Raw genomic sequence first — 72,089 nt, forward strand, 5'->3', positions numbered from 1 at the left:
CCATACAAAAAAAAAATACTCCTAGAAGCAAAAGGGACCAAAATAGAGCAAAGAACCTCCACACCAAGGAGTACCAGATCCATGAAAATCGAGGAATAAACACTCGAGTGCAAGAACAACACAGAAAGAAGAACATCTATCCATCTAAACTACAGCAGCAAAGAACACACTGAATAAACATCGCAGAGAGCTAAACAACCAAACTAAGTACGCAGTTCCTCCCAACTGTCAATAGCATTGTAAGACCATCATGGATCCTAGCCATCCCCCGCGTGTAACATCCCAAGCCATCGACTAGATCATCGGTACTGTCGTAATAGGGATGTCACTACAAAAAACATGCAACAATATAAGCATAAGGAAATCTAACATGCTAGTGATAATGCATAAGATAATCCTACAGTAGATAACATCACCTATCACATGCTAAACAACAGTAAGCAATAGATATACTACTAAATCAAATAACATCATCTAATCATATGCTAAACATCATGATAAGGGAATGCGTCAAGTAAACTAACATCATCTAAACATGATATCCAAGCATTCCAATGAAAGCATAAATCACAAGAAAGCATACTCCGAAACCTGAAGTACCAAGTGAAAACATCTAGCAACGGTCGCACTAGGATAAGAGACTGTCTCTGTACACTAGTCCCTAGCAGTGGTGAAAGTAGCTACACCTCCCAACCACATGGCACCCATAGGTCCACACCCGTCGTGCTGATGGAGATAATGATCCAACCACAAACACACATAAAACACAACATCCATGGCTAACACTCACACCAGATAGTATGATGGCTACAACCAAGAACCTAAGACAATGCAAGGAGTATAGGTCCTAGTCAGACATGCAATAGGCTACTATGTAGGGACTAGCATCATGGAGAGTTGCTTGGCATCAAAAAGCCCAAGCTTGGATCATGCATTTCAACTCCTCAACGGAGGGCCCTGCACACACATTTTATTATCTTAAGTTTTATTACCAGTCACACATTTTCTTTAATTATCACTTATTTAAAACTTCCTATCCTCCACCAACCCTATGGGACTAAGGTCACCAGGTTGCAAGATAGAAGCCCCCTTCATATGTTACCCTACGCTACCCATGCTCATCCTATGACAAGTGCCCGTTGGCATGCATACTCCCATCCCAACCCCAATGATCAAAACTTTTGGCAAATCCATGGAAGATCGAGCCTCGCAAGTCACCTAAAAAATGTACACGCACGTACTCATGTGTGGTGCACCACCATCACGAAGATCATAACACAAGGACAGGAATGAGAACATAAAGCAAAACAAACACCCAACCAAAAGCAACTCAAGAGGATGGATTCTACACAAATCCCAAAGCCAATAAAATCATACATCATGAAATCACTCAACTGGCCTTAATCCGAGAGTATGGATTCTACATGAATCCCAATGATGTAACAAGACCAAACATCATGAACTCACTCAACTGGCCTCAATCCGAGAGTATGGATTCTACACGAATCCTAGCATTCACGAAACAAAAGCAAAGGTCCAAAAGAAACCATAATAGGTAACAAATCACTCAACTGAACATAAAGTCGGGAGTACGGATGCAACATGCATCCCAATGCAACAAAAAGTGCAATAGTGGTCTGATTAATATCCAAACGGATCATCCAGGTCCACGAACCACAATGTGCCAAGAAAACTCGAGAAAACAGGGCAGCACACAAAACGAGGTAAAAACCCCAAAATTTGAAAAACTTCAAAATTAAAACCCATTTGGCCTTTGGGTTCAAAAACCCCAAAAATCCAAAAATAAATAGAATCGAACACCGTATGCAAAAATGGCCAGCATAACAGTGTAAAACTCCAAACCCTCACTCCAAAAATAGGGAAAACGTTAATACCCAACCAACTGGGTAGAACTAGCAAACAGAAATGGAGGGGAAAACTAGTTCTCAGCCTCCTAACATAATGCTACAAGAAACAAAAGCAGAAACGGAGCAAAAACAATAAAATGGGAAAGCCCTACTTCACAGCCAAAAGGGCAAAATGGAAAATTGAACTAGAAAATAAAACGCACGCAAAAGTGGCTGAAAATTGCGACAATCCAAGGTTTCCCTGAGCTGGATCCAATGAGCCCAACCTTGCGATGATCCCACGCCTGTAGCTCCCAAAATGAACAAAACAGTAAATCCTCATGAAGAGGATTTTGGGTTTTACTCTCCAACTTTCCAATTTGAAAGTGAGAAGTGAGGAATTAAATTCCTCTTTGGATACTTATTCACTTTTTGGGTGAATAATTGATTAGGGCATTTAACCAACCAATCTAGTTAAACCCCAAATCGACCCAAATGAAAATAGGCTATTCCTATAAATAGGAATTCATCTATGGCAAAACTGCCAGAAATTAAAATAAAACAATTAAAAAGCCTGAAAATCCAAAAACACAGAAATCTCCTTAACGAATTTCGTGACAAAGTGAACCTCTAAATGCACAAACACGCTCACAGGTCCAATCACATAATGCAAATGAGTTCGGATTTAATCAACACCAAAAGGTTTAAATTAAACATTTAATTAAGGATACGTCGACCATACAAGGACGACATTGGTAAAATATGAATGGCTGAATCACTAACTCCATGTGCCACTACGAGGGATATAAATCTTGTACACTAAACAACATGATCAAGTGCAATTGCATATAATAACATAGCCAAAGCAATTAATGCATTAAATCACCTAATTTAACCATTTAATTAATTATATTAAAATAATCTATTTACATCACTCACGTTCGCATAAAGCATAACAATGCAAGAATGAAGTAAATAACCATAGCATTAAATCCATCATATAACGAAATTAGAGGTATGTACAAATACTAGATAACCAGATATCATCATAATACACACTGTCATCTCAAAATGGCATCATCATGCAATATGATTAATTGAAAAACTTAGTAGTCTAAAGTCCATGATACTGGAATCAAAGTGTAACATCTGACCCTTGGGTCCTCTCAAATGTAAACATAACATGAGAAACAAATATCTCTCTAATCAAAAATATAACAAGGTAAATGTCCGCAGCACATAACCAAATAATCCCACAAGAACAATCCATTCTAATTACTTAAGCATTTAATAATGATTGATTACTTTGCATTAAAAAGGCACTAAAAACACATAAGAAAACATAGCCATAAACATGACTAACCACTGCTACAGGAACCTAATCCAGTGTAGCATGGTAAAAAGTACATAGTGCAATCTCTGCACACATCTCAAGGTAATCATGAAGTAACCTTATGATACCACATCGATCCTGGTAACCACTGGCACAAACCTCAATGAACCAAAAATCACATCATAATCTCAAAGATTAGTCAAAAGCATAATCAAAGCAACTGATACAGAAACATAAATCCAAACACCTCAACGGTGTAGACCACTCAGGGTCACAATCATGATCCATCACAATAAAAGATCAGCAAGGTTGCATCCATCAGGATGACTAACAAAAGTCAAATGGGAGAGGCACTACACAAGGCCCTATCATGTGAGCATTAAAAAACCCCAAACCAACAATGGCCACAAAATCTCACACCAACAAATCACCAATCAAACCCAAACCATTGGAAAGACAACCAAAAAATTTCCCAATAGATCTGTACACTCCTCATCTCTACATAAAAACCTACCCTAGCACAAAATTAGCCCCATTCAAAACTATTCAAACCCACCCCACAACACTAGAAAATATCCACCCAAAAAACCTACCATCACTCAGCAAAAGAAGAATCCTAGACTACAGGCTAGGGCATAAAGACCCTAGTGTGCATAGGAAATCCTAATGTTGTTCATGATTCTCCCGTCCATTACTCATAATCACTTTAACATTAATTGTATCAAACACACTTGAATTTTATAATGCTTATTCATTTTAGTTTCTCAAAAGATCTAAAGTATCAATAAGTCAACAAAAGTTCCCCTAACATATGCCTTAGCTCTCTAGTTTCCTAGTAAGGCAACCACCAAAAATAATTTTAGAAAAATCTACAAAAGATAACAAAGAAAAGAGAGAACATAACAAAATCTTCAATGACCTATTATTTATTAATATTGGATCTATTAATTTTGTGGAGACATCCTACATCATCACCTTCTTACAAGTATTGACACATCTTTGCAGAGAATAGATTGAATCCTTCCATGATGATTAAACAAGTGAGCTGAATATTTAGAGGTGTCTTCATTTTTATATGCTTTATCTCCTTGAGGTTGGTTCCTCAACTAGGGATTGACTAAGGAGCCTTGATGTAATGATGCAAGAGCATCCTAGGGAAATCAAAAATCTTGTATGTAGGGGTTTCATACTTAAGTTTGTGGAGTTATGGTTTTTGAGGTTAGGGATGTGTTTGAGACATGTTTTTGAACCTTTTCCTATGAGCACTTAAGGATTGGATAGATCATATTGAAGTTAGAGTTGTTTTACCTTGTTGTTGGAGTTGCATTTTCTATTTTCTACATGCTATTTGTGTGTCATGTATCCAATCCTTAAAAAAATAATCATTTTAGGTATTAGGGGCTTAAATAGGACCTAAAATACTACCTATATCTAAGAGTGCAAGTCCTAATTTATGAAAAAGTAGGAGATATTGTCATTCTTCTCAAGTATCAATTTTCAACCAGTTTTGTATAAAACATGAAGTTTTTCATCTTGTGTGGCTTCATATGATAAAATGAGATCTTTTTAGGTTAGGGACATGTTCTTGGGTCATGTGTGAACCTAAATATAACTTACCATCAATTTTTGTTCACATTTTCTATAGTTTTAGTTTACTCTTCCAAGGTTGGACCTATATTGTAATTAATTGCTTAACTAGCTAACTTGTGGCTTAGCTGGCTATATAAGGAGTTTGGGTTGATGTAGAGATTATTATTATTGATCATTATTTGAGGATTACACATTATTTTTGGAGGAGTAGTTGAGATAGCAAAGTTTGAGAAGAGCTAGCAACTATGGTTTAGAAACAAGGAGGTTGCTTGGTGGCTTGTGAGCACAAGTTTAGATTTCACTAGAGGTTTCTACTAGATTTTTGTTATGTTATAGATCTAGGCTAGCTTGGATTTGAGTTGGATTTGTTTCTTTTTATATGGCCACAACCCAAAAGGCCTTATAGTCGGGCATGTTGGATGTAAATCATATGATTCTATAATGAGAGTTGACACTATTTTGGATCTAAATCTCTATGTTATTTTTTATATTCCATTATGTGGTTATTTGTTGGGGGCTAGGAAATATCCTTTAGGGATTCTCCTACCTTGTACTACATTAGGTGGTATCAGAGTGAAGGTTTTCTTGAGCATGTAGACAGATTGCCGAAATTGAGGCAATTTGCACTAGGACCTTAGGTAAAGATTATGAGAGAAAAGGTTGGATCTAGTTGATTATTACAGAGGGTTTGCAAAGATCGTGAAAGATGCCTCTAAGAATATTGGGCCCTAGGAAAATTGAAGATCTCTATGATGTTGTGGAAGTGAGGATCTGATAGAAGGTTAAAGTAGATTTTTGATGTAAGATGGAGCTGATGAAGAGTGATATGATTACTGACATTGTAAGGGCTATAGGTGGTTTACCTTAGCATATGAGTACTAAAAATGGTTTTGAGGAAGTTGATGAAGACTTTGAGGTTGTTAGATCAAGTGGTGAGGGTAGAACTGATCGAGTTGAGATACCTATGGGAAATAGGGCTAGTTAGTTTGATAGATCTAGATCTCAGTTGAAGTTGAAGCATAAGATGGATATTTCTAATTTCTCAAGTGCTTTAATTCCTAAAGACTTGATTGATTGGATTAGTGAATTGGAAGACTACTTTGAGTTAGAGAATATTCAAGATATACTTAGAGTGAGGTTGGCATAGACTAAGTTGAAAGGACATGTTGCTCTTTGGTGGAAACAATTATAGTGAGATCGAGAAGAAGAAGGTGAACTGAAAATCACTAGATGAAGGTTGTGGTGACTAATTTGAAGGCCAAGTTCATTCATGCTGATTATGAGCTTGAGTTTTTTAGGAAATTATAGAATCTAAATTAGAAATATATGATCGTGAAAGATTATATAAAGAAGTTTTACAAGATGACTATTTGGTCTCAACATAGATAATTGTCTAAGGAGAAGGTGGCTAGATATATCAATGGTTTGACATATGATATTTAGGATGAGATTGGTATGCTAAATATTGCTTCAGTTGAGGATTCTTACCAATATGCTTTGAGAGTAGAAGAGAAGTTGAATAGGAGACATCAAGGTAATCCTCGAGGGAAGGAGAAGTAGGATCACTTGGTGAAGAACAAACCAATTACTACAAATGAATCAAAACCTATTGAATGGAGGAAGAGAATAGACAAAGGTGCATTTTAGGGTACTTTCTATACATGTCATTAAGAAGGACATAGAGCTTATGAATGTCCCAAGGGTGGTGACAGAAGAAGTGTTGTAGTGCAAGAGGTCAAAGAATTGGTGAATGAACCTGAGTAGGATGGGGATAACTTGTTGATTTGAAGAGTGTTTCTTGAAAAGAGGAGACTATGACTTTGTCAAAGGAGGAATTTTATTAAGATTTGTTTTAACTCTAATGGTAAGATCTGTAATGTGATTGTAGATGGTGGTAGTACTGATAACCTAGATCCTAAAGAAATGGTTCAGAAACTTGGTTCAAACAGGGTAAGACATCCTTGTCCTTATAGGATTTGTTGGTTACAAGATGAACATGATTTGGAAGTGAGGGAACAATGTCTTGTTGACTTTGAGATTAGGAAGTATACGGATCAAGTGTTGTGTTATTATAGACATGAGTAGTTGTCTCATATTACTTGGTAAACCTTGGTAGTAAGATTATAGGGTTGTTCATGATTGTGTCAAGAATGTGATTAATATTGAGAAAGCATTCTCTGATTCCTTTGCAGAATGAAGAACTCAATAGGAGAAACTTGAGTAGTGGTAGCCAAATTAAGTTGAAGGATTTTGAAAGGGTTAGAGATTAGTGTGGAAAGAAAACCTATAATGCACCAATGATAGATGTGAAGATGTGATGGGGACACTAACCAAGTACAGATTAGACAAAATAGGAAAGGGAAAATTTTATTAACTGTAAAAATATGCTAGTACACTTAGTCCAGAGAAAAAAACTCCAAAACATGCCCTATGGGCTTACAATAGCATAAATCTAGAGATAAATTCTTCTCCCAGTACCTTCTCTCAGACTCCACTCCTAACTGCCTTTTACAATGCCAGAAATGTTCTTAAATAGAACCCGGAGGGTTAAGGATTAGGAATACATTCTAGAAAGTGCTAGTTGGCATCCACCGACCAAATATAAGGCTCTAGAAGTCACATTAGAAGTCAGCACAAAATTAGAATAATCCAGAAATGATAATCGAACTTTCAGGAGGCATAACTTTTGAACCGTAGCTCTGATTGACGAACCGTTTACATTCTTGGAAAGCTCTCAAAGTACTCTATAGCCCTATGGACAGCTTTTCTCATCCCCCATTTTTTATCCCTCTTTGAGGTCATTTAATGCCGCTAACCTGACTTTGAAGCATTCTTAGGATGTCTCACTAAATTGAAAAATTGTGATAACTTTCAAACCGTGGGGCCTTTTGACCTGATTCTTTTTTTAGAATGCTCTAAATTACAATGAAAATCATCCAAAAAATTTACATGTTCTAGTTCACCAAAATGATCACTCAATTACATACTCCTATTTTTTTGGCATTTACACATATCCCAAGGTGATTAAAAACTCTAACCTAGAACACTAATAGTGGAACTGTAAGAGTTGGAACCTTTATTTGACCCAAATGGGTATCCAGAAATGAAAACAAATGAAACAAAAACTAAGTCTAAGTACATTTTTTTGGATGACACAGGATTTCCCTTATACCTTTGGATGCTCCTGCATCAAGAAGATAGTTGCAAAAAATAAGTTGCAGGAAGAATAAAGGAAAGAGTGTACAAGTTGATGTGGTGGAGGAAATGTATGTGAAGTACTAGTTCTGGGTTTATGTGTTGAACCTTGAAAGATGTTCTTCCAACTATTAAGAACATCTTTTCTTCTCACCTAGGGTGTTTGATGCAGGAGCATCCTAGGGATGTCAACAATCCTATATGTAGGGGATCATGCTTAAGTTTGTGGAGTTATAGTTTGTGAGGTTAGGTATGTGTTTGAGACATGTTTTTGAACCTTTTCTTATGAGCGCTTAAGGATTGGATGGACCATGTTGAAGTTAGAGTTGTTTTACCTTACTGTTGGAGTTGTATTTTATGTTTTTCACATGCTATTTGTGCATTGTGTAGTTGTTGATCCTTAAGGAATTATCATTTTTGGTCTTAGGTGATGTAGGGGCACCTCCCAAAATTCCAAAAGCAACAAAAATGAACTTGGGTAGTTGAAGAATGGTTTGTAACTGTTAAAGATGATCTTTAAATAAGTCATCTCATAATGTGATCAAGACAGAGAATCGATAAGGGTAAAAAGATAATAGTTTGCTAGAGAGTGAGTGAATAGAAGGAAGTGCAAATGGCTCTTTATGGCAGCCAAAGAGCCATCCATTTTGTAATCTACAGATAGTTATATGTAGTGAAAATATGTGTTGTTTTTAATGGTGTTTTAGTTTTCTTATCGATTCTGGTTAGGTTCCCTATGCTTTTGGTTTAGTACTTTGTGAAAAAACATGGTAGTGTTTAGAATCAGTTTCATATTACCATTATTTTATCATCATTATTTTGATTGCTCTGCATCAGATTGATATCAGAGCTTAGAAGATTTTGAGCATGTAGATGGAAGGTGATCTACAGAATTCTTCTTGTGAAGTTTTATGGTTGTAGATTTGGTGCCAGTTCATTCAACTGTAGTGGGTGGACATGAAGGTCTACCAAAGGCCATAGGAGATGGTCTTGTGTGTCACCAATAGATTTGGGAGAGAGGCATGATGGACTCCCAATTGAGGGATAGAGGTTGTGATGCAGCATGGAGGAGTGGAGTGAGGAATGGGAAGCACCATTGAGGCAACCAACATAACTCCATAGATGGGAGTTGGTTGATAGTGAAAAAGGAATCAGCAAAGGTGTCAATGTAGATCTGATGCAAAGAAATCACAATAATGACAATAAAATAATGGTAATATGAAACTGATTCTAAATACTACCATGTTTTTTCACAAAGTATTGAACCAAAAGCATAGGGAACCTAACAAGAATCAATAAGAAAACTGAATCACCATTAAAAACAACACATATTTTCACTACATATAACTATTTGCAAATTACAAAATGGATGGCTCTCTAGCTGTCACTAGAGAGCCATTTGCACTTCCTTCTATTCACTCACTCTCTATCAAACTATTATCTTTTCACCCTTATCGATTCTTTGTCTTGATCACATTATGAGATGACTTATTTAAAGATCATCTTTAACAGTTACAAACCATTCTTCAACTACCCAAGTCCATTTTTGTTCCTTTTGGAATTTTGAGGGGTTCCCCTACATCATTAGGGGATTAAATAAGACCTATAAATACTACATAAATCTAATAGCACAAGTCCTAATTCATTAGGAGGTGGGAGATATCGCCATTTTCCTCAGGTATCAATTTTTAGCCAATTTCACGTAAAATACAAAAAATTTCATCTTGTGTGGTTCTATATGATGAAATGGGATCTTTCTAAGTTAGGGGCATGTTATTTGGTCATGTGTGGACCTAAATATCAATTATCATCAATTTTTGTTCATATTTGTTATAGTTTTGGTTTACTCTTCCAAGGTTGGACCTATATTATAATTAATTACTTGACTAGCTGACTTATGGCTTCACTAGCTATATAAGGAGCTTGGGTTGATGTAGAAATCATGATTACTAATCATTATTAGAGGATTCCACATCATTGGTGGAGGAGTAGATAAGATAGAAAAGTTTGAGAAGAAACATCGGTTGCAGTTTAGAAACAAGGGGGTTTCCTGGTGGCTTGTGAGCACAAGTTTAGAGCTCGTTGGAGGTTTATATCAAATTGTTGTTATGTTATAGATCTAGGCTAGGTAGGATTTGAGTTGGATTTTTTCTTTGTATATGGCCGCAACCTGGAAGGCCTTATAACCGAGCATGTTGGATGTAAATCTTATGATCCTATTATGAGAGTTGGTATTATTTTGGATCTAAATCTCTATGTTATTATTTATATTCCACTATATGGTTATTTGCTAGAGGCTAGAACATCTCCTTTGGGTATGCTCCTACCTTGTACTGTGTCATGCATGAGCATCCTAGGGTAGTTGGAAATCCTACATGGTGAAGTGGTTGTAACTTGGAGTTAGAGAACTTGGTCATAGAAGGACTTATGCTCGGTCTTTATTGGGAAGTTCTTGGGTGTAGTATTGGCCAAGGTGCTTGACTGCCGAAGGATCTTGAAATATGCTATTTCTCAACATATATTATGTTGTTCACCAATTCTTGTAAGAGCTCAACAATTCTTGGCTGGTGGTTGTTGACACTCAGCAATTTGGGCTTTCTGAATAGAGTTCTTGTAGATTTGATCATTTAATGCATGTGGCATGAGATCATGATGTGGAGTGATCGTGGGAGTTTGTATGGACCTTTTTGGGTCTTGGTTATTTTTCCTAGCTATATTTAATGAGTGTTGTAAGCCTTCTAAGGCATTTGATATTTAATATCTATTATAGATTGACTTGTGGCTTAAATAGGTATTTAATATAAGGGTTTATTTACTTTGTAACTTGCTAGGCCGACTTGTGACTTAGTTGGGTATAAGTATGGGGGTCTTGTGGAGCCTTGAATCAATTCATCATTCAACATGGAGAAGAAGGAGTAGCTAAGAGGAGAGAAGTTTGAGCAGAGCTAGTAGTTAAGTGTGAGCTTGGGAAACAAGAAGGTTGCTTGGTGGGTTGCTAGCACAAGTCTAGATTCTTCTTGGAGTTTCTAATAGAGTGTGGCTTTGGACTAGCTAGGAGATTGGATCTTGCAAGGGCTTACAAAATTACTAATATAAATTTCTTTGTATCTCACTGTAACCTGAAAGGCCTTACAACCTAGCATGTCGAATGAAAAATCTTATGATTCTATTATGAGAATTGGATTTTTCATGGATCTTAATCTTTGTGTTATTGTTTATATTCCATTGTGCGGTTAATTGATGGGGGCTAGGACATCTCCTTTGGAGATTCTCCTACTTTTTACTTCATCAGATGGTATCAGAGCTTAAGTTTTCTTGAGCATGTAGGCAGATCACTAAAGTTGGGGCAGTTTGCACCAAGACCTAGGGTAAAGATTATCAGAGAAGGGATTTGATTTATCTTGTGGATTTGTTGCAAGAAGGTTTGCAAAGAACTTGGAAGATGTCTCCAAGAATATTGGACCAGGGTCATTGATGATCTTTGTGATGTCGTGGAAGAAAGGATCTCAAAGAAGGTTAAAATAGATTTTAGATCTGAGATGGAGTTGATGAAGAATAAGATCATGAGAGCTATTGCTAGTGTACCTCAACATATGGGTATTAAAGATGGTTATGAGGAAGTTTTTTAATACTTTGAGGTTTTTGGATTGAGTGGAATCAAATGGAGAGATCTATGGAAGATAGAGTTGGTTGACCAAATAGATCTGACACTCAATTAAAGCTAAAGCATAAGATAGATGTTTCTAATTTCTCAAGTACTTTGAATTGTGAAGACTTGATTGACTAGATTGATGAATTAAAAGACTACTTTAAGTTAGAGGATATTGTAGATCCACTCAAAGTGAGGATAGCACAAGCTAAGTTGAAAGGACATGCTTTTTTTTGGTGGAAAGAATTGCAAAGAGATAGAGAAGAGGAAGGCGAAATGAAGATCACTCTTTGGAGATTGATGGTGACAAAATTGAACGCTGAGTTCATACCTACTGATTATGAACTTGAATTGTTTAAGAGGTTACAAAATATGAAGCAGAAGGATTTTTCTATGAAGGGAGTTCTACAAGCTGACTATTCAATCTGGCATAGAGAAAATTCTAAAGAGAAGATGGCATGATTAATTAATGGCTTGAGATTCAATACTTAGGATGATATTGGTAGGTTGAATATTGATTTTTTTGAGGATGCTTATCAATATTTATGAGGGAAAAAGATAATTTGAAGAGAAGAAATCAAGGTAATTACCATGGTAAAGAGAAAGGAAGATCACTGAGAAAAGGATAAATTGAGTGCAGAAGATGAATTGAAACTTGTCAAGCTGAGGAAGAGGATGGGTATGGTTGCCTTTAAAGGTAATTGTTTTCATTGTGGTGAAGAGGGACATCAATCTTATGAATGTTTCTAGAAGGTGGATGATATAAGAGTTGTTGTTGTGAATGAGGCTGAAGACCGTATCAATGAACCTGAGTAGGGAGAGAGCTTGTTGACTTGACGAGTATTGTTTGGTAAGAGGGCACTAGAACCTTGTCAAAGGAGTAAATTTTTTAAGAGACATTTTAAATATGGTGGTAAAATCTACAATGTGATTGTGGATGGTGGTAGTACAAATAACCTTGTTGCTGAGGAGATGATTCAAAATCTTTGTTTGAAGACAGTGAGACATCCTTGTCCTTATAGGATTGGTTGGCTGCAAGATGAATATGCTTTGGAAGTGAGGGAGCAATGTCTTGTTGATTTTTATATTGTGTAGTAGAAGGATCAAGTGTTGTGTGATATTGTGGACATGAGTAGTTGTCACATATTGCTTGGTAGACCTTGGCAGTATGATTGCAAGGCTATGCATGACTATGTCAAGAATTTGATTAATGTTGAGAAAGATGACAAGAAGCATTCCCTAATTCATTTGCAAAATTAAGAACTTGGTAGAAGGAACCTAAGTATTGATAGTCAAGTTGAGTTGAAGGATTTTGAGAGGGTTAGAGATCAGCATGGAAAGAAAACATGTGACACACCAAGGATGGATGTGAAGAAGTAGAGTGGAACAAGGGAAAGAGTGTGCAAGTTGAAGACTTGGAGGATATGTATGTGAAGAACTAATTTGGGATTTATTTGCTAAATCCTAGAAGATGTTATTCCAGACTACTAAGAACATATTTTTTGCAACTGGGTTACCTGATGCAAGAGTATCCTAGGGTATTTGGCAATCTTGCATGGTGAAGTGGTTGGACCTTGGAGTTAAAGAACTCGCTCATAGAAGGACTTGTGCTTAGTCTTTATTGGGAAGTTTTTGGTTGTAGTGTTAGTTGATGTGTTCGGTAATTTAATGAGCTTGACATATACTACTTCTCAACATATACTATGTTGCTCGGCAATGCTTGTAGGAGCTCAAAAGTACTTGGTAGGTGGTTGCAAATGCTCAACAATTTGGGATTTTTGAATGGAATTCTTACAGATTTGATCATTTAATGCATATGGTATGAGATCACGACTTTGGGAATCTGTGTGGACCTATTTGGATCTTGGTTATTTGTCCTAGGTGTATTTAATGAGTGTTGTAAGCCTTCTAAAGCATTTGATATTTAATATATGTTATAGGTTGACTTGTGGCTTAGTTGGGTATAAGTAAGGGGGTCTTGTGGAGTCTTGAATCAATTGGTCATTCAACATGGAGAAGAATGAGTAGTTGAGAGGAGAAAATTTTGAGTAGAGCTAGTAGCTAAGTGTTATCTTGGGAAACATGAAGTTTTCTTGGTGGTTTGCAAGCACAAGTTTAGATTCTTCTTAGAGTTTCTACTAGAGTGTGGATCTGAACTAGCTAGGAGATTGAATCTTATAAGGTCATTCATAGTTACTATTGTAAATTGCTTTGTATTTGGTCGTAACCCACAAGACATTACAATTGGGCATGTTGAATGAAAATCTTATGATTCTATTATAAGAATTGGCATTGTTCTAGATCTTAATCTTTGTGTTATTGTTTATATTTCATTGTGTGGTTAATTATTAGGGGCTAGGACATCTCCTTTGAGGATTATCCTACCTTGAATTGCATTGAGCCCCCCTCGCCCCACCCATATATATAATTTCATTTCAGAGTTGTAAAACACATGCTCGCAGATTAGGGTTTTAGGTTATAGGTTCAGATCTAAAGCTCTCAACTTCAAGAAAAGAAGGTAAGGGATGACCTCTTTTCTTACCTAGGTCATCTTTGAATCCATTTCAACTTGGACTTGAAAGTTATCTCTATCCTCAAGCCCCCAAATTCACAAGATTGGAAAGTCTCTGTTTGCAAGTCACAAATCCTAAATAGTTCCAATTTCTAACAGTTTCTAATTGCCATTTTCCATATCTGAGTGGATACTCCTCTTTGACCTTCAAGTTGATTTTTGTACTTCTTTTTTCATCCCATAATCTCTACATTAGTTTGTTAGATTTGATCATTGCATGTATCTTTGATTTCATACAAGTTTATTCATTTTTTGCATCTCAATTGGTTAATTTAATTACACTTTCTAATCACTTAATTCAAATCAATTTGCATAATTGTAATTAAGGGAAAGTACCTAGATTAGGGACTTGGATTTGGCACTGGTACTCTTTTTTTAGTTGTGTTGATCTAGTTTGAGCCCCTTTAAAGGATTGTACATGAAGGTCCTTTCACTTTCGTAATGTGGCATAAGAATTTACACATAATAAATAAACCACATCATATCTATAAACAAAAGCCAAACTAAGATTGATCTCTTCTACTTGGTGTAAAATATGCCCTAAGTAGTGCTAACTAGATAAATAAAACCTAAGTTTCAAAAAACCAGAAGAGAAATACATTAAAATAATGTGTGGAAGCAAAAAAAAAAGAGCTAATGGCATGGATTTGGCGTAGTGTTGTAATCTTATACTTGATAAATTGAAGTTTCTTGGAAAATGAGTACATTATGTTGGGATAATATTCATATACTTGTTGTTATTGAGATATAATTTATTTGTGTGTGTGTGTGTTATAACATCCATTATGTAATTAATGAAGAGATATGTCTCTTCATAACCTTATTCCCAATACAAATGTGAGAGAGATTATTTCATTTGAAATATACAGAAATCATAGACAATATTATTTCATTTGTAACAATCTTGTGATTTTAACACTATTGTTTAAGTGTTCATGTAAGGTAAGTGCACCAAGTTGTGGTGCCAAAAAGGTGACACATTATTTTTTTTTTCAATTTTCAATAGCATGTACCCGCTTTGTAAAAATAAAAAATATTATAAATGAGTTGCATACCCATAGCCCATTCATTTTCACTCATTTTTCCTACTTCTCCTCGCTGTAGCACGTACACGAATTGCAACAAAACAAGTTTTTCACCACCCGCCTTGCCAATATGCCTCCTCGTCGTCAAAGTTTGAGATCATGAGCACTTTGTATGTTATCTAAATTTCTTTTTGCATTGTTTGCTATGTTTTTTATATTGTTTTGTAGATTTTTTACAAATTTTCTTTAAATTTTTTTATTTATTTAGATTTCAATTGATTTCTTATCAAGAAATGTCAATAATGAACCAGAAAATCCCCAAGAAGGTCCAAACCCTCAACAAGATCAAAATGAAAACCATTAAGAAAATCAAAACCAAAAATCTCCACAAGAAGAACAACAAATTCTACAGCCTGAACCAATTGCAAAACCTCCTCCTGGCACACAAGAAAATATAATAAATGAAATAAAAAGAAGCAAAATTGAATTAGAAGGACTCATTGGTCGGTTGAAACAATGTGGACAAACCAATCCAATGAGAGCTCAGTTAGCATCATCCCTTGAATCCATTAAGACCCACATAGCTTATGTTAGTGGTCAGTTAGATGTTTGGCAGGTTAAAAGGGAAGGACAAAAAGGATATTATGCAAATAAATTATCATATCAAGATATTAAAAAAAAAGATATACCAAAAGGTAGAATATGTGCATTATTTAGAAAACCTAGTGAAAAAAATATTATTAGAGAGGGTACTAAATGGTTCCCCATCCATTGGTGCATACACAATGCTATTAGAAATAATTTTTGGGATAGATGGTGGATGGTTTTTGATGCCCCTCGCAATAATCATGAGGTCCCCATGTATTTCTTAAGGAAATTGTATTATGAGTTTGTCCTTGGGGAGATTCCCAATTATTTTGATATATTAGACTCTTAGGGTAGAGGTGGGGGATCATCATTTGAGAGGTTAGGGGCACGTCGTGACCCTAATTTAGTTAGGGCACCTATGGTCAAGCCACAGGGTGAGCATGTGACTATTCCTTCAATTGTGAAGGAACATGTGAGGCCAGCACTCTAGGGACTATTAGAGCTTTGAAGCAGACCCTCATTCATTGTACGAGTCCATTAGTTGAGGAGGAGCCTTCATCATGTCATGGTCACATGTGCACGTCATGCAGATCCTTATGCACATTTGGCAGTCATGCTAAAGATGGTGCAGATGATGGGCTAGTGACTGATCAGTTCCTAAATGAGACATTTGGCATTGACAAACAGGTAAATTACAATTATAATAAACTAATTTGATCACATTTCATATGTATAGTGAATGACTAATTAATTAGCATGTATTGACATTATTCAAAATTTATGGTCAAAGTGTTGGCGGGCCTAGTGGCGATCCCCCGGCCCCATTTTTTGTCCCCTCAACGAGTCTAGAGGTATGTATTGATTTAATCATTTAAATGAATACATATATTTATTAAGTAATCATATGAAGGATTGACAAAAAAATTTATGCATGTGCATCAGTTCTCTATAGGACCATCGACATTCACTATAGACTTCATGCCTAGATGTGACACAAGCTTCATAGAGGTACTTTTTTTCATGTTACATTTAATGTGTATTGTATGACATACAACTCTTGACATCGGAGGCTCCTCCTCATCTTCAACAGTCCGTCGATCATGGAGTGGTTGCAGCTATGGCTAGTTCACAGCCATTGATTGAGGTATGAAAGAATTTTCTTGGTTTTAGTTGTTCCTTATAATAGTTAGTATCAAAATTTATAATGTTATTTATAAGTGATTATATTGATTCAATTGTTGTAGGGTCTTGTCACACCTGGTCATCCATGAGCCTTTGAGGTGGACTTATAGAGCGACTATATGATGGTAGTAAGAAAATAATTAATTTTGTGTGTAGATATATTTGATTTCAATGTATAATAATTATTTATTCATATCTACTTTTTTTGTGTCAGCTTGAGTTAGAGAAGAGCCTCAACAAGAGGACAAGCAAGCGTGTGAGGAGGACCCCATCATTGCCACCATCTCGCTCCACACGACGACTGAAGGCCTCTAGAAATTTATTTCTTTCCTATCATGGGAAGGAGAAGATATAGTTTATAGACATGTACATGTATAGGCATCAACAAACATATATGTTGCATTGTATGTTAGTGGACATATTCGATATACATTTGATGTATATATGACATTTTATATTTGATGTATGACATTTATTTGATGCATGACATTATTAGACTTATGACATTATTGGTTTATTTATGATATGTTTGTTCATGAATGACATTATTGGTTATCATAATATATTATGTGTTTGTTAATGTACATGACATTATTGGTTATCATTTTATATTATATGTTTGTTCATGTATGACATTAAATTCAATGCCTAATCAATTTGAAACTTTGATAGAATATTGATTAACAATAAAATTTATCACTATTTAAGCATAAGTTTATCATTTCCAATATTTCATTGTCATATGATTTATGATCTTGTTCATGTTTAAAGTTTTCCTTCTCTGTCATTTGTTTATCAAGCTTAATTAAGTACCTAATCAGTTTGAATTTTTGATACAATATTGATCAGCAATAAACTTTATTAGTGTTAAAGCCAAAAATTTATCATTTGCAATTTATGTCATTGTCATATTGATTTATGATCTGCTTGTTCATGTTTAAAGCCTACCTTCTATGTTATGCATCTAAACATTTATCATAAATTATTATTACAAGCATATAACAAATCTGAAACTGAAAATAATACATTACATTAATTCCAAGGTTTAGTTATGATGTAGATCCTAATAGCATTCTCAAGGTTTAGTTATGATGTAGAGCCTAATAGGATTCTCAAGGTTTCATTTATTCCATATGTTAGATCTGCCATCATAGAATACCAATTGTAATGGGTACTCACATGTATTCCAATGCATATATTTCCTTATATGCACAATTGGTCAATGTTGTACCTTATAGAAGATAGAATTTTATAGGTAGAATGATGTAGAGGTTAGGGTACAATAAGAACAATGCTGATGTCAATCCAACAAGATAGATTATACACCCAAACTTGTACACCTTGACACAACAATAACACTAAGGGATCATCATTAATCCATACAACTTTACACTAGCAAACTTGGCTTCACACCCATGAATGGTGGATTCTCGCAAATAAGGTTGATCAGCATGTTAAGGGGTTCATCCCAACACTAAAACCAAGGAACCATGGCCAAACAACAATCCAAACATGAATTCCATAACTTTGTCCTCATAATGCAACATCTAGGCTATTAGCCCTTCCAAAGACAAATTAGGCAACAAGTACCATATCTTCCAAAATACCTCAGGAACTAATTAGCATTCCAAGTACCCTTTATTGATTTTTTTATATCCCCAAAAGAGAAAGTGCTAAAGCCATCTACAAGCCTTCCAAAATTGGACTATTATATAGGCCTAATTGCCCCAATTAGGTCACCTTAACAAAGGAAGTACCAAAAATCTAGTGAGAAAGACAAAACCAATGCATCCAACAATTAGGTTAGGAAAAGGGAAGATAGATTCCAAAGTTTCACTTACTGGTTCAAACCCTGAGGCATGCAAATTAGCAAATTCCATAATGCAGCAGAGTTGTCACATGGTAATGCCAACTCATTTGTGCAAATTTCGTATAGCCACCATCTGCTCCAACCTAGAAACCACCAAAATCTTAATGTACAATTGGCAACCTCCCATTCCACCAAAAATTAGAATTTTCCAACAATGGAAATGGGAGATATCAGCATTCTTTTCCAAAACCCTAGGTGGTTAGGGTTTGAACGCAACTTTTACAAAAAACCTTATATCTCCAACTTCCCAGTGAATCAAGGGTTTAGAGTAGGCTCATTGGAAAGGTGACTCTATAAGCTTCAATAAAACTAACTCTCTAGGCCCCCTGATCTGTACAGTTTGTACAATGCACAAAAAAAAGTCCTTTTGCAGGAAAAATGATGGTTTCTTTATTGATTTCAAAGAAAAAGTACAATATATGTCTTCCACCCACCTATAATGGCTTATGAAGACCTTCCTCCAACTAGTCCAACCAATTTTCAAAGGTTGTGACTATTGGAGGGAGCCATTACAAACAAAAATCCATATTATTACATAAATGTTGCATTATTACCCTAATTATGCAACTTATTTTGCTTTTTATGGCTTTATAAAGACTTATAAAGATCCTAACACCTCCCATGACTTCTAACAAGACCCTAGGAGACTACTAGACCCCTGTGACCTCATGAATCAACCGGTTTATAGAAATACCAAAGTTGTTCAAGGGTTCACACAATAAGGTCTAAATGCAAGAAAGCCTAAAAATAACCAAACATGCTAAAAACAAGTTTGAAAAGGCCTAGAATACCTTAAAACTATTCATTTTTATGGGAGAAGACCTTATGACTCCTTGGTTTGATGGGGTGCTCCTACACCATAGAATTACTCAATCTTGTACTACACTAGATTAGATGTTCTCTATTATGCATAATGTTTAGCTTCGGCATTGTTTATAAGAGTGTTTCAAGGTTGCGAACCACTTCAACATCCTTTGCATGGTTTAGAGGTAATTTCATTGTGGCAAAGTCTTATGCAAGGGAATGAGCCCCGTGATTTTGGCATTTACACAAAAGCAGAACTTGCTTCTTCAACTTCTTACACTCAACTCTTCATTGAAGTTAATCTTATAGTACTAAGAATAGCTGCTACAAATTCCTGGGAGCCAAGGCACCCTGAATCTATTCTACAATTTTTTTCTAGAGAAATAGGAGAAGTTACTACATGCTTCAGTACTTCACCACATTCTGGATCATATAGTGATGCCCAAATTAATAATAGCAATAGATACTTGGGATTCTCACAGGGAGATTGTGCCGATACATGCATAGTTACATCCTTGGCTTCCATTTTTTGGGCCAGCATATGGAGCCTTTATATCCAACCATTTGTTATAAGTTGGGAATGTACATGTAGGTTTCTTATGGCTCATTAAGTGCATCACTTCTTGAGATTTTACTTCAACCCAAGATCATGTCATCTTTTCCATATTTTTCCTTATTTATGAGTTGGGGATGGGAGTGTCAATAATTTCATAAAGTCCTCCAAAAGTATCCCCTTTTAACTAGCTTGGTCTCATTTACTGGCTATCAGTTAGCAATTGGAAGCTCGACATGAATCCATTAACCAATCCAAATGAATTTGACCAACTAAATATATATAAGTAACACTTTCTTATGATTATAAAATGATTAAAATTACACACAAGTATTTGTTTTAGTTTTATTCTATTTAGTATTGATACTAACTTTTGTACATCAGTGCCAATGAAACAAATAATAAAGCAATCAATTCAATAATATGTGATTTCTAAAACAACTTCTTAGGATGAAACATTAAAGAAAATAATTCCTTGTCGTTAACAAACTAATATATAAAATTTATATGGTAGGTCTAGTCATCAATAGTTTTTCATCATTTTTTTAAGAATTGTAAAGTATTTATATGTGTTGCCAAATGGTGAGAATTACCTTTGAAAAAGTTAACCATAATTCAAATGTGCTACAAAATCAATAGAAACAAATGAAATCAATTTTGAACTACTTAAAAGCAAGACAGAGAAATTTAACTTCTAATTCCCTATCTAAATGCAAAGAGCTATTATCATTCATTTATTATGTTTGGGCATATCAAAATATTATCCTAGAAACAACAATATGATCCATCCCATAGCAACTTGTGGACTCAAAATTGTTGCAATTAAGAAGTAGAAGAATTTCGAAGAGGAATACTTTTATGGCATCATGTTGAGACAATTATGATGCAACTAGTTCCTAGTTCTTTGAATCTAGACTATCTTGGCATTTCACCTATGCTAAATACAACCCACCTTTAGCCCTGATGTGAGTGGAAAAGATGGCATCACATTTTTTAATGAGAATTGGACAAACATGCTCCCACAAAATTCCCCAACTTCCACCCCAAAATTGGATGAATATTTTTAATGCTACACTTATGTTGATCCTAGCACTTCGAAAAATAGGGTGTACGTAATAGGATTCTCAAGATTTAATGAAACATTAATGAAGCAAAGATCTAACTACTACAAAGGTTTAAATATTTGTTCATCACACTCACTATTGTTGCCTTGAATGTTTTCCTTTGACCTCATTCATTAGTAATGCCCTTACCTTCTGCATTGATTATCATTAATGTTGTCTCTATAGTGATGCAAAATAGTGATGCATTGATTATTCCTTCGTTAACCCTCATAATGATGCAAAATGTGATCTCTATCATTCCTTTGATATTTTTGACACAATCTTATAAACCTATGGCACATTAGAATATGTACCATATTAAGCCTACCTCTAATAAACCCTTAAGATTGTGAGTTATGACGAGGAGGAAAAGTTATGAGCCCTATATAATCTTATCCTTCTACACATCACACCATGTTTTCTCCATGATATTTTCAATGTGGGGGAGATAAATAGAAACTTATGAACTCTTGTAAGCCCCTTGATGTGTCATTATCTTTATTAGGGACGTTTCGATTTGGCATGCCCAAGAATGTTTGAGTGCTCAACGTGATAGGAAGATGTTGGGGCTAGTGTTTACCTAGCCACCTGGAGCTAACAGAATAGATAGTTTGATCCCAAGAAGAAAGGTGAGAGAGATTTGGCAGTTGACAACTTTGTACTGACCAACACTACAAGTTTTAGCATCACTCGAGATGGTGTCACAAAATCAAAATGGAGTAAGATCTCCAAAAAGAAAGAGAGTTTACTGTAGGTTTCTACAACACGGTCCTATAGGAACTAGAATCACATTCATACCTCACACAAGCTCCTAGATATGCCTCATCAAAGATCACTACCCTATGGCATTTAGTGACCCTTAGGGACATTTTAGTCTAGCATGCCTGAGAATGTTCAAGCACTAAACAAGATGAGACAAGGTTGATGATAGGGTTTACTTAGCCACCCAGAGCTAACAGAGTAGACAGTTCGATCCTATGACAAAAGGTGAGAGAGATTTGGTAGTTTGCAACTTTGTACTAGCCAACACTACAAGTTTCAGCATCACTCGAGATGGCATCACAAAATCAAAATAGAGTATGATCTCCAAAAGGAAAGAGAGGTTAGTGTAGGTCTCTGCAACATGATCCTATAGGAACTAGAATCATATCCATACCTCACACGATCTCTGAGATATGCCCCATCAAAGATCGTAGCTCTATGGCATTTAGTGACCCTTAGGGATATTACAGTTTGGCATGCCTGAGAATGCTTGAGCACTAAATGGGATGGGAGGAGGTTAGAGATATGGTTTACCTAGCCACTTAGAGCTAACGGAGTAGAAAATTCGATCCCACGATGAAAGGTGAGAGAGATTTGGTAGTTGGCAACTTTGTACTAGCCAACACTACAAGTTTTAGCATCACCCAAGATGATATCACAAAATCAAAATTGAGTACAATCTCTAAAAAGAGAGAGAGGTTATTGTAGGTCTCTACAACATGGTCCTATAAGAACTAGAATTGTATCCATACCTCATACGAGCTCTGAGATATGCCCCGTCAAATATCACAACTCTATGGCATTTAGTGACCCTTAGGGACATTCTAGTTCGGTGTGCTCGAGAATGTTTGAGCACTAAACGGGATGGGACTAGGTTGGGGATAGAGTTTACCCAACCACCTGGAGCTAACAGAGTAAATAGTTTGATCCCACAACAAAAGGTGAGAGAGATTTGGCAGTTGGCAACTTTGTATTGGCCAACACTACAAGTTTTAGCATCACCCGAGATGGCATCACAAAATCAAAAAGGATTATGATCTCTAAAAAGTGAGAGAGGTTATTGTAGGTCTCCGCAAAATGGTCCTATAGGAAATAGAATTGCATCCATACCTTGCACGAGCTCTAAGATATGCCCCATCAAAGATCGCAGCCCTATGGTATTTAGTGACCCTTAGGGACTTCGGTTCGGCATGCCCGAGAATGTTTGAGTGCTGAACAAGATAGGATAAGGTTGGGGATAGTGTTTACCTGGCCACACAAAACTCACAAGTAGATAGTTCGATCCCACGATGAAAGGTGAGAGAGATTTGGCAGTTGGCAACTTTGTACTGACCAACACTACAAGTTTCAGCATCACCCGAGATGGCATCGCAAACTAAAAATAGAGTATGATCTCCAAAAAGTGAGAGAGATTATTGTAGGTCTCCACAACATGGTCCTATAGGAACTAGAATTGCATCCATACCTCGCACAAGCTCTGAGATATGCCCCACCAAAGATTGCAGCCCTATGGCATTTTGTGACCCTTAGAGATGTTTTGGTTGAGCGTGCCCAAGAATGTTTAAGTTCTAAACGAGATAGGATGAGGTTGGGGATACGGTTTACCTAGCCACTCGGAGCTAACAGAATAGACAATTGGATCCCACAACCCTTTTTCCACTAAGTTGCAAATTTGAGCAACTTTTACAACTTTCAACAATGCAACTTTGCACAAAAAAGTGCAATTTTTACATTTTTCACTTGATTCCAATTCTAAAACTTGGAAAAAGTTTGGAAACAGTAAAATAACTTATTTCCAAATGCTCAGCCCTTTACCAATTCCCAAACTCTTGCAAAGTTGTTAGCATTTTTGTAATTTTGCTTTGACAACTTATGCAATTTTTTGCAATTTTTGACATCTTAACTCCTAGATAGCTAAAACTTAACCTAATGACCCCAAATACCTTTATAACCTTCTAAGAAACATAAAAATCTTTTTTTCCCTTGAAAAATCACCTATATTGCTCATTTTTATGCCTAAAAAGTAGCCCATAGTGTAATAGCAGAGACTTGGTCCAAAACAACCATACCTCATCTTTTGATATGTTATAGAAGAGAAAAATGGGAATCCTAATATTCAATTTATTTTCTTGATGTTATGGTAAAATGTGGAGAAAAATGCAAGAGAATAACATTTTATGTAAGAGGACAACATTTTATGCATTTTTTCCTCTTTTTACATCATCACAAATGGATCAAGGTCTACAACCTTAGATTTCTCCTCCTTAAAGGTATTTCTTCCTCTTTAGTAAGAGACATGGCTCTGATACCACTTTGATGCAATGGAATAGGTAGTGGGAATGGACAAGGTTCCTAGAATCCTCTTCATTGAAGGTTAAGGAACAATGAGTGTCGTTGTTAATCCAATCAGCAGCAAAACACCTATCACAAGTGCTTAATAAGATGGTATGGTTATCACAACCCAACCACTCCTAGGAATCCCCAATCACAAGGAAAACTTATCACAATGACAACTAATCACTAGTTGCTCTTAAGGGCATCACAAGGCTTATTTGACACAAAACTCCACAAATACAAATAAGGACTAGGGGTGACTTCCAAGCATGGAAAGGGTCTATTTAGGTTCAAACTAACATGAATCCAACATTAGATTCAAACTATGCAACTTTCATTGGCTAGTTGCTTCACAAATTTAAGACTAGGCTTGTAGCCTTGAACATGGAAAATCACAAACACCTCCTCACAACCCAAAGAAAATAATCACTGATTTGGATACCCTTTTTGGTTTTATACAACATACTAAAGCCTTGGTATCTCAAGAGAAGTATGCAGCAACTGAGTTTTTTAAGGCTCACTTAGGAATGTAAGCAATTAGGCATCCATTAACAAAGGAAGTACCCTAACCCTTGAGAAAAACTTTAATCTATAAATTGTAACATGATGGGGATCATGTAATATGATCACATACGAATTTTCAAGCCTTGAAACCTTCTCTGTAGCTAGTTATGGAAGATGTTGTTTCGAATTTCTAGCATGCACATGGGTCTTGCATGCCTAGGGCATCAAGTTTTTCTCTCCAGCCTCATTCTTTTGACCTATAACCAAAAGGAACATAAAAAAAAAATTTCTAACTTATATTCCACCAAGGGTTGTTAATTTCCCATGGTGGAATCTCAAGATATGAGGGAAAATAGATGAAACCCTGGGCAATGGCACAAAATGGGGACAACAGTTAGTAAAATGGGAATATCTTGAGTTGTATAGCAAATTAGAACCTCATTCAAAGTGCAAAAAAAAGAAGATTCACAAATCTATCCAACCATACTAGATATTTGTACTTATATATGATCAACTTGACCAATGAGCTAGTGTTTTTCATGAGTTTGAGTATAATAATCTATCTTTTGTTATGATTGAGTTCAATATTTTAGTGTTCTTGTTGATTAGTGTTGAAAATGATTAGTGTTAGTGTTTATTAGTGTTCTTTTTTATTAGAGTTTATTTGAGTCCATTTGCAAACATATTTGCAATAAAAGTTTTCTTAGCGCAAAAATTGCAAAATTGCAAAAAAGTTGCTTAGCAACTTTTACAAATTTCTTGACAACTTTTCAAAATACAACTTGCAATGGCTAAAAATGAGCAAGGGTTGGTTAAATCAGTTGTAAATGTCCTATATAGGCTCATAGCATTTTAAGAGGGAGATATATAGAGGTTTCAGTTGTATTTGCTTTCAAGAATCAATAAAATTCCTATTGTTCCAACACTTTTCTCTGATTTTTCATGTGTTATACGGAATCCACTGATTGGGGGATGAATCTTCTACACTAAAAATTTGGAGTTACTATTTAGAAGGTTTTGGCTTTGATTTGAAGAATTTATCATTTTTTTGGCAAAAGTTATCAAATTTTGTTCCTTCCTAGTATATGAAACCCTTGTTTTGAAGGTTTGGACAATAAAATGCCCCTAACTTGAGATTTCACTAGTGGATTTTTCTCTTCTCTGGTATGGAGCAAGTTAGGGTTGTATATTATCTTATTTTTGCAGTTTTGGAGCAGGAGGACAAGTTGGTGAATTTTGGAAGGAAGCCCTAGGTCAAATATGTACATGTATTTGACCTTATTTTGGAGAGATTAGAGTGGATAGAATGATGGAAAGAGTTTGAGGAGTTGGTGTTAAAAAAAAGTTCCCTTGTTTGAGCCTAAAGAACAGCATGGAAGTGGAGATTTGATTTCATGCACCCATTCTTGACCATTTTCCTTGAAAACCAAGCCTAAAGTGGCTAATTAGGCTTAAGTAATTGGTGTTGGTTGGGATATGTTGGAGTGGATTTGGTCTCTAAAACTTTGGAGTTTTTTAGAGCTTGGAAAAGGGTACTTGAATCAGCATTTTATTCCCCAGGTGCTTTGATGAATTTTAGAGTTATTGGTAAAAATCAGTTTTAGGAGACCTAATAGGCTACTAGGTCTAAAATTGCAAGTTGAGTTGTGGGTTGTTGGAAGTACAACTAGTGGTTGATTTTCCTTATTTGTGTTGAGACTAAGTTGTCCCAAGCCCTTGCTAGTGGTGGAAAAGCCTAGAACAACAAAATCCTCATTTTTCCCATTTTTACTAATCAATGTGTTTACGTGATCTCCATGCATGTGTGCCTATCTACCATGATCCAACTCTTCACCATGGTGCAGAGCACCCAACTGGTATAGGTTACCAAGAAAAATTCACATAGAAATAGGTTAAATGATGTAATCTTGAAGAGTCAAGACCACATGTAAGGTCAAATGAATCCTTGGTGCCATTATAAGCTAGGATGTCATTTGAACCAAAGGTCATTTTTTTGGTCAATCTAGGTTGTTTTAGGTTGGAATAAGGAGTTTTTAGTTCCCTAGGAGGTTTTAGGCACCTTATTAGTCATTTGGCATGATTTAGAAGCATAGGTGAGCAATTGGGACAAAAATTGTCAAAAGAGCAAAAAATTGCAAAAATGCAAGAAAAGTTGCTAAACAACAACTTTTGAAAAATAAGTTGTCAAACTATAAGGGAGTTGTATGGTCCTCCCAACCATTCAAAAATTTTTTGTGACCATTGGATGAAATCTATTTAAGGTTTCCACAAGAGGAGAAACCCATCGTATGGACGAGTGAACAACAAATATTGAATAAAACTCAGAATTTCTACCTTTTTCTCTATTGTTTCAATTCTCTATAACCTGTATGGATTGGTAGGAGTGAAATTTTTCTATGGTTGGATAGAGGATTGAGTTAGTGTTCCATTTCATTTTGTTTGAAGTCTTTATCTTATCTACAACAAAAGTTACATCAATTTTTGTAGAGGTTGGTCAGATTTACCCTAAATCTAAGGGTTTCTTCAAGATGGCCTCCTAACTTGAAATTCCATAGTGGGATTTCAATGCCACTTTGGGGAATGCAAGTTAGGAGAGGGTACTTCAAGATGGTAAAGATTCAAAACTATAGGTGTAGGTTACCTATTTTTACCAACAAGTCGTAGACTAAACATTATTATATGTGTAGTCTAGATTTGAAGAAGAAAGAAGCTTTAGGCTTCCAAACTGATTGATTTGACCTAGGTAAAGGGTGTAGGAGGATTAATTGGATGTGAAGAAGAGTTCCAAGGGGTAGACTCAGGTCTCTAAACCCATTTACTCATACTTCCTTTGTAACCCAGCCTAATCTAGCCAATTAGGTATGTGACTCAAAGTGGATGTTAGTTGGTGCCGAAACAAAGTCAAAGTTTGATCTTTTGGAATCTCTGAGAGGTGGTTAAAGGGTATCTAAAGAGGTGAAAAGATAGTTGTCCCTTTGAAAATTTTGGGAGTTTGACTGAGAAAACTAGGATTAGCCCTATTAGAAATGTTGGTAACAATTATTCAAATCAATTGTTGGGGGTTTGAGAAATTTAAAGATGGGTGTTTTTGAGAGATTAGGTCCATAGAAACCTTTTCTATCAGAAAATTTGAGTTCTAAACCCATCTAGGGAGAGTTTTCCTTTTTAGGCCTGTTGGAGAAGGGAATTGCTAAGTTGTGATTGATCTAAGTCAGTTGAGAACCCTAGGTTTGAGGGTTGGGCATGTAGAGTGGAGTCCATTTGTAGGGTAGAGTATACCTTTGTTAGAAGCCCTTTGGATCAGTCTACAACCTTTAAGGAAATTTAAGGTGTTGTTTGGAAATTGGAAGTGCATTTGGTGCTTTTGGCTGCAAGCTCTGCATCACTAACCCTCTTTCTTTTCATGATGTAATAAGGATCTCCCAATGACCCATCCACCTTGTAATAGATACAAGACCCCATGGTAAACCTATAAGCCTTGGGCATCAATTGGTCCAATAAGTGGATTTTTGGTCATTTTTATGTTTTCTAGGTATGTCTAGGTGTTTAGAACATTAATAAGGTTCCTACAAGTGAGTAAAGTCCATTTGCAAACATTCTTGCAATAAAACTTGTCATAAGCACAAAATTGCTAAAAAGTTGCTTAGCAACTTTTGCATTTTTGTTGACAACTTTTTGAAATGTAACTTCCAGTGGTTCAAAATTGTCAAGGGGTGGTTAAACCTATTGGAAATGGACTATTTAGGCTTAGAGCATTCTCTTATGGTGAGGGTGTGAAGATTCAATTGTATTTTGCTCCCAAAATCAATAAAATTTGCTGATTTCCTATGCAATTTATTGGTTTTTTTCTGTACAGTACAAAATATAAGGTTTGCAAGATGATCTTTGGACTCTAAGAAGTTGAATCTATCTTTTTAAAATATTTTGGTGTTGGTTTGGAGTTTTCATCATTTACCTTGCAAAAGTTATCAAATTTTTTAGGGTGCTGGTATGTGAAACCCTTAATTTCAGGGTTTGGTCATAAAAATGACCCTAACTTGAGTTCCTACTGGTGGATTTCCTTAGTCCCTGGTATGGAGCAAGTTAGGGATGTACTCTATCAAATTTTGGCAATTTGGGAGTAGGAAGTTGTGTTAGTGATTTTTGGGGATGAGCCCTAGGTTAAATATTCCCATGTATTTGACCTTTGTTTTGGAGAAATTCGAGTTGACAGAGTGATGCAAAGGGTTTGAGGACCTGATGTTTGAATAAAGTGCCCTTTTTTTAGCCTAAAGAACAACCTAGAAGTGGAGATTGGATTCCATGCACCCATTTTTGACCACTTGCCTTGAAAATCAAGCCTAAAGTAGCTAATTAGGTCACTCCATGTTGTTGGCTACAAATCTAAATGTTGACTATGCCTAGAATACTAGTCATTGGCACAACAATCCCTTGCTTTAAATCAATAAAACAAAATCAAGATAACATAACACCAAAGGAAATGTCTTAATGACCTCAAGAAATGCACTTACAACATTAAATAATACAAATTACGTTCAATCCAAAATACAAATTTTTGTTGCAATGACTGTCATGAGACAATGAACACTATGAAATGTAGAGAATTAAATTTTTATTGTTGCAAACCATTGCGAATTCATATCAGTGCTTATCCCTCAGGATTTCGTCTTCATTCCTATGTTTCTCTTCCCCAAATAGACTCTACACATCAAGAAAATGATAGTAACTACTTCCTAATTGTCTCTAATTGTGACTTTGATGAACCAAATACATTACATTTGACTATGACATTAACATTCAATAAGTTTTAACTCCTTAAACCTCACGTGTGCCATTTTTGGCCTAAGTTTTCCCATTCTTGGCAATGTATTGTAAATTTGACAATTTCATGCTTCCCTTTCATGCTTTGGGTTTGTGGGAGAAGATAGGGTCTATGATGTATAGGTGGCAATGGAATATGGTGGATCGAAGGTCCAAATACAAACCCAATCAAATGCACAATTGAATCTAGTGACCAAAAGTGCCTTCAATAAGTGAAATGGTAAATTATCCACCAAAAAGTCTTATGATGTGATCCGATAGCCCTAAAATATGAAATCCAAGGTACTTGAACAGGTTTCAAACTTTCTTCAATGGTTTAGACACCAAAACTTCAATATTCCTCAAACTAGGTCTAATAGCATGCCGTGTAGCCCTACAACAACACTCACAAGGATTTTTCTTCAACTTTTTCCAAAACACTAGGAAAGTAAATTATATATCTGAGTACCCTTTATAGATCACCTTAACATCCTGAAAGGATAGGGTAGGTTGATTTGGAAGGTATGTGACTTTTTTCACTGTTTCTTAGATTTTTAAGACCTAATTCTCATGCATTTACAAAGGAAGTGCTAACTATTCTAATTCCCAAGCTCCAAATCTTTGCATAGTGTCATAAATAGGTTCAAATCAAAGTAATATGAAGTCATTTTTACTCCAAGAGGTTTCTAGGTACCATAGCTCCAAATTGTGCCCTAGAAACCCTTAAATTTAGGGCTTCCTCAATGTCATGCTTCCCAAAGTTTCCTACAACAAATAAAGGTTGGAAAACCTTGTATACAAAATTTCTATACACATTACATCATAAAATAGTACCCTTTTTTGGCCAAAACTCTCTAACCTTTAGCCTATCCTCCAAAATCACTTAGTTTCTTAGTCTTCTTTATGGTGATCACCACATAAATCAATCAAAATTGCATTTCCAAGATTAGTAAGATACTATAAATGTTAAATTGATATTATTTATGTCAATAATATGCCATTATATGAGAATTAGAGTGCTACATTCATAGAATGACATTCAAAGTGTGAAATCTACACAAAACTGTCTTAAAGTTAGATTTTCCAAAGACTGAATAGTACCAAAATGATTAACAGTGACTATAGTGGGGTTTTTAGAACATGAAAGAATTCAAAGAGATGAAATATGAATGATCAAAATATTGTCCAAGGCAATCCAATCAATAAGAACTTTGAATCATACCGAAAAACCCTTTAACTTTGCAAGAAATCAGAATTTTTTTATTCAATTTGCTATAGCAGTCCCTACCATGGATTCTCTGCCCGTACAATGGATTTGTGAAACATTTAATAAACTCCTATCAACTACCCCAACTGATCCAAATTGGTTGGATGGTTTAATTTGGCTTAAAACAATAAAGAAACTAATTCCCTCCTAAATGTCCCTGACTGTTATAATTTGAAAATTCAAATTTATAACTTTGTAACTTTTGAATTTTTGAAATTGCTAAGTGATGAAACTTTACCAAATCATTTAAATGGACTTATTAACCTATTAAAAAGAATAGTTTAACCTAAGGACCCTAGGACCTAAATTATCCTTATTTAAGGTATTTCTACCTATTTCCCAGGATACTAAATGCCCTATAGGTCTTAAGGACTCAAGGTTTATAGAAACACCAACGAGTCTCAAGCCTTTACAAATGGGCTGATATCAACTTGAAACTAGTCCTAACATTCTAAAACATTATAACCTCCATCATGACCCACTTAGGAAGGTACTACTATGAAGGATCACTGCAATGTCTTATGAAATGCCTTGTATTGTCTTTGTAGAAACTATTTTTAAAGGTGATGGGTATGTTAAGAAATCTGAGAAGTTTCCAATACCTATGCATGTTCTTCATATATTTTTGAAGTGAAGCTTGACTCCTAAAGTCTACTAATTAGTGTGTGCACGTGATCTCCATGCATTCTGCATTTTTAGGATAAATAAGTCAAATGCATACTCAAGTTTAGTTTAAAACCAAAAATGGTGTTTTAGAGTTTACATGCCAAAGGTTCATCATTTGAGCTCCTTGCACATGTATATGATGATATCCCTATTTGGTCCTAATCTATTATAGTTTTTACTTCCTTAGCTCCCTTAGATTTTCTTCCACTTCCATTTGTAGGTGTGTTCGCAGATGCAACTTGTTTACTCTTTTTGCTTTGTCCTCCTTCAGTTACAAATCAATATTACAATCACATTAAATGCTAGAACAAAATCAAGAAATACAGTAAAAGTTGTTAACATAGGAACCATTTTATGGAAGAGTAAATTGATTGTCTGTATACTTTCAATTCTTGTCAAATCCATCAATAAAAATTTTATATCCTAAAATATCAAAAGTTCCATTTTTTTTTAGTAGACCTAAATAGTCTTTTGGTTCTCTCAAGTTATACATCAGCTAAACAGCATTATCCTTAGAGAGAACTATATCTGTAACTACCCCATTATCATCAGATTGAGACCTTTTTTCCTTCTTACTATATTTCTAACTATATATGATTAACACACAATGGTACTTGAACAAAAAGAACTAATAAACATTGAGGATGTGAATTGATAATACCATTTCACAGATGATTTTGGCATCTCACCCTTTATCATTGGTGCTTTGACTTTATTAGCTCTCTTCTTTGGTGACCTACAAATGAAGAATTAGCACAGTTTATGTAGAGAGTGAATGATATAGTCTGTTCAATTATAAGTAGAGATGGCACCTTAAGTGATGTAGAGGTTAGTGGTCAACCAATGATTTGATGCAGAAACAACTAACTATCCCTTTGCTTTGAAACAATGCCCTTATATCTTCCTCAAGTGTAACTAAAACAATGACCCAACCCACTCAATCTTTTATCAGAGGATAATCATTCAAAAGGCTTAACCCATTGAACTCCATACCTTTGGATCCACAAGACTAACTCCACTTCCAAACTTCTTCAAGCAAGCAAGTTATCCAAGTTGCCAAAAACACCTACAAACTCCATATGACTCAAAATAACTCCAACTATGCAAAGGCCTTAACCAAGGGTTAAATAAGACTTTTCTGAGTTATATAATGTGGATTCAATTGGATTTAACCATCCACTTGGCTAGACCCAACTCCCAATGCTTAATTCTTCCAAGGTGTCTTAAGAGACCTAATTGACAAATTAGTAGCCCTCCAATAGCACAAAAGTCTAAATAACTTAAACTTTATCCAATGCATGTGATAGGATAATTACATTTTTGGAAACCCTTTTCAAAGTATTAAAACATATCAAAATATTTCATATGGTCATTTTTGGTGCAGGGCACTCAAGGTCATCATGGGGCATTCCATAAGGATCCTGCACTACACCACCTTCCTAAAGGATTCATGAGCAAGACAATAAGGTTTTAGGATGTTAGGAATAATTCCATGATGTTATAAGCCCATTTGTAAAGGCTTGAGGCTCATTTGGTAATTCTATAAACCATGAGTCCCCAAGGCCTATAGCACATTAAGTAATTAGGTAATAAGAAACACCTTAGATGAGGTTAATAAGGGTCCTTGAATAGTTTAGAGGTCCTAGGTAGTCAATTTCAATAAAAATTGCAAATGCAATAAAAAGTTGCTAAGCAATTTTTGCTTAAAAGTTGCACATTGCCAATGAAGGAGTTTGAACCAATTATAACTATTCCCTAGATAGTTGATCAGTCAAACATGCTTATAAATGTATGATCCAACCTTCCCAGCAAAATAGGTCGGTTGATGTATGGATTTTTGTTGATTTCAATAAAATTTATTGGTTTTTTGGCTCAAAATTGCTGCATTTTCATTTTCCCATGTATTGTATGGATTGGAAAGGGTGGTTGAATGATTTGAGGAGTAACTTGGTTGAGTTCCCTATCCAATGCACTTGGTTTTAACTTGATTGGTGATCTCTATCAAAAGTTACAGCATTTTCTTTCAAAACTGCCTAGAAACCCTAGGTTCAATAGGGTTTTGTACAAATGGACGTATAGATCATGACTGTACAATTCAAATGGCACAAAACCCAATGAAAATGGAAGCCCTAGGAGTTTACTTTCATATCCAAAAATTAGGAGTTGAAAAACCAAAGGGAGTTAATTTTTCTTAAAAGCCCTAGGCCAAATATTTGTATGTATTTGGTCTAAAATTGAAGGAATTTGATTCTTGGAGTTGTATGTGAAGGAAAGTAACCAAATAAAAGGTGGATTGGCAGTTTCCTAATTACCCCTTGGATTTTTGAAGACCTAGCTCTTGTCTATGCACCCATTTCATTAGTCATCCTTTGAAAACCAAGCCTAAAGGGGCCCATTTAGGTCTGTGTACTTAGGCAGATTAGTGGAGTGTTGGAATAGATTGGAATTTGATCTTTTGGGATATTGTTGAGGTTGTCAAACACTTCTTATTTCCACCCTTAGAATAGGCATTGGGTGTGTGGTTATGTCAAATGCATCAATTTCTCACCTTTAGCCCTTGTAGCCCTATTTGTGAATAGGTTGGTGGAACTTGCATGAAAGTTGGAAAAGTGTGTTTAGGGATTCGATTGTTGTTCTTGAGGTTGATATAGGTGTGTTGTAGTTAGTAAAGAGTGTTTGAAATATTTTGGACTCATATTTTCATACTTGGTGATTTGAGAGCATTGTCCTTAGACTAAGCCCTCCACTGTTGCACTCTACATCAATTTTGGACCAACACCCCCATTTCTAACTGATGCCCTATTTTTTAGCATGAAAATGGCTAATTTAACAAAGAAACTCCTAGTATAATAGACTTCCAGACCTTGTAACTCTCAATAGTCATCATTCATGGCATAAAACCCCCAATTCCATAAGCAATCTGTCCTAGACCTACTGGAACCCCAAAATCCCAAATTATCTTCTTTCAAACCCTCAAATCTAGGGTATCACCAATATCACCCTTCCCCAAACTTCTAGATCAAATTGGTTGATCATACATCTTTACATTGGTCATATAAGATTCAATCCAAATCACAAAATACTCCTTTCACGTGGCTAGAACTCCCGTTGTTGTACCTAACCACCATTTCCATGTTGATTTAATCACTATTTGAGACTACGATCACATTCCCATCCATTTCTCTGTGTATAAAATGTTAGATTTATATAATACAAGGTTAATCGTTGTCATTTCATGGTCTCAGGGCCCTTGATCCCATGAAATGGATCCTCTACATTAAAGAGATCAGTATAACTAATAGGTAAAAGTATTGAAAACTGTGACTGTTATGTGGATGTGCAAAACAATGACTATGATTAAGTTGTAAAACATTCAAAAGGAATTGGAAATTGATGCTAGGTCTTACTCAATCCATTTGAAATACTTCTCAACTTAGAAGACTCAAAAAGACCCCCCAAGAAGTAATCAAAATGATGAAAAATTACATTTAAATATTCGAATTTTAATCAAAAAAGTAATCATAGCCATTTTTTTAAAAATTTTTTAATTTTATAAATAACAAAATGGCTTTAATTTGATATTAAACCCTTATTCTAATACCTTGGTAATGAGCTACCAAATATTGAAACTACACTCAAATCCAATATTTATAAGGATAAGGAAGTATTAGTCTTGTAGCTAGGAAAATGAGCTCAATAAACACTTTTGAGGTGGTCATCTCATGATTATCATGGATAAATAATTTCTAGGTTCTCTTACTTGTTTTAGAATATACTAACTATATTTCATATTGATCAACTCTAGAAAGAAACTAATTTGAAAAGAATTATTTTCTATAACACTGCATCAATAATTTAAGAAAGGACACATGAGAGCGTCTTGTTTTCAAATTTGAACCCAAAACACATGAGGCAATGAAAATTGTAAGAAGGAACAAAACCAAATAAATGTAATATCCTTGTTTGTTCTTTTCAGGGCATCTAAAGGACTGATGTCCTACTTGGTTACAAATAAAGCACTTACCAGTGAACACACTAGGCCCTCTTCCACTAGACCTTCCTCTACCATTGGGTCTTCTGCCCCTAAATGTCCCTCTATTAGAAGACTCACTTTTAGAATTTGAACCACTAGATTCCTCCTAATTTTTAAAAAGATAAAAGCATGTTAGTCATAATATCATTATTGGTAACAATGTTCCAAATGTAAAGAATTATTTGTTTGAGCTTCTAGCAATGATCAAGCAGCTTACCGAATGGCTTGATGAGTCTTGGAAACTTCTCCCATTGTATCCTTGCGTTCACTAGTTTGAAGTTTCTGGTTACATGCACACAATCATGACTTTACATGACAAAGCATTCACATTCTAACAATTTTCATGTTCTTTCATTACATTTTGATCTAAACAACAAATTCTAAACTTTCACTTATTCAAATGACTAATCTAAAAATGGGTCCTATTAAAGAATCTAATATAAATTCAAATAATGTATCTAGATTCTAAACAAATCAAAACATAAAATCTATGATTTAAACTTATCTCATCACTTATATATCATAACAATACGGTCCACCTTGTCATATGGACAGTCTTGGGGGAGAGGTTGCAACATTGTATTTGGATCCAATTGATCTCTCTCTCTCTCTCTCTCTCTCTCTCTCTCTCTCTCTAATGAGCCAATTAGATCTGCTCTACATTTTAATGTCTCAAGTATTGCCTTGTGGTTTGACTCGTGAACTTTCTAAAGAATCTTATTATGTGGTTTTTCCACCATATTTTATCAAGTGGACATTTTATGCAACAACAAGGTTTGAATAATGAAGAATATTCCTCTTTATTTGTCAATCCTCGAATAACCACAAGTTAGGGTTCTTCATAGAATATCGTCTAAGCCATGTGTCGGTTACAACCACCACACCGACATGGTACTCTAAACCTTCACCATCTATAACTGAGTGATCCAATTTTTGTTTGACTTGGACACAATAACACAAATAATAATATGTCCCTTCTTCATTTTCTTTAGGTGCAATAACAACAAAAACATGGCCTACAGTGACAAATGTACAAAATGCAGTCATTAATTCAGAAAATACTTAGGTAAAAGTTATAAAGTTACATATTGAAATTACAAAGATATATAAATATATATATTTCCAGATTGCACTAGATTAGACAAGTGGTCAAAGTCAATAGACGAATCCATCTATACCATTTCTAGTGCTTGTGGGGGATGATAGGTGTCAATTAGGTCCAAAACTCATATATCCCATTTATCCACCCATTTAGTTGACTCACTCATCCCAATTTTCCTCCGTACATGATGGAAAATAGCATGCCACTTTTTGTGTGTGGATATTGCACGAACCTGCATCAGAGCTTCTAAAAGAGTGCAAGTCACTAGATCCTATTAGTGTGCAACAATCCTCATATGGTGCAATGTTAGTATTATCTATCAACCAAAAGAATCTACAAACCGTAGACTCACCTTCCTTACCTGGACCCATTGTAGCATTACACCACTGGACAATGGATTTTGCATTTGTCAATATTGCTCCATCTTTGTACTTTAGTTCTTCACGAGCTAAGGCTCTTTTGATGCATGCGCCTGCACCATTGTGCTCTCCCTTTCCATGACCAATCTCTGTGAAATTTCACATATATTGAATTCTACACAACCTGTGCATCTTGCTCAACCAATAGAACATCTGTGCATTCTTGAATTGAGATGCATAATTGTCTAACCAAATAATTTTTTGATGATATGTTATGCCCCTATTAGCCAAATCTCCATAAAATAGTTGAAAACAACCCTATACAAACTTCGTAGAATGTGATCGATCATCACTAATGTAAAAATGGTACTCCCTCAAAATCTTCCTACCATCCTCTGTACTTGTAGGTGAATGCATGAATGTTATGTGAACAAATATGGAAACCTATTGAGAAGTATAATACTTTGCTTGCACCTCATTTTGTGGTTGTAGTGTGTAGTTCTCTGCGAAGTCTACAATTGAAACAATGGTATCCAGTGGAAACATATTCGTGCACAACTTGAATTGCAAATCCAGTTGTTGAGCTCTATGTGTATGCCTAGCATACTCCTAAATAATCTTTTCACAAAAAATCTTCATGAACTCATACACTGGAATCTTTTCAATGACTAAATTACATCTTTTTCCTTGTTTCCCATCTTTTAGAGCATATGTCACTATCTTAAATTTTTTGTAATCTATTATTTCATTTCCAATTGCATGTGTACTATCCATCTGTTGACAAGTTAATAAAAGTTGCAAAGAACTACAAAATAAACATGTACCATCCAAGCATGATGTCTTGTAAAATTGTTGGTCGTCTCCTATTTCACGTAAAATGTTGGATATGAATTCCCTTGAAGATCTTGGTGGCTCATTCATGTCACAATCTTGCAAAACAAACTTAGAATGCAAAAACACACATATATGCCTAAAAGCATCAAAATGGTTAGAAAATTCAATATGTATCCTACAACAACAAGTTGTGCATGTGTGATTTATCTTGACATAAGAAAATTTACCCATCTCAAAAAATCTTTGACTTATTCGAATTTGAGGATACATACCAATAAATTTTGCAAAAAATTGTGTCTAAGTTGAGTCCAAAAAATGTTTTGCATGTGGGTCGCGATTTTGGCTACCAATCCTCCTTCTTACAACATCTCTTTGATTAGGGGAAACACGTGTGTTATTTTTTCAAAAATCTTCAATCAATGATTTCAAAGCTTCACTAATTTCTTTATCCTTTCGCAGTAGTCTACCACTAAATGTCCATAACTCATTTTTTGTTGGATCTTCCAATCTCTCACACCTTAGCATGGCTCTCCTTAGAGTACCTCTACCAATTTTTAATGTTTTGCTTGCCTTTCTCATGAGTCGAGCTTTCTTCATTTGGCTACTTACTATTGTCAATGTAAGTACTCATCTTGTGATATTACTATCTTTGGTGTGTGATTTAGAATCCACTTTATCATAAGCACTCATTAGATTCTTTACAATGCTTTTTTCATTTGAATCGTTCATCGTTCTTAGCCCAAGAATCTTCATGATAGGCCTAAATTTAAAAATTTTCATCATTTCAACAAATAATTGGCATTGACCTATAATATTTAATTCTTCAAAAAATAATCTCCACATACGATTAACTTTTCTTTGACAAGTATGATTGCTAATCTTATCAGGCATTGATTTCAAAATGTTAGGATCAATATCAATCAAATATTTTGGTCTTCTAAAACAAATTCTAGAAGGTGTTATAATCTCTTCCATTCTCTCAACATTTTGAAAATCAACATAATGTTGAGTCTATTACATACCTTGAACCGAAGATGATGTACCTTGGCAATAAGATGCAAAAGATGGAATATCACCTACTTGATCTGTTGATGGTGTGTCTTCAACATGACATGATGGAGTGTGTACATCATTGGATCTACAAATTAGTGTCTCTTCAACATGAGAGGATGATATGACTCCAACATTGGAAGATGGTGCAGCTTCACAATTAAATTGTCTTCTTGAGCATAACAGTCTCATTTGTTCTCTTTGTCTTTCCAATTCTTCCTCTTTGTTTCTTTGTATCGATGGTTCTTGATCGTATTCGAAAATCAATTCTTCATTATTTCTTTGAAATTTTCTTTGTTCACATATTAGTTTCATTTCATCTCTTTTAATTGCCAAATATCTCTCCCTATCTTCATTTGTTTGAGTTTTTGGTTTCTTCCTTAGCATGATGATGATTTCTACATGTCAAATTATTCAAACACTTGAATTACTTACAATGTGTAAATTACAAATCATTCAAATGCATATAAAATTTGAATGAATACACAATATATATCAAACAACTTGTCAAATTTCTAACCATTTCGAAATAACATTTCATTCAAACATACAAATTTCAACGAATTCACTATATATTAAATGACATGTCAAATTATAATCAAATATGTATCTATATATCAACAGACAATATTTAAAAAGGATTACACTAACCTTTTCTATACAAAGAATATTCAAAAAGTCTTCAAATCATGTATCCAATGATTGAATTTGGTGTTTGCTAGCTTCAAAAAGTCTTCAAATAGTGTTTGCTATGTTGAAACCCATGTTTTCTATTAGAACAACAGAATGCATAATAGATCAAAAGTAGAGAATGGATGAAATGGGACAAAAACTTGCTTTTTATTATTTTTGGGTGATTTGACATAGTGCATACGCACTATAAAATGCATACACACTATAGTGTGTATGCACTATGTCAAAACACATCTCTCCCTATCCCACCATCCCCCATCCCCTACTCTCTCTCTCCTCTCCCATCCCCTACTCTCTCTCTCACTCTCACTCTCCTACTCCCTCTCCCATTGCCTACTCTCTCTCACTTTCTCTCTCCTACTCCCTCTCCCATTGCTTACTCTCTCTCTCCCATCCCCTATTCTCTCTCTCTCTCCCCCCCCCCTCTCACATCTCCTACTCTCTCTCTCTCACTCTCCCTCTCCCATCCCCTACTCTCTAGATCTCTCACACACACTCCCATCCCCCCCTCTCTCTCTCCCACTCCCTCTCCCACTGCCTACTATCTCTCTCTCACTCTCTCTCTCTCTCCCTCTCTACTCTCTCTCTCCCATCCCCTACTCTCACTCTCTCTCCCATCCCCCTATTCTCTCTCACACTCTCTCCTATCCCCTACTCTCACTCTCTCTCTCCCATCTCATTCTCTCTCTCTGCCACCTCCTACTCTCTCTCACACTCTCTCCCATCCCCTACTCTCTCTCTTAAACACACTCCCATCCCCCCTCTCTCTCCCTCTCCCATCCCCTCTCCCACCACCTAGTCTCTCTCTCTCTCCCATTCGCTACTCTCTCTCTCTCTCACTCTCACTCTCACTCTCCCTTTATCAATCTCACTCTCTCCCTCTCTACTCTCTCTCTCTCTACCACCTCCTACTCTCTCACACATTTTCACACTCTCTTCCATCCCCTACTCTCTCTCTCTCTTACACACATTTCCATCCCCCCTCACTCTCCCTCTCCCATCGCCTACTCTCTCTCTCTCCCATCCCCTACTCTCTCTCAAGCTACTCTGTCTCTTTCACACACATGCACTCCCATCCTCCTCTCTCTCCCTCTCCCTCTCCCACTCCATCTCCCACTATCTACTCTCTCTCTCCCCCATCCCCTACTCTCAATCTCTCTCTCCCATCCTATACTCTCTCTCTCCCACCTATACTCTCTCTCTACCACCCTTTCTCTCTCACACTTCCTCTCTCTCCCATCCCCTACTCTCTCTCTCTCTCCTACACACATTCCCATTCCCCCCTCTCTTTCCCTCTCCCACTCCCTCTCCTACTACCTACTCTCTCTCTCCCCCATTCCCTACTCTGTCTCTCTTACACACACTCCCATTCCCCCTCTCTCTCCCTCCCACTCCCTCTCCCACCGCCTACTGTCTCTCTCTCTCTCACTCTCTCCCTCTCTACTCTCTCTCCCCATCCCCTACTCTCACTATCTTTGCCACCCCTACTCTCTCTCACACTCTCACACTCTCTCCCATCCCCTACTCTCTCTCTTACACACACTCCCATCCCCCCTCTCTCTCTCCCTCTCCCACTCCCTCTCCTACTGCCTACTCTCTTTCTCTCCCATCCCCTACTCTCTCTCTATTTCTCTCTCCCCTCTCCATTCCCTACTCTCTCTCTTTCACACACACACACACACCCATCCCCCCCTCTCTCCTCTCCCATCCCCTACTCTGTCTCTCACTCGCTCTCCCTCTCCCACTCCCTCTCCCACTCCCTCTCCCACCACCTACTCTCTGTCACTCTCACTCTCACTCTCTCTCTCTCCCTCTCTCCCTCTCTACTCTCTCTCTTCCACCCCCTACTCTCTCTCACATTTTCACACTCTCTCCCATCCCTTACTCTCTCTCTCTCTCTCTCTCTTACACACATTTCCATCTCCCCTCTCTCCCCCACTCCCTCTCCCACTGCCTACTCTCTCTCTCTCCCATCCCCTACTCTCTCTCTCCCCCCTCTCCCATTTCCTACTCTCTCTTTCACACACATGCACTCCCATCCTCCTCTCTATCGCTCTCCCTCTCCCACTCTGTCTCCCACTGCCTACTCTCTTTCTCTCTCCCCTATTCCCTACTCTCAATCTCTCTCTCCCATCCTGTACTCTCTCTCTCTCTCCCCATCCCCCACTCTCAATCTCTCTCTCCCATCCTATACTCTCTCTACCACCCCTACTCTCTCTCACACTTCCTCTCTCTCTCGTCCCCTACTCTCTCTCTTACACACATTCCCATTCCCCCCTCTCTCTCCCTCTCCCACTCCCTCTCCCACCACCTACTCTCTCTCTCCCATCCCCTACTCTCTCTCTCCCCTCTCCCATCTCCTACTCTCTCTCTTTCACACACACCACACACTCCCATCCCCCCTCTCTCTCTCCTCTCTCATCCCCTACTCTCTAGATCTCTCACACACACTCCCATCCCCCCCTCTCTCTCCCTCTCCCACTCCCTCTTCCACCACCTACTATCTCTCTCTCTCTCTCTCTCTCTCTCTCCCACTCTCTTCATCTCTACTCTCTCTCCATTATCCCCTGCTCTCTCTCTCTCCCCTCTCCCATCCCTTACTTTCTCTCTTTGCCACCCCTACTCTCTCTCACAATCTCACGCTCTCTCCCATGCCCTACTCTCTCTCTCTCACACACACTCATATCCTCCTCTCTCTCTCTCTCTCTCTCCCTCTCTCGCTCCCTCTCCCACTACCTAATCTCTCTTTGCCATCATGTACTCTCTCTACCACCCCTACTCACTCTCTCACACTTCATCTCTCTCCCATCCCCTATTCTCAATCTCTCTCCCCCATCCCGTATTCTCTCTTTGCCACCCCTACTCTCTCTTACACTTCCTCTCTCTCCCATCACGTACTCTCTCTACCACCCACCCATCACGTACTCTCTCTACCACCCAGGCTACTCTCTCTCACTTTCTCTCTCTCCCATCCCCTACTCTCTCTCTCTCTCTCTCTCTCTCTCTCACACACACACACACACACACACACACACACACACACACACACACACAACCATCCCCCCTTTCTCTTGCTCTTGCTTTGCATCTCTTCTTCCTTCTCTATGCACTATTTAGGTCTCAATAGTGTGTGCGCACTATAGCGTGCATGCACTATTGAGACCCAAATTCAAAAGTTTTAAATATCGCATGCATGCTATAGTGCGCATGTGCTATAGGGCGTATGCACTATTCAAATTTTTGCATTAAAATTAAGCCTAAGGCTTGGTTTTTCCTTGGAGATCCAACCCAAAGGTTTGGAGTTTATAAACAAATCTGAGACGTGTTTTGCTGCAAACATACAAAAAATGATTGATTTTTCTTGTGTGCTCTCCTTCAAGATTCCTCATGGTTGGGCATCAATAAGATCAGGTTACATGACATTGTAGGTCTCTGTGTTAGCTATATAACCATATACTTAATTTTTAATTTGAACTATTTCAAGTCTTTCATCTATAATTTCTTTTGAATGTATGTCCATTTTTTGTCAAAAACCACCATGTACTAATTGAGTTGTAGATTTTAGCTTGTTCATTGAATTTTGCAACAACTTAGTTTTTAAGAAACTAGACTCCATTCTACACACTTTGAAATTTTTTTTTTTTGATTTTAGATTAGTTTTCAATTATTTCTAGGGAGAGCACACAGATATTTCACATTTTTGGGATGTGTCTAGTTTAAAAATTCATTAAAAAAAATACACATTATTAAATTACCTGAAAAATCTGGGATAAACTACATAGTGTTAAGTAACTTTTGACCAGAGTGATTAAAGAATTTCAAAAAAAAGTTAAAATTTTAGGGGGGCCACACTTTGTACTATGTTATGTTTTTTTGGAATAAACAGTATCACTTTCTGTGGCTTCCTTTTTTGAGGACCTAAAACTAAACCATTTTGAAAAAAAAAATAGTAGTTTAGAAACTAGATTCAAAGGACCGTGACTTTTGTTTTTGTCATATCTTAAAATTTTGAGCGTAACTATCTTCAAATTCTTGTTGAAGTTTAGAAATTGCTGATTTCAGGAAAAAGGTGTCCACTTATACCCTCCTTTTGGCACCACAACTTGGTGCACTTACCCTGTATTAATTAGTGAGTCCAATGGTTAGGTGTGGTTATCATGTTGAACAAATAGTTTTAATGGACATGTGCATTATGTTGGGGATGTCCATGGTTCATTTAGTTCAATTTATAGAGGTTCACATGGTGATCGGATTGAGTTATAGGTTTGTGTATTGTGACTGGCATTTTTTAGATGTCTAGTACTGATAGTGTGACAATATTTGGTTTGGCATGGTTCAGTATTAAAATATTTTCATATGTGGATCTATGTAGTGTGTTTGGGACATTGATGTGTGTCATTGTCTCAATTGATTCATAATTTGGAGTTTTGTAAGTTATTTTTCTTGGTTGATAGGTAGTCTTGTTAAGGTTTAGTCCAGAGATGTTGATGAAATGAGAGATTAAAACTGATTTGGATACTTAACATGTTTGAGGGTGAATTTAATAGTTTGATATATATCTTGGCCGACATAACTAGTTTTCACTATATTGTATTGTGTATGGTTGTAGTTTTATAATTAGGTGATGAGAGTCTTATTTATTTCTTCAAGCTTAATGATTGTATAAATGTAATTATCTTATAATCATATGGTTGAGAAGATGAAAGAGAATCTATGTGGATGCGAGATCTATAATTGAAGTAGAGATTTCATGTGGGAAAAAATGTTGTAATTTGTACTTCAATAGAATTGACTCAAGCATGTTGAAGATGTTATTATCCAATTCACAATCCATGGATTGTGGTCCATCTAAATGGAAAGGCAATGTGACTTCTCTATTTGTATTTGAGTAATGAGTTCCAAGAAGTGTTACTGAATGCATGTGCATTATCATTATAATACCTTTAACATCGTATAGTGCTTTGAATAGAATGTACATTATCTTGTGGGTTCCATCCTCATCATGGTTTTTCCCCTAACATGGTTTCCATGCAAAAATCTTGGTGTTATGATTTCATGTCATGTTGTGGATCTTTTATTTCATGCTTAACTATCATATCTATGATTTTAGGGTTAAATTAGTTTGGGTTTGTGGAGTTTTGAACACAACTAATTCACCCCCCCAGGTTGTGTGTCACCTTGTTTCTAATACATTATAGTTCCATAAATAATGTACATTATCTTGTGGGTTCCATCCTCACCATGGTTTTTCTCCTAACATGGTTTCTATGCAAAAATCTTGGTGTTATGATTCCATGTCATGTTGTGGATCTTTTATTCCATGCTTAATTATCATATCTATGGTTTTAAGGTTAAATTAGTTTGGGTTTGTGGAGTTTTGGACACAACTAATTCACCCCCCTGGCTGTATGTCGCCTTGTTTCTAATACATCATAGTTCCATAAATAAGCTTCCCCTCCTACAATTTATCAAGCATAAGGTTTTTAAAGAGAAGACTCTTGAAGCTGCATAAGCTAAAGCTTAAAGGATGCATTTTTTGAGACACAAAAGTGAGTGTAATTTAATTTGATTGACCTATGGTTAGATTCTTTCCAATCTAAAATATTAGAGCTAGTTACCCAACTATCACCCATCCAATAACAAGAGACAAAAATCTATCTAATCTCTCTTCTACAACCTTATCTCCACATCTTATATTGTTCCAACTAAACAAACCATCAGTAGGCTTAACATCCACAACTTGCAATAACTCGACATTATCCATTAGCATCCCCATAGAGGGATCAAGTCTAGCATTACCACCCCATTTTTTATCCAAACAAAATTGTGTTAGAATTTTGTGCAATGATCGAAGGGAAAAAGGGTCAAGTGGTCAAACATATATGATGTGAGACCAAAGAAAATATCATCAAACAAAATATGTTAAAACATAAAAATAACTAATAAGAGCATTCCCACTAGATTCACAACTTATAACATCCATAAAAATAGAAGAGATGTTATAAATCCAACAAAGAGGCACATGCTTGTGGGGGTCCCAAAGGCAAGCCATATCCCTTGAGTTACCCCAATGCATTGACAATGACTTCAAAACCAAATTTAAATGCCTTATCTCATACCATCAACTAATAAAGTAGATTTTTGAATAAACACAACATCAAGAGAATGAGAATCAATCAACTCTCAAGTTAACTTTTAACTAGGGATTTTATTCAGCTCTATTAAATTTGAAGATATCACAATCATTTTTTTAGGAGAGATATGGGATTGAATGGTCTTTACAAAACTAGCCTCAACTAGTGCTTTACTAATTAAATTTGACTTTTTCTAATCTTTCTTCCTACCTTTTTTTGTGGGAGTTTTTTCTAGAGCACCTTTTTTATTATTTTTTGATATGGTTTTAGTGCAACTGGGATCGCTTATATTTACTACCATCCAAAGAATCTTTTTCTAGATAAATCATTGGGCTAGACAAACCTGAACAAATGTGTACTTCTTTACTTGCATTTCTTTTCGATAGATATGTAGTTAGCTAAGGGATATTTGTATCCATTTGAGCATCAAGATTTCCATCTTGATTGCCAACCTAGAGATGAATATCCTTCTCAATATTTATTGGATTTTTTCTCTAAGCATTTGAACCAACAAGCATACTTGTTAGAGCATTGCCAAATTAATATAAATCTTCTAATGCATCAAACTTGTTAAAAATCTCATCAAACTGCTAGTTTTGAGGCTTCTCTTTTGACCTCTTTGCTTAACTTGTGGTTTGGCTAGAATGAACCCTTCATTATCCTCCAACATAAGTGAAATCTCTTTATCTTTCTTGGGTAATGGATTAGATGGCCCATTACCAATTACCCTTGCATGGTTAGATTTTAGACACATTCTCTTCAAATGATCATATATGTGACAAATATGACAACCAAAAGGTAATAGTTTCATAATCTATTTGTTGAATCCATGAAAAATTTTCATGCAAACAATTCAAAGGAAAAAAATAAGGACAAAGCCTTCCCTCTCTGTGTCTTCTTGCACACACTAGAACTTGCACCAATAAATCACCATAAAAAAAACCAAAACACAAAGGAGAATAAAAAAACTAAGCACAAGAATCCAACCCAAACTGTCATGTCCCCTTTTCAAATAATTAAAAAATAATAATCTTTGCTAAGGCAGGCAGGCCCAAGAAAGTGAAGTTTCAGAAAAAGGGGGTTAATCTTTGGAAACCGTTGGACTAATAAATGAAAATTATTATTAAAATATGTTTCATTAACCTCTCTTGGACGTGAGTTATGGTTATGCCCTCTTTTAAGGGGTTTGGAGGCATTTTGGGCTGATTCCAGAACTTGATTTTTGCTCATTCTTTGTTATTCTTCAGAGGCTGCCAAACCTGTGGAGAAGGAGACCCAAGAACGAGAGTTTGCAAGTTTCCAAGGAGACCCAAGAACGGGAGTTTGTAGGTTTCTAGGAAGGCTAAGGACGGGAGTTTGAAGCCATTCCATGTGCATGCTCATACAGAGTTTGCCTTTGTGTTGAACAGTGTAGATTTGTGGGTTTTTGGGTGTGTTTTTTGCATGAGTTTGGTGTTTTCAGTTGAGCATTTCATATCAGTTTTGGTTGCTGCTGTATTTCAAACTTTAAGCTGTTAAAATAGAGCTGAATATATGTATTGGGATGTGATTAAACTTCTGAGATAGTTTATTAGTGTTTTTGTGGTGTTTCCGAGCATTTTTGTGTTAATTTCGGGAGCCCGATGAGCATAGTTTTTGTCCTACATTTGTGAGCTATTGTGTAAAGGATATATAGATCTAGAAATGTCATTTTGTAGGCTGTTATTCTGCTGAAATTTTTGTAAAAATGGCCATTTTCAGATTTATTAATAATAGGTGAAGCTGTGAAGCTTTTGGCACCATTTCTGGCATACCCGATTTGGGGTTTTTTGAGAAATTTGGAGGATCTTTGTGATATTAGTTGTTTGATCTTAAAGATCTGATTAAAGGTTGGAAATATCATACAAAATCAGAAAAGAGACATTTCACAAACCCACTCACACAAATCCTACACACCAATATCAACAATGCCCAAATTGACCAAATACAACCCAAGAAAGAAATGTTGCGATGTTAGAAAACCCTAATCTGCACCCTACACCAACACTCACACTATAAATATCATTTTTTTTTCCATATTTGTAATAATGATTTAATAATTATTACAATCTAATAGTTTTAAAAGTGAAATAAATTTTAAAATAGAATAACATACAATTATGACATCTTTCAATACCAAGTAAATATGCTAGTTATAATTCTAATCATACAATCAAATTGAAAATCAGAGTTTGAATAGTTAAACCTAAATTCTAATATAAAAATGAAATTTAAAAAGTTCCTTAAACATTGTAAAGGTAAAATGCCTTCCTTTAAGCAAGCAAATCAACTTTTAAAATCAATTATAACATCTCAATAATGCATATCACTTTTCCTCTTTTAATCAATTATAAAGTCTCATTAGTGGATATTTCTTTCCTCCTTTAATAAATGATTAAATCTCATTATTAGTTCCTGCCTATGGCAGGTAACTTATGCTTTCGCTTAGTCCATTGTATTAATAGCTGCACCAATCAAATTTTAGATTTCATTCATATAGTAATGTTTGCAAAAGGTTTTGTAATTTGCATGATTTTTGGGAATTGAAAAATACAATTTTTTGAAAACTTTATTGGCTCATGAGGAAAAAGGCAATGAAATTTTTTAATTTTCTTCAACAAAAATACAACTATTTTTTCCAACACCTCTATTAATGCAAGCATTAATTGCAACTTTATCTGTTCTTTTCTTATGACAAGTGGATAAATTTTATTAAAAAATAATCATTTTCCTAACACCTCATGAATGCATTAATTTCAATTTTACCTTTCCACATTTGTGACTAGTGGACAAACTTTTTTTTAAAAAGACAATCACTTTTAATTGATGTTTATTTTTGTAATTTGTAAAATGCTATTAAATATAGATATTTTAATCAAATATAGGTATTTTAATCAAATATAGACATTTTTTAAATTGTCAATTTCCAAAAATTATTTTTTATATAGCTTAATTTCATATTTATTTTAATTTTAATTTATATATAAGTTTAAATTAGAATTTAGTTTCTTTTATTTTGACATATCTAAACCAATGCTTTTAATAGATTTATTGTTTATTTTTTATTTTTATATATAATTTTTATTATATTGATATTTTTAATTTATACTTTAAAATACATAATACTAATTTTGTATCAATTTTAATAAAGTTCAAATTGTTTAGCTTTATATATTATCAACTTTATTTATGATAAGTGTGTTTGGTTTTTTTAAAGCATAAATGTTATTTTTAAATTAATTTATGTTTATTTATTTTTATGCATTAGATTTAAGCTTAAGAATATTGTCCACCTTCTTCAATTAGATGAATTTATCACTTAAACAAGATATATCAAACAATTTCATCATTAAAATTAATCAATTTAACTCTTTTTAAAAAAAATTATATAATTTTATCTATATCTTATATATAATTAGTTCATAAATATCTTTGGTCTCATAAATGTTCTTTACGATGTCATCTAATTTTAATTTACTATGATACTATAATATTTATTTATATATTTTTTTACTATTTTAATTAATATATATCATTGCAGTTATATAATTTAATAATATACTGACTATACTCTGTAATTTAATTTAGCTTACCACTATAATATTCTATTTGTCATTACTATTTATTTGTTATTTTATTAAACTAAATGCATTATATTTTAACCAAAACCTACTTCAATGCTTGCGTCCCTTGTTAGATATCACTTTTCTACTTTACCTAATCAATTATAATTTTTTATTAAATCTTAAAATTAGATAGTTTATCTGCTCAATTATAAATCTTAGTGGATATCACTTTTTAAGACCACCATCCCCTTATCTGTACTACTTTATTATTATTATTATTTTAATCAACTTGAACTTTAAATAAATCAGTAGAATCTCAGTTTTTGATATATAGACTTTTTTATTAATTTATAATTTAAAGAGTATATATTCACAAATAAAAAAGGCTAACAACTATTCATTAAAAAAAACTATTTAAGGAAAACAAGAACAAGAACAGTGCCAGCCAAAGGAGGGCGAGGGCCTTTATCATCAGAAAGTGCCGGTGCCGGGAAACGGTAAGAGGACACATTAAGCCGGCTACAAATTGATCCTCACATTGTTAGCCAGCCTCAAATTCTTGATTGTGCAAGCTTCATAGCCTCCATCTTGAGGTAAGAATTTAGAAAATCTACGGATCGGTTTATATCTTTCGCCATTTTAATTCTCTGTTTCTCAAATTTGTTCCTCGTTCCGCTGCTTGCAAATCTCTTTTTAATGAACATAATAGCGAAGCAAAATGTAGACTTTCGGCCCGTTATGCATTTCCATATAATGTTGATGGATTTGTTTTATAACAGGTTAGCATTTGCATTGTTTTGTTGGATCCCTCACAATGAGTTGGTACTCGTGGTGGACAAGCTCTCTTGGTTCTAGAGCTGTAAGTATTTAGTTGTCCATATGCTTTATAATATTGCTTTGTGAAGGACAGTGTGAGAGTTGAACCGTGAGAGAATCGAAGACAGGGAAGTAGCTATAAACCCGCTGGCTACTCTTGTTTCTGCATTGGAACTCGAATTCTTAATCAAGTTTTTTAACAGGAATTAAATGTTATTTAGGGTTTTAATTTTCAGGAAAGATAAAACCCTAGCTATAATTTGGGGCTTTAATTTCCAGGAAACGTAAAATGTCGCGACGATGCTTAAAATCATAAAGTGCAGAGTCGACCTTTAAACTCAATTGCGATAAAACGATCAGTTTGAAGTTGGAACCATTTGGGCGAGGGGAAATGATCCGTGTGATTTTGATGAATTCGTAATCTTTTAGTTTCTTGTGAACGCTTGTAGAAAGAAAAGGATCTATTGTTCCAAATGTTTTAAAATTAGCAGCCGAGTTGAAATTGGACTTGTCCTAACTGCAAATGGAAGGTCCCAGGTGCTCTCGTGTACTCTGCCCCTGAGCTATTGGTCCTCTTTGTAACTGTGATATCTGTGGTTTAGGTGTAGAGGCTTCAGATTCGACCCCAAATTAATCTATAAGAAGTTTAACACTAAATTTTTGTAAAGTAGAAGTGATAAATGATTTGTGCCATTCTCATAAGTCGTTGTTCAGCCATCCATGGTCAAAACCAGACTCTGAAAGCTCAGAATCATTCATCCATGATGTAGAGAAAAATTCATCCTGCCATATGTTGCCTGATACGAATATAATGGATAAAGTTATAAAGTTCTTTTCTAATGCATAGAACTAACAGTAGCAAGAAATCTGTACAATAATTATCCCACACAGCAAATTCTATGACTTTTCCTTTCTTGAAATTCATTCTAAATTTGTTATTTTAGCTTCACATGCTAGGATAATAATCTTAAATGCCCTCATCCTGTTGGAATGATCCCTGCTAAACTCTAAGAACAAAGCTCGTTCAGAAGGAATCATTTGAGTGGTGACATAGCATTTTGGTTTGCTATTGGTGATGTGGGTGCTCGGGGGTTTATTGAGGATGAATGAGGTCTCAAGGCAGAATTGTTCCAGATGAACTTTACAAACTTACAAGGCCATTATTCTCATTTTTTCTTTCTACCAAGACTGATTGCACTTCCTGAATTGGCATTGCATTTGTGCTAAGTTTCGCAGTTCTGTTGGTGTGCATACTATGTTGTATACGTATTGAGGGGTGTTAGGTTTGAGCTTGGAAAAGAGCTGGTGACATTCACAGCTGTGTGCTGCATGATAATCTGCCACCCATAGAGTATATTATATAGTAGTTGCATGTCTAGCTTGTGATCGACTTAGGGAGATGTTGGTTGTACGGATATGAGATCAGTAGATAACCCCTTTCGATTTAAAAGTCAGTTGTCTATTTTTTATCAAATTCAAATACTGGGTATTCCGTCATTTAGGATAACATTTTGTTGTATTATCTAGCAGAGTTGTCCATGTGACTTTTTATTTACGTGCAGGGGAGAGTACAGAAAAACGTTGAAGTCTCAGAACGAAAATCTGACAAGCAAAGCGTAGGCCTCATAATAGGAGTTACAGGAATTGTGGGCAGTAGCTTGGCTGAAATCTTGCCCTTGTCTGACACTCCTGGTGGACCCTGGAAAGTTTACGGTGTTGCAAGGAGACCTAAGCCTCATTGGTCTCCAGATAATCCAGTTGAATACATCCAATGTGATGTGCTGAACAGAACAGAAACTTTAGAAAGGATTTCTACTTTGAAGGATGTGACTCATCTTTTTTGGGTTAGTTGGGCTAGTAGAGAGACAGAGGAACAGAGCTGCGAGGACAATGGAAGAATGTTCAATAATATCCTAGATGCACTACTGCCTAATGCCGAAAATCTCGAGCACATCTGTCTGCAGACTGGTGGCAAACACTACCTGGGTCCATTTGATAATGTTTCCAAAAATCGAAATATTCAGCCCCATGAGCCACCCTTTCATGAAGACCTTCCTAGGCTGCCTGGGCCTAATTTCTACTATACGCTTGAAGATATACTATTTTGATGCTGCCAAGAAGAAGGAGGGACTAACTTGGTCTGTTCACCGTCCTACAGCCATATTTGGCTACTCTCCGTGGAGCTTAATGAACATCATTGGTACTCTCTGTGTCTATGCTTCCATTTGCAAACATGAGGGGCTTCCTTTCAAATACCCGGGCAACAAAATTACTTGGGAACAATTTATGGATGTGTCTGATGCTGAATTGATTGCAGAGCAAGAAATATGGGCTGCTACGGATCCTAATGCCAAGAACCAGGCCTTCAATTGTTGTAATGGAGATGTGTTTAAATGGAGAAAACTGTGGAAACTAATTGCAGAGAAATTTGAGTTGGAAATATTACCTTACGAAGGTGAAGGATTTAGTCTGGCTGAGGCAATGAAAGACAAAAGACCTATTTGGGAGGCAATTGTGAAAGAAAATAATTTATGCCCCACCAAAATTGAGGAAGTTGGAAATTGGTGGTTTGCAGACCTTGTACTAAATACTCCATTTGAGAATATCAATAGCATGAACAAAAGTAAGGAGTATGGTTTCTTTGGGTTTCGTAACACAGAATCTTCTTTCCTATCATGGATTGACAAGATGAAGTTATCGAAAATTATTCCATAAGTAAAATCAGCATGTGTGAAACCCATTATCGGAAACCTATTACTAGCCTGGAGCGAGTTACTTGGTATGTCTTATTTCTATCTGTAAAGTAGTTAAGAGTTTTCAGTATTTGTATCTAAAATATGTTCTGGTGGCCTTTCTTAAGGAATATGGTTGTAAAATAAATAAGAGTTTTCAACAGCTATGAACAATGAATTTACCTCGACTGGATCAAAGTCCAATATATATGATGACTTTTAGTGTGAAGGTCGTTTGACTAAATCTATGTACCAAAAGAAGTGCCATCTGTGTTTTTTAAATGACTGGCAAACTTGTTGCTTACATATTCAATGAGAATAGTAATAGTTTGTTGCTGAAAACTAATTGGAGGCACGACTATACAAAATCAAATTATTATTAAATTGTAAGTATTAAAATGTAAACGTATTGTTCATGTTTTACAAATTTATGAAGTATCGTGGAAATGCTTATAAAGCATTGCATTTTATATTTTAAGAATCTTACCAGAAACTAACTCCCTCCTATATCTATTAAATCCAGTAAAATGTGTGAACCTTAATTTGCTAGCACCTTTCTTAAGATTCAAATAAGGAAAAACGAAAAAGCCAACGAATTAAACACCGCACCATAGACTGATTGTATTAACTGTTTCAGAAATATGTGGAAACACTAAATCTCTTTGCTTATCTGAAAGACCTCAAATTGTTCGTGTTCAAGTTTGGTCTTAGTTGTATGCCAAATCTCTTTAAAACACCTCAAAATGCTCATGTCTAGACGAATGTCCTAATTGTCATTATCTTCATCCATTTTTAAGTGTCATGGTTGATTGGATTTATGTTGAGATGCATGGTAGTTTGAAGGAAGATTTAGGAGCAATCACACAATGTATCAAATTAAGAAAATAATTAAATTGAAAAATTCATTGAAGCGGACCCACCCACCAGGTGAGGAGATCATATCCAGTCGTTGATACAGTCCTTGATGCAGTTGTTTAAGTACTAGAGACAGCACCAGTAGTAATTCCATACCTAGAACTAGTAGACCTAGCAACAAATACACATGTAGTTGGAGACTGAGGCAAAGATAGAGATGCAGAGCCAATAGTACCGAAGATAGGGGTAGCAGCAGTGGAATGGCTTCATGTTGGGTGATTGTGCCTCGCCCTTATTATTGGTCGTGCTGCTTAAACCAGGTCATCTCCTGCTGTCTTTATGGTGAAGGCCATTCTGTAGATGGCTTCGGAATTGGCTCTGTTTATGTGACTGGATCGACTTCTGAACTATTCTACTTTTCTCTCCAAAGGGAAGGTAGAAGTGTAGATAAGAGATCTACTTAAGACCTTTCTTTATTGGTTCTGAATCAAAGCTCTCCTGACCAGTTGTGGATTCAGATGAAGAGAAACACCCAGGGGATCTTACCAACACCTGAATTTGACGCACGTTTTATGAAATTAGAAAAGAATAAATTTTTAAAAGTGAAAAATTGTGAAAAGTCACTGATCACAACTCCAACGTGTCCATAAAGGGAAGCTACCACTACGTTGACAGAAAAAAATGGGGAAAAATAGTTAAACATGCTAATCTCATGGGATGGCATGACCACTGGATATGTACACTGTGTATTTGTTTTTTTTTTTATCAATAAAGGGTCAAAGCCAAAAATTGTATTAATAATAAGATCTATATTGTGATGTGAATATCAGGATTTAACTGTGTGATTTTTGAGTCAAACTCAATGACCCATGTTGCATGAGTAGTGATTCAACATGAATCCATCTCTCATGAGAATAAATGGAACACTTAGCACTCATTGGATCTAGGTGATGCTCACAGGGGTGAAGCACCGGTGCTTCACCCCTGTGAGCATCACCTAGATCCAATGAGTGCTAAGTGTTCCATTTATTCTCATGAGAGATGGATTCATGTTGAATCACTACTCATGAAACATGGGTCATTGAGTTTGACTCAAAAATCACACAGTTAAATCTTGATATTCACATCACAAATTTACTAGCTGTGGAAATCATCTCCTACTTATCAAGATCTATATTATACACATTAATAAACATTAAGAATATTAAGTTTCACATCTGAAAGCTACTGTAAAATAAAGCTGATTATATCTAGACAGCCTCATATATCACACAGGGGAAGAGTTTTCAAAACTTTTAGTAAAATTTAGTCTATAAAACATCAACAAAACCTTCATACCATGATATGCCAAATTATAGCCTTAAGTGGCAATGAAATTTCAACAAAATAGGGTTAGGCAATTTGACATAAAAAGTTGATTAAGTTATAACCTTATACGAAAAAGATGTAAGAAGATAATTTGTAGGAAATCCAATGTAGTTCCTAGGCTACTAGTTTTTTTGAAGAAGAGACATCCTTCATACCATGATATTCCAAACTATAGCCTTAAATGGCAATGAAATTTCAACAAAATAGGGTTAGACAATTTGACATAAAAAGTTGAACAAGTTACCAACTTCATGTGAAAAAGATGTAAGAAGACAATTTGTAGGAAATTCAATGTAGTTCCTAGGCTACTAGAGATTTAGAGCCAATAATACCGAAGATAGAGGTAGCAGCAATGTAATAGCTTCATGTTGGGTGATTGTATCATTGGTAGTGCTACTTAAACCGGGTCATCTCTTGTTGCCTTTATAGTGAATGTCAATCAGTAGGCAGCTTTGGAATTGGATCTGTTTATGTGATTGGATCGACTTCTCAACTATTCTTCTTTCTCTTCAAATGGAAGGTAGAAGTGTAGACAAAAGATCCACTCAGACCTTTCTTTCTTGGTTTGGAGCCAAAGCTCCCCTGATTAGTTGTGGACTCAAATGAAGAGAAACACCTAGGGTATCTTACCAACACTTGAATTTTCGGACCCTTGTAGGTAACCCCTAACAATTATTTTGGAGGGGCTTGCAAAATAATTGATGATGTCACAAGGTTTTGTTAGACAATATTGATCTAGTAAAAAGTTGTACTTATTTTCTCTAACCCTTGACACATGTTTAATGAAATTAGAAGACAAAATTTTAAAAAAGTGAAAGATTATGAAAAGTCACTAATCACAACTCACAAATTATAGAATCTATTAATTAAAATTGAAAAATTGTGTATAAGTATTTTTCTAATCCAAAAGTGAGAGCTCACAAATTATAAATTCGTGAACTAAAAATTCATGAATTAAAATCTTGAAAGGTAGTACATAATTGCTTTTCTTCATAGAACCAATGAATAAAAAATCTCATAAATAAAAAATTTGAAAAATTGTACATAACTACTATTTCTAATTTAGAAGTCTAGAACTTATAGACTATGATTCCTATAAATTAAAATTTGGAAAGATCATTTGTATAACTACTTTTTCTAATCCCAAAGTAAAAAATTTAGAACGTTGTGATTTGTAAAGCTCATTCAACATGTCCATAAAGGGAAGCTACCACTATATTAGTGGAGAAAAATCAGGAAAAACAATTAAACATGCCAATCTCATGGGATGCCATGACCACCAAATATTGTGGATTTGTTTTTTTTATCAATAAAGGGTCAAAGCCAAAAATTGTATTATATCATACATATTAATAAACATTAAGAATAATAAGTTTCACATAAAAAAATCAACTATAAAATAAAGTTGACCATGAGATCTTTATCTTTACATGGTCAAAGAATTTTTAAATTTTTTAGTAAAATTTAGTTTGTAAAACATCAACAAAACCTTCATACCATGTGATATGCCAAATTATAGCCTTAAGTGCCAATGAAATTCCAACAAAATAAGGTTAGGCAATTTGACATAAAAAGTTGAACAAGTTATAAACCTTATATGAAAAAGATGCAAAAAGAGAATTTGTAGGAAATTCAATGTAGTTCCTGTATATATGTACATATAGTAGCCTAAGAACCTAGGATCTAAATTGTGACTACCCTCAGTTCTACTATTTTTTTAAAAACATAATCACTAACTTGTTCCACTAATTATTTTCCATTTACTTCAAAAATGGTGATTATAAAACTCCTTCGTTCAATGTGGTGGCAACATCTTGATATCACATTTTATGCTTAATTGTGATAGTGTTTAGTTTCCATAAGTAGGGTCATCCTTAGACCCAAACCTAAGCCTGGAGGATTCACTTCTAATAGCCCTACCTACGTATCTTCTCATGTGAAGTCAAAGGCTTTGTAGTTCATAGTTAGGGGGAACTCACTTTCTCCACTTGATGAGATCTATGATCTCTCTTAACCATGACTATTAATTAAGTATTGTTTTTTAACATAGTCCCATCATAATCTATTTTTTGGTAGTGCTTTGTTGTGTGGTTGTGTTCCTGGCCTGTTTAAAATAGTTTTATCTTAGGACTTAATGTCAAATCTTTTCTATTTGTTGTCAGGGGTTTTAGATCCCCTCAAAAACTATTTTTGTCTATTAATCGAAAACATAGTCCTGTTATAATTAAAGATACTCATTGTCACCAAGTGTTTGTTCCACATCTAACATTACTAATCACTAGTTTCACCATCTTATACATATTCATAAGGGTCTTATCACAAATCAAACACATTTGGTGATCTTGGGCATACTCCACATATACTTGGACTAGCTCATATACATCACAAACACACAAGATGGATAACTTTACCATACAACACATACACAATGCATAGCTCCAACATACACCACAATGACAATAACAATTGGCTCATAAATGATTGACAAGATAATAGTTTTTGAGTGGATCACATAAGGATCATGAATAACATAATGACTAGCTCTTGTGGGCGTCAGAAAGTAAATAGTAACTGGCTCACAATCAATGGCTAACCATCCATTTTTCATAGTGCATCCCAGAAAGAAGTAATATTGATGTATTGTGCACTATGCTACAAGTATCATTCCTTTCCCTAGTCTTTTGCATCAGTTAATACTTGGGAAGAGGATTTGGTGCATCCCATACTGGACTAGGGGTCTATCCTCAATCCAATGAGGTGAAGCATATCACTTTCACATCAAAGTAAACCTAAAGTCATACAATGAGGTTGATCCAATTATCTCCTACCTATTCTGCATTGGAATTTCTCTTCCATGTTGTCTATCAAACAATTAAGGAGGACATTCATTATCGACATGAAATTTTCCCCCAAGCCCACATGCTCCAAGTAGTGTGAGTCCAATCTCATAGATCAACACATGTATCCCTCACCTACATGCAACTAATGATAACCATCCACTAGCTAGGTGGTACAAATGATAGTCTACCAACATAATACACTCCTTAACTACTGTGAATCTCGAGCAGATAATCTTATGTTAAGTGGGTCATAATATTCATTATTTCGCGATCACCTTGGAAGTAGAGGATCATCTATGCTAGACGAATTCAAACCTCTATCTATGCCTTCGTAGAATTCTAACTCCATGCATTGTTGTAAAATTCATTGCATGTGCTTGTCTTAGCATTATAAATAGAAGAGAAGTTCCTAATATATAACAAGTAGATAACAATTGAATGATCTATAAGGTCGCATACATTCTTATAAGTAGATTAAACATCTTAAACACATAACAATTACATAGAATCTATGCATTATAGCCTCAACTCAACATGCAAGTTCCTTATGTAGACATTGGTTATAAGGTAGTAATCCCAAGTCATTTCCTTTATAGTTCTATTGAAGTATAGTATGGATTAAATATGACTTATTAGGTTTCTCAACTCATTCATAACCCTTGTTACTCATTTTGGCATCAAATAGAGCCTGCTATAGAGGAAAGGTTAAACACATAATGACCTTGATCCCTAAAGTTATCCACTCTAACTCTCCGTTATGGACTTCAGGTCACATGATTATCCTTCATCCAAGTTCCACATATGTTTCCGCTTCCAAACAAGTCAAAGTTAAATACACTTATCCTCACAAGATTTCTCAAAGGACACCTACTCATAGGTTCTTACAACCAATAATTGTTAATGTTTCCCTTCAAATCAAAGATTCTTAATAGTGGTTAGGAAATTGTAATTTCACAACTTGACATCCTTATGATAACACTTCACATAATGATTTCCATGTTTTAAATTAAATCATACCTATTATTATTCATAAATCGCTTGAACTTCTTAATGTACACAATGTGAAATCACCCCACTTTACAAAAAAACATGAGAAATCATTATGTAATGACCTCATCATAAAGTGAGAAATAAACTAAAACTTTGTTTATGGGCCAACTGATTTAGCATATCTCAGACCCATTTTTATTTTAATTGTTTGCGTAGGAGTTTGTTGTGTCTTATGTTGGCACTTTGTGTCTCCCTTGATGGGGTATTTATGTCTACAAGGTTTAGTTTTTTTGGTATGCAATTTGGATTATTTCTTTATACTATGAATTGCCATTGGAGTTCACAAATTATTCACTATTTTGGAAGTGGAAGATCTTCCCTACTTGGCTTTTTAGTTGCAGTGGAATTCAACTCTCAACCTATTCCATCTGTGTATTACTTGACTCGAATATGAAAAATCATAGCATCATTCTTGTTTATGAGTATCATTATTTTTGGATGTATATTTATATAGTTTGCATGTGGCAATGCATGCTCTAGGCTAATATTGATATCTGTGCAATTGATAAACAATTGCATTATCTCATTGAAGGCAATTTGTCAATTCACACACCCCCTAGTCATTTTATGTACTCACTCCATTCATTCCTTCATACTATGCTCAAAATCACCCTTTTGCACCACCATATGAGTACCCCCTTCTGCACACCATATGACAACCACCCTCCATATGCCCATTATCTCTAGGTAGCCAATCACCGTATACCAAAATCATTAGTACATCTAGTAGGTAGGAAGAATTGATAGTCAAACACCCACCATTTCTCTGTGTAAAGTCTTGGTTGACCATTGTATGACATCAACATCCACATACGGTTTGAATTGACCACCATAAGACATCAAACCATAGGAAATCAACTGTAGAAGGAAGGAGTATGAGGGACATCATATGTATCATTGGAGCCATCACCACCATATAGAGGAGGGGAAACTACACCATACGAGTTGTTTGGTTTACACTATATGAACTATTTGAAGCTTGTTGTACACACAGTTTGGAGAAACTCCCTACAATTTTGAGTCTCAGATAAAGACCCTCGAGTCTCCATAGATCATTCCAACCTTGGAACATTACATTAATATTAGAGCAAGTGATCTTGGCATCCTATGGACAGCGAATGAAAGTTTAAAGCTGAAAATGAAGGAGATCCCACTCAATTAATAGAATGGCAGATTTGCAAGAACCCACTCTTGTTGAAGTCATGAGATTACTAAGGGAGCTTTTAAGGAATCAGACATGGATCAAAAACTCTCAACAACTTATGGAAGAGACTTTGAGGAAACCGGTCGAAACTAAAATATTTGGCAAACAAAATGGTCACAATGACAATTTGGTTGCAGGAAAGGCAAATCTTCATACCACACACTTTCGACCCTCCATGCCAACTTTCCATCCACGAATGGAGGTGTTGCATGAAGGAAGGGAACCAACATTTGGGGAAGTTCAAGAACAATTGAAAGAAGACAAGAAGAATGCAAACTTGGAAGGGGATATATCCTACAAAGATTATTGAGAATGCAATATTCTGGGGGCAGGAATCAAGGATATTTTAATAATGATCTCAAAAGGAAGTTGAGTAAAGTGAATTAGTCGCCATTTGATGAATCCAGATCAATATCTTTCGAGGAATGGATAATGAAGGTTGATACTTGCTTCCAATTCAACCTGATGCTAGAATGGGAAGTAATTAAATTTGCTACAGTCCACTTGGAGGGAGTGGCTCATGAATGGCGGCATCATGGAACAATTAGACTGGGACATGACCAAGTATATACTTATGCAGTATTCACTGAAAGGTTGATAGATCAATTTGATGGAAAAGATACCAAACTTAATCTCAAAGAATTGGCGCAATTAAGGAAAACGTGATCGATTGACCATAACATCATGGGATTTCAGAAACTCTTTGTATTGGTTTGAAATGTCCCTTTTCTGATTTTATATGATTTTTCAAGCCTCTAATCAGATTTTCAAAGATCAAACAACCAATCTTTCAAAGATCCACCAATTTCTCAATAAACCCCAAATTGGGTATGCCGGAAATAGTGCCAAAAACTTCACAGCTTCACATATTATTAGTAAATCTGAAAGTGAAGATTTTTATAAAAATTTCAGTAGCATAACAGCCTACAAAATGACATTTTCAGAGCTGTATAACATTTACACAACAACTCCCAAACGGAGGATAAAAACAATGCTCATCGGGGTCCCGAAAACAACATAGAATAGCTCGAAAACACCACAAAAACACTAATAATCTATCACAGAAGTATAATCACAACCAAATGCACATATTCAGCTCTATTTTAACATCTAAAATTCTGAAATACAGTAGCAACCCAAACTGATATGAAATACTCAACTAAAAACACCAAACGCTTACAAAACACACACCCGAAAAACCACAAATCTGCACTGTTCAGCACAAAGACAAACTCTACATGAGCATGCACATGGAATGGCTTCAAACTCCCATCCTTAGCCTTCCTAGAAACCTGCAAACTCCCGTTCTTGGGTCTCCTTCTCCACAGGTTTGGTAGCCTCTGAAGAATAACAAAGAAATGAGCAAAAATCAAGTTCTGGAATGAGCCCAAAATGCTTCCAAACCCCTTAAAAGAGGGCATAACCCTAACTCACGTCCAAGAGGGGTTAATAAAACATATTTTAATAATAATTTTCATTTATTAGTCCATTAGCTTTCGAAGATTATCCCCTTTTTCCGAAACTTCACCCTTTTGGGCCTGCCTGCCTTAGCAAAGATTATTATTTTTAATTATTTGAAAAGGGGACATGACAAGTCCTCCCCTTCCAAATATTGCTTGTCCTCAAGCAATGGCTGAAAAATAGACCAATCAATCCACCTAGATCCTAAATGTAGTCATGAACTATACTATTGTCAATTAACATAGGCTCCTGCAATATCCTCTGCAATATAATCAAGAGGAATCCATAATCAAACTGACAATTACTGCTCAACCAAACTCCAAAGTCACAACTTCCACAGTCAGAAACCCACGAGACACAAACTCTTAGAACATCAAAACTCAAGTAAAGTGGACAAATCAAATTGCCAACATAGTAAATACCATCAACGCATCCCACTGGCGTATACAGAATGTACAATCCAACTCTGCAACAATGGTGCACGCTCTTGAATGAAACTGTACCAAGTATGGAGAATCCACACACTGTACAAATCGTGCAGTCAACACAACTCTGCAGATCACTGGCCACTGTCTCATAACCATAACTCCTATGCACCCCTGATGGTGAAAAGCCATCACAAGATAAATAGCAAGAAATGGAACCCAAACCAAGTTTGTCTGCCATCAACTCCTCAGCACAAGGATCAAATGCTAACTGATGTACATACCCTGCAATATAATGTTGATAAAAAAAACCAACCTCAGTCAACAGCTCACCATGAACAAGTGATACAACCCACTATGACTGATCACCAGCTAAGTCAAGAGATGTCATAGCCAAAGGACTAGAATCAATAACAACACCCACTGAAGCATCACTCCAAAACTCCTGCTCTAAGTCATGTATTATCAAGCTGTCAACTGCAGGACCTATCGCCATGTTGTGCCCATCACAACTCATCCTGAGGCATCAAACTATCCCATAACTGATGATAAGCACTAGGAACCAAAGTACATCTCTGTATCATCATCTCATCAACATGGTCATCAAAGGTGAATTGATGAGCATACCTCACAATGTAATGTCGATAGAATGCACCAATCTCAGTCAGTGGCTCAGACTGCAATCCAGATGTAACTAACTGCAATTGATCACTAACCAAGTTGGAATTGACTACTACCTTTGAAGACATCACCAAGGGAGTAGTATTACTAGTAGGAACCATGCCAACTGTCGGCTCACCAACATCACACATGGTCTTTGATACATCATCTCTAGTCTTCGTGCCATTAGTACTAGAGGTCACCACCATGTTAGGCATACCACAACAATCTATTGCAACACCCAACTCAACTAAACCTGACTCTAGTGGGGACAAACCCGATATGCCAATGTTAGTATCAAGGATGGATGCATCCCCATCTCCACCGTCTTTGACAATCTCGACCATGGACATCCTCGGATCACCAGACACCATAGCTTGTGACTGTATAGAATCTGGTAAAGATTGTAGTTGCTCTAACTTCATGGTCACCTTAGCCAAATGAAACTGTGACTCCTTGAAAGCCAACTGTGTACACTCAAGAATCTCAGAAGTTACCTCAAGCTGCTGAGTAAGCTCACTCACCTCATCTTCCTTGGCCAACAATGCATCGTATGCTGTACTACCCCACTCCATAAGATAATCTCTATCGGCTACCAACTACATATAATCCTGTCTCAGAATCTAGATAGCCTCCCATAAGAGTGGAACTCTGTCAAGGAAAGATAGCTGCCTCCCTGCTCATCACTAGCAGGAGAACCCCATCCATAAACTGCTAACAACTGACGAGAAGCATCAAAATGCTGACAAGCGATAGCAATGTCTTGCTCACTAACTCTCAACTGATTAGACACATGATGGCACTGGCTAGACTGTCTCCTACAAACCTTCTCTGATGCACTGTCTAAAGGAGTATCCTCAAAGTTACTAGTCTCTAGAGTATTACCATCCATATCTTGTGAATCAACTCCACAGCTCATATCAACATATGGAGTATCAAAAACTGCAGCACTGATGTCTAACTCCTCTGTACCAAAAGAAACTGCCAAGGAAACTAAGTCTTCAAAACTACCCACTGCATCCTCCTGGATGTCATCAATGCCAATATGATCATGGGACTCATCTGTACACACTGCCAAATATGAAAGATCATCAACACATTCCAGCAAGTATGGTCGACTGGATATATGAACAAAGCCCAACACCGGTGTATAAAAACTAATACCAGCATCAGACAAGCTGCTGGCACAAGAAAAGACAACACCGTGCAATCTGCTAATCAAATCCATGATAGCACCCAAACAAACACTGCTACCAAAAAGTGTTAAAGATCTCTAGTCAACTGAATCCCAAACACCAATATAACAATCTCGAGTCCATATCTGTAAACTAGAATCAGCTAGTAACTCAAGAAAACTCCTCACCTGAGTAATATGACCAATACCAACTAAATCCACATACATTTCATGATGAGATAATGAAGTCACAATACTGTCTTTGTTCACTTTCAGCTGGCTGGACAAAACATGTGAAGTACTACTAGCCTCAACTTCATGTGTCAAAGCATCTAAATGTGCCTGGTACTCTTTCTTAGTAAAGTCATGAATGCTCAATGTCTGCTCATCTCTACCAGGTATCTCACCATCATGCACAACAACATCCTCATAATCATCATCTGAACCCACTACGCTGTAGTCACTACCTGTTGTAACTATACCATCTTGAATACCTGTGACATCACCATTTGACGACCTGTATACAATTGTTTCAATTTGAGTATCAAGTTGACCACTACTATCAATCTGTGTAATATCCTTTCTCACTACCTCCTATGGTGGAGTAGAATCTGAGATCTCAACCTGGCTATAAGCTAGTTTTTCAAACTCCTCATGCAAGTTCTTGGTAATTATGTCATCTGCCTTGTGAGAAAATCTACCAAATAGAAATCCAGTCAACTTATCCACCTTAGCTGGGTCAGACAACATGTCATTCATTATACGGTGGTGCTCAACCAACTGTTTAGACATGTCATGGCTTATTTTCCTAAGTTTATCTCGAATGTCTAAATAACCATCCTTTCTACTGTTTTGACTCTGGATATCAATTGTCCAAGATCATGTCCTCTGAGACTCTGTACTATACCTATCCATTCTGGATAAAGTAGAGTGTAACCCCAATAGGTTATAACTTCTTCAAACACCAAGAACTAACATGAAATTGATTAGAAGTAGCATGCAACCATAGATTTTGACATGCAGCTAATTAGAAGCAACATGCAACCACCAAATTCACCAAGAAATAACATGCAAATGATTAGAAGTAGCATGCAACCATAAATTTTGACATGCAAGATTTAGGTAGTTGTCAAAACTGACATGCAAACTTCTACAAACCCTCAGGTTGGCAAGATCATAGCTCTGATACCACTGAAATGTCCCTTTTCTGATTTTATATGATTTTTCAAGCCTCTAATCAATTTTTCAAAGATCAAACAACCAATCTTTCAAAGATCCACCAATTTCTCAATAAACCCCAAATCGGGTATGCCGAAAATAGTGCCAAAAACTTCACAGCTTCACATATTATTAGTAAATCTGAAAGTGGACATTTTTATAGAAATTTCAGTAGCATAACAGCCTACAAAATTACATTTTCAGATCTGTATAACATTTACACAACAGCTTCCAAACGGAGGATAAAAACAATGCTCATCGGGCTCTTGAAAACAACATAGAATAGCCCGGAAACACCACAAAAACACTAATAATCTATCACAGAAGTATAATCACAACAAAATGCACATATTCAGCTCTATTTTAACATCTAAAATTCTGAAATATAGCAGCAACCCAAACTGATATGAAATACTCAACCGAAAACACCAAACTCTTACAAAAAACACATCCGAAAAACCACAAATCTGCACTGTTCAGCACAAAGGCAAACTCTGCATGAGCATGCACATGGAATGGCTTCAAACTCCCATTCTTAGCCTTCTTGAAAACCTACAAACTCCCGTTCTTGGGTTTCCTTCTCCACAAGTTTGGCAGCCTCTGAAGAATAACAAAGAAATGAGCAAAAATCAAGTTCTAGAATGAGCCCAAAATGCTTCCAAACCCCTTAAAAGAGGGCATAACCCTAACTCACGTCCAAGAGGGGTTAATAAAACATATTTTAATAATAATTTTTATTTATTAGTCCATTAGCTTCCGAAGATTATCCCCTTTTTTCGAAACTTCTCCCTTTTGGGCTTGCCTGCCTTAGCAAAGATTATTATTTTTAATTATTTGAAAAGGGGACATGACATGGTTACAAACATTTTTGAAAGGAGACAAATAGTGCTATTCATGAAAAAATTGATGCAACTGGTGAGGGGTTGGGTAAAGAGTTTCAATCCTACCATCCGCTTTGAGAATGTCAAAAAGGCATGAAGTATGGCATCATCCTTGTCATCTTCCTCTCAAGACTACTTCCACTCCAAACCACCATTAGTTATATGAGAGAAAGACAAAAAACCTTTGTTAAAGAAGCCCTTGTTGGACATAGCTACCAAACATGAACTCTAAGGGAAAAAATAAGTTTCACTTGTAAGGAGTCATTGGAACCTAGGCACAGACACCTCTGTAAAGGAAAAATAGACTACATCAAAGTTGTATTTGATGATGAAGATGATCAGGAAGATTTACCCATAGAGGGTGGTCACCCACAAGAGGACACTAAGGTAGTTAGCCTAAAACCATATAGAGAAGATCACCACATTTGTACGATGTGAACGAACCGTCACCTTGGTTAGAAGTCTAACATGTACGATATTTCAAGTATGGGGAACCCTTCAGAGATAGAGGGTCATTGTGATGTTGGATAGTGGAGCCACTCAAAACTTTATAAACTCATCATTGGTAAAATAAAGAGGTCTACCTACAAAGGCATACATAGGATTCCAAGTCAAGGTCATTGGAGGAACACTCTTACCGTACATGCACCTTGTTTCCCAACTGAGATAATCACACAGTGACGAAGGATTTTTTCACAGTAGACCTAGATGATATGGAGATAATTATGGGAATATAGTGATGGAGTCATTGGATGAATACACATAGAACTTCAAACAGATGGACTTCACTTTTTTTGTTTATGGAAAGAAGGTTGTTCTTAGAGGGATGGTCAATAAGGGACCAAAGGCAGTCATGAGCCTCTAAAAGGCCATTATTTTGAGAACCTTTTATCTTATTTTTAGACAATTATCTTGTAGAAACATTTTGTGATTCTATGGTTTAAGAAAAAGAGCTTATTTTTTTATGAATATATTATCTATATGTTAAGACATGAAGATTGAAGTATAGATAGTTTGTATATGTTGTGGTTTCTTGAATCTATGGACGTCTATGGTTTAATGAAGGAATATTACATGCTAATAAATTTTTCCTCATCCATGCTATGTTTGGGTAGATTCCTTCCTGTAGCCATAGAATTTGCAAAGAGTGATAGTTGGAACATTATACTTTTTCTAACATTGATGATGAGATGAATATATATGTATGTGGAATTTGTTGCGCTCAAAGTTTTGTAGGTACTTTCTGTGCATATTTAAAGTCAGCATTTCAATGCTAAGTCAAAGCCGACTAGATTGATGAATCACCGCAACAAGCAAATTATTGTGTGCATCGCATGAATATAGCTTCCTCAACCTGCTATATTCTTGGAGGAGTTAAATCGTAGTTAATGATATTTATGTTGTAAACATTACGATCTATAATTGATCCTCATTGATGGAGTGATTGTAAAAGTAGGAAGTTGTTGTAGCTTTCCTTTCAATAATGTCTGCTATAGTTTTGAAAGAAGTTTTTTCTATGAGGAAGATAGAATATATTGTTTTTTCATATCAGCAATGTGTAATCTTTTTTTTAGTCAGATGTAACTGCTTACTATGAATGAATAGAATACACAGTTCAAGTTTCCATCTTCTATCTTGATCATCTTTTATGTTAACTCATCCAAGGGGCCCCACTTGGTGAGTGAATTGCTTTGTTAGAATATATTTTATTTCCTTGTTTGTTTCTTTGCAAAGTAGACTTGTGTTGTTCCTACATCCAATGATAACAAAATCATTGAAATCTTCTTATAGCATAGGTGCATAGATAGATTTACTATTTGCAGCAGTACTTTAAGCTTTAAGACAAGATGTCGTTTCAATTCCTAGCATAGTTTCCTTCAACATTCCTTTTCTATTTTAGTTATAATGACTTAAAGATGAATTAGAGCATATACTTTGCAGTCACCCTCTCGAGCTTACGCCCCTGGGTTGACAAAATAAAATGAAGTCAATTTTTTATTCTTAAGAAAACATGTGGTTTTGTCTAATTATGGAGTCAATGTGAAAGGATGACCAATCCTTTGTTACTGAGGTATTTAGCTGACCAACCATTTTCGACGCTATTGCCAGGGAAGGTGCCAATCTAATTCAACCTTGAAGTCATTATGTTAGTTTAGATTTCACATTTGCATGCATATAAGAAGAGAACCCTTTGGGAGATTTCTTCCTCATAATATCCAGGAGGACATTTTTAATTCTAAACCTGAAGAACCTCACAGCGAAAACGAAGAAGAACCTTTTAAAAATCCATTCGCTACTACTCAAGAACGAATACCCTCATCCTTTGATGAATCCTTGCATTTGAATGATCTATTTGCTGAACCTGATTACCAAGATAATCCACTTGCACTTGTCATCTATCAAGCACCATTGTTAGTACCCCCTCTAGGAATTGCTCAGCCTCAACCTTAACCAACATTTCCTTTTCCTATCCCTCCTCAGCAAGGTAACCAAAATTTGAACAACATACCTGTTGCTGCACTTCCCAAGTTTTATGGCTTGATCACTGAAGACCTAGAAACCTTTCTCTTTGAGTTTGACATACTATGTAGAAGTTATGACTATAAAACTAATGCCCACAAACTAAAGTTCTTTCCCTCTACCCTCAAAGAAGTTGTCCTAAGATGGTTCATGGGGTTGGGTGCCAATGCTGTCGCAGATTGACTTGCAATGAGCAATTTGTTTCTCACAAATTATAAGGAATATTACAGGGGTCGAGATTTAAAAGGGGATGCCATTTTTAAAATGTCCCAAAAGGATGATGAAACCTTGGAAGATTATGTTTTCCAGCTCATGTTCAACCTGCAGTGTAATACACAACATCAATTGAATGATAAATCAATGAAACATCTTTTTCTATGAGGTGTATATGATGGAAGCATTGAAGCTCTAGACCTTATGTTAGGAGGGGATATCACTCAAAAGACTTGGATTGGTATACAAAGTATATGCCTGAATTATTCCAGAGCTACTATAAAGAAAGGTAGGGGACTTACAGATTTACCACATAAGTCCAATGGCAGTTTAGGAGTATCCAAGATGAAACTATCTAATTTATTGTCAGATTTTAGGCAAGACATCATTAATGATGTATCCACTCAACTAGACACCATGCAAACTAGAAGAAAGAAAGATGAAATTGATGCCATATCGACTGAATACTGTCCACATTGTAGAGAAAAGAAAAATCACTGTAGATGCAAGTCTATTGCAATTGTGGAGACACAACCAATGCCAACTGAGTTCAAAGCCATTGATGAAAATGGAGAAGTACATTATGTCACTCAAAGAAGGTCATGGGCTCAAAGACAAGGTATGCCACAAGATCCTCTTCAAAGTTAAAATAATAATAATCAATAGAATTTTTTTTTAAATACCAGTTTTAGTGGAAATCATAGTTGGCAACAACCTTAGCACAGTTAGCAAAAACCTCAGCAAGGTTGGCAAAAACCTTAGCAAGGTTGGAATACCCAATCTAGTTAGAAAATCCTATTGTGACCACCTCAACAACAAGCTCTAATGCCTCCTCCTATAGCCACTAATACTCCTTCCAAGAAGACCCAACTACCAGTTCAACCTAATCCTAATCTGATCAATACTAAACCACATGATCAACAAAAAAGCTATGCCATCTCATTGAATGATATTCACTTAAGGTCAAACACCATTCTTCCTACACCCCAAAAGCCTATAGTAACTAAAGTTGAAGATCCTCTGACTAAGCATGCAGATGAGTCAAATCAACAGACCTCCTGTAGCCAAAGAACCTCCATTTCCCCACAGGTTGATAGAATAAAGCCAACCCATAGAGAACCATGCAGTCATTGATTTTCTTAATCAACTGAAGTAGATGATGGTAAATATAATATTGCTAGATTCTATTAAGGAAGTCCCCGCCTATACTAAAGCTATTAAGCAATCATGCATTAAGAAACTAGGAAGGAAGAAGAAAGATCCAAAAACCATTCATGTCCTAGGTTAGTTGTTTGACTTACTGCTAAATAAATTGGCTGTACTTAAATACTCTGATCCTAGGAGTCCTATAGTTATAGTCACTATTCATGTGGTCCAAGTTCAAAATTCTATGGTTGACTTAGAAGCATCTATTAATGTCATGACAAAGGAGGTATTGTCTCCGCTGCATATCATTGGCCTCAGAGAGACACCCACCATACTTCAACTTGTTGATAGCTCTACCGTTAAACTAAATGGGATGATAGAAGATGCTATAGTCACCTTAAGTTCCTAGGAGTATCCAGTTGATTTTTTTGTTCTCTCCCCAAAGGATAATATGGGAGGATATCCTTTAATTTTAGGAAGACCATGGTTGTCCACTATAGATGCCTATATAGTTTGTCGATCTAGGAAGATGACAATATCCAGTGGTATTCATACCAAGAACTTGATTTTATACTCCCCTATTCAACCATTGTTATTAGATGACCAAGTAATCTGGCCAAACTTGAGTGATGATGATCCAAAAGTCAATTCCATCCATCAGTTGATGATGATAGGTAGAGAATCATTTATAGTCACTTAAGAAGAAGATGAAATAATTTCATCCATTATTTTGAATGAATATGGAACAAAATCTCCAATGTGTCCTCAAGCTGAATGTATCTTAGAAACCATTTTACCATCCTTGAATTCACAACATCATTCATAAGCTTGACAATTTATCCATTCATTATTACCTCGTGAGATGGATTCTCCTCTTGTTTCCCGATTATTCATGATAGATAAGGTTATTGAGATGGAAATTGGTCTAGGAAAAGAACTAAATGTAAGAAATGCCTTATCACCCTCTCAACAAAAAGTTATGTTGTAATTATTGTAGGAGAATCAAAGCACATTTGCTTGGGATTACATTGAAATAAAAGAATTAAACCCTATGCTCTGCACTCACAAGATTTATATCAGCCTTGACTTCAAACCTATTTGACAGCCTCAAAGGAGAGTTAACTCTATCTTAAAAGATATAGTTGAGAATGAATTGTAAAAAATATTAAGTGTTGGTTTTATATACCCCATCTTTAATAGACAATGGGTCTCAACCCTAGTCATAGTACCCAAGAAGGGAGGAAAATGGAAATTTTGTGTAGATTATAGGGAGCTCAATTTAATCACTAAGAAGGACCATTTTCCATTACCATTTATAGACCAAGTCCTTGACAACCTAGCTGACGAAAACCTTTTTTATTTTTTGGATGGTTTTAGTGGTTACAGTTAGATTCAAATAGCCCTACAAGATCAAGAAAAAACAACTTTTACCTGCCCATGGGGAAAGTTTGTCTACTCAGTCTTATCTTTTGGCTTATGCAATGTCCCAACCACATTTGAACGAGTTGTCATCAGTATCTTTTTAGATATTTCAGCTAACTATATGGAGATCTACATGGATGATTTTACTATTTATGTTGCTACTTTTGAAGAAGCAAAAGAAAAATCAGAAATGATACTCAAAAGATGTCAGGACTATAATCTTTCCCTAAATAGTGAGAAATATTTTATGATGATGGAGGAAGGGGTAGTCCTAGGCCATTTCATTTCATCCAAGGGCATCCAAGTAGATCCAAAAAATATTGAAGTCATTAGTACCTTGCCTATGCCAGAGAAGCAAAAGGATGTACACAATTTTTGGGACATGATGGATATTATAGAAAATTTATTAAAAACTTCAGTCAACTTGCAACACCTCTCTACAACCTGCTCAAAAAGGATTTTGAATTTTCTTGGGACTCTGATTGTGCAACATCCTTCCTGTAGCTCAAGGAAGTTCTTACCACAACACCTATTTTGAGAGGACCCAATTGGGGTCTACCTTTTCACATTCATACAGATGCCTCAGAGTATGCTATTGGTGTTGTGCTAGGACAGAAAGTAGACTCCATTGAACATGCCATTCATTTCATCAGTAAGAATTTGCAAATTGG

At 35.8% G+C, this 72,089-nt stretch overlaps 1 pseudogene across 1 annotated transcript; it reads left to right on the top strand.

Moving 5' to 3' along the window:
- The first annotated feature begins 49,880 nt into the window (after window positions 1-49,880).
- Window positions 49,881-53,210, top strand: LOC149552035 (3-oxo-Delta(4,5)-steroid 5-beta-reductase-like; annotated as a pseudogene). The gene is made up of 3 exons (XR_016352852.1): window positions 49,881-50,026; window positions 50,213-50,292; window positions 51,812-53,210. The product of XR_016352852.1 is annotated as a 3-oxo-Delta(4,5)-steroid 5-beta-reductase-like (transcript).
- The last annotated feature ends 18,879 nt before the right edge of the window (window positions 53,211-72,089 follow it).

Source organism: Cupressus sempervirens, chromosome 6, assembly GCF_028749045.1.
Source record: "Cupressus sempervirens isolate cs-2001-9-10 chromosome 6, ASM2874904v1, whole genome shotgun sequence".
NCBI lineage: Eukaryota > Viridiplantae > Streptophyta > Pinopsida > Cupressales > Cupressaceae > Cupressus > Cupressus sempervirens.